The sequence below is a fragment of the Callithrix jacchus genome, chromosome 11 (assembly GCF_049354715.1).
Source record: "Callithrix jacchus isolate 240 chromosome 11, calJac240_pri, whole genome shotgun sequence".
NCBI lineage: Eukaryota > Metazoa > Chordata > Mammalia > Primates > Cebidae > Callithrix > Callithrix jacchus.
Genome location: NC_133512.1, coordinates 32,013,169 through 32,085,257, shown reverse-complemented (window position 1 = coordinate 32,085,257; position 72,089 = coordinate 32,013,169). Strand labels below are relative to the sequence as shown.

At 42.4% G+C, this 72,089-nt stretch overlaps 1 pseudogene across 1 annotated transcript; it reads left to right on the top strand.

The window, feature by feature from the left end:
• The first annotated feature begins 59,476 nt into the window (after positions 1 to 59,476).
• On the top strand, positions 59,477 to 60,615 carry LOC100413574 (DDB1- and CUL4-associated factor 4 pseudogene; annotated as a pseudogene). Its single transcript, XR_013523705.1, has one exon. The product of XR_013523705.1 is annotated as a DDB1- and CUL4-associated factor 4 pseudogene (transcript).
• The last annotated feature ends 11,474 nt before the right edge of the window (positions 60,616 to 72,089 follow it).

Genomic DNA, 72,089 nt, shown 5'->3' with positions numbered 1-72,089 from the left:
GTACAGGGGTGGGCCAGGTATGGTGGCTCAAGCCTATAATCCCAGCCCTTTGGGAGGCCGAGGCAGGCAGATCACCTGAGGTCAGGAGTTTCAGACAAGCTGGGGCAACATGGTGAAACCCCATCTCTACTAAAAATACAAAAATTAGCTGGGCATGGTTGTAAGTGCCTGTAGTCCCAGCTACTCAGGAGGCTGAGGCAGGAGAATCACTTGAACCCAGGAGACTGAGGTTGCAGTGAGCCAAGACTGTGCCAGTGCACTCCAGCCTGGGCAACAAGAGTAAAACTCCATCTCAAAAAAAAAAAAAATGTACAGGTCTGACATTAACTTTCTTAGTCAGAATATCCTGTAACAGGCAAGGGTAAGCTAGCGCAGTAACCCAAAAGAGAGAAGGTGGCGGCTAAAGCCAGGGTGGTCCTATTTCCTCCCACTGTAGTGCCACCCAATGCCGTTCCAGAGCTGAGGAGTAACTGAGGGAGTCAGAGTCAACCTAAGCAAATCCTCAGGATGAGACAGCACGGGGAGACCAGTGCTGGGGAAAACAGGACACGCCATCGTGTACTGTACAAATAGCGACAAAGTGAAGAATCAGACACACAGATCGACTGGTTACGAAAACGAGTGCCACACCACCATGACCATATTGCAGGCAAACAAAGCATTAACACCTGCAGTATTGAAACCGCAGCCTCTTCAACCTGCTGCCACCCAGGTAAGCCATCAGCTTTGTCTTTATACTGCCCTGGAATCTTTCCTTAGGAACTGGGGTTTATGGTCAGTCCTTCCCCAAGTGATTCCTGTCCTCCTGTGAAATGTCTTGGTTCCCCGTGAGATGTCTTTATCTAGCCATTTATGAGTACTAAAGAAATCCACTCTGTTCTAACAGGTTGCTTTAACTAGATTTCTAATGTATATTAATAGTTTCGCGAAACCACATGGGAAGTATTTTGCATTTGTATTGTATTTTTTGCCATGGAAACCACTACAAATGCTTATTTGCATTTTCTTGTTTCCTGAAGCAATCTCCTCTGCTATTGTCTCAGTTACAAAATGTTTTATTAATTTTCAAACTGGATTCTTTAGTGAAATTTCGGTGGTCTCGTGTTATACTAATAGGAAGGGCTTTGCTTGCTAAAGGAAACAAGTATTTCTGAAGGTTTTAAAAGAAAGGTCGACTTCGTGCTTGTTTACACAGATCACCTGTAACGGCAAAGCTGAGACTGAAGAATGTGCATGAAAACCCACTTAGTATTTCCCACTGTTTTGTGTTCAATAGAATATCATTCTTAGATTATTCAGAATTCATTTAATTTGGCTACACCTCTAAAGTTAAAAACTCTTAACGCCTCCTCCTCTGGGCTGAGAAAAAAGGAGGAGTAATCCCAGATTTTCGGGCCCTTTAGCACCTCTCTCCAGTTTTTCACCCAGCTGCCTGCTCAGGTGAAGTTGGCTATTGGAGGAAAGAGTAGTTTGATAGTTCAGCTCGGGAGCTCATCTCTTCCTCTGCCAACATGACTCTGGCACTGTCATCTTCATGTACTTCAACGTATCAGTGGAAGTTCCAGAGAGCATCCTGTGACTTCCCCAGAAGACCAGCAATGACTCCCTTTCCAGAATGGAGGCTGGGGACTGGGGATGTCTCATGTGTTGGAAAAGCAGTTCTGTCATTTGACAAGTATTTCTTAAGCCTCTGCTACCTGCCTATACCTGCCATCAAAGATCCATCATGCAGTGGCTCTAAAACGCTGCAGTAGGTTAGTCTTCCCCCTGGAGAGGACATCCAAAGGCTCTCACAGGAAGTCTAGCTGTGGGACCACCTGGACACATGGAGCCAACCCCCTCAGTGCTGCCTGCATATCAGAAACGCCTAGCATGGGTTAAATGGGGGAAATCACTGGGAATGAGGTGATGAGCAGGAAACTCATCCTCACACCCATGGTTCAGAACACAAGGCCTGGAGTCAGCCAGATGTAAGTCAAATCACAGCCCTGCCAGACGTTGGCTATGTGACCTTGGACAGGTCACCTCACCTCCCTGAGCCTTGGCCTCCTCATCTGTAAGGCTGGGTCAGTCAAAGTGCCAACCTTGCAAGCTTATCAGGAAGGCTCGATGAATCCTCACACAGAGTATAAGGCCGGGCATGCAATGCATGCCCAGGCCATGCTCACTATTGTGTTGGTTATTGATTCTATTTCATCACAGGGTAATGAGCAGCATCTGTGGCTGGTTGATCCAGTGATCAGGTGTGATCATAACATGGAGCTAATGACATTTTAAGACAAAAATATGTGGCAATTCTCCAGTCACCAAATTTACCCTGCCCACCTTCAACAGCACCAGCCGCAGTGACAGGGAAGACACAGATGTCTGAATTCAGAGCAAAGGCCACATACAGAATAGCTGGAACAATGTTTTGTTGTCACTGCTGCTGCTGCCACCACTGTTAATTGAACTGAATGTGTGTGCAGGAGAACCTAGCTGTGTTCTCCAAGCCCCATCCGCCGATTGCTTCACCCAGCAGGTGCCCCTGCCTTGCTCTGAAGCCTTTGAATGTCTGGCAACCCCTTGCCTTACTAAACACCAGATGTGCCCATTCAGTGGAGGGAAACCGCTCAGTGTCAGATTATAATGCAGTTGGGATTCTTTAAAATTCCACTGCTGCTGGGTGTGTTGGCTAATGCCTGTAATCCCAGCACTTTGGAAGGCCAAGGTGGGCGGATCACCTGAGGTCAGAAGTTCAAGACCAGCTTGGCCAACATGGTGAAACCCTATCTCTACTAAAAATACAAAATTAGCCAGGCGTGGTGGTGCATGCCTGTAATCCCAGCTACTCGGGAGGCTGAGGCAAAAGAATCGCTTGAACCCAGGAGGTGAATGTTGCAGTGAGCCGAGATCATGCCATTGCACTCCAGCCTGGGCAAATAAGGGCAAAACTCCATCTAAAAAAAAAAAAAATTCCACTCCTTTGGTCAAAAATTAGGACTTGCTTGTTGGCCTTCTTCTTGGCTCTTAGCCAAGGCTTTGAGTTGTTTCTAAAGCATGGGTGACATTTGGGCTGTGAAGGTAACACTCCAAAAAGGGCAGGGAGGGCTCTCTTACGCTTTCTGATGGGGCATTCTCTTGGTGGTGTGCAGTGGACCTCAAATCCTGTGAGCGATTTTTCTCCAGATGTGGATAAGAGGCCATTCTTTTTGTTCATTCTCCTGTAGACTTTGGTTGATGTCTTGCCAATGTAGCAGGATGCTTCCCCACTCCAAATGGGCAGGAATCCAAGAAACGCAGTTTTCTGTTTGTCCAGGCATAGATAGTTGAGGAAAAGCCCTGAAGCAAATGTACAGTTTGTATTTCACCAGTGCCTGTTGCAGACAGTCTCTTATTTCTTAGCAACAGGACAAAGCCTGAGGCAAAATTCAGTTCAATGCAAGAACCATGCTTTTCCAAACCTATAGGGTCCTGCTGTGCATCTGGCTCTCCATCCCCACTATGCAGTGGTGCTTTCTCTTGTCCCATAAATTCCTCTGTACTGCTTGTGACGTAGGTAACCCTGGGAAAGCAGAATGATTTTTAACATCATCTTATAGCAAACTTAATCTGGAGGGCAAATCTGCTGCTAACAACCACACAACAGAAAGGTCACTTGATTACTTCCAAAGTCAAACTGAATAATCCTTTGCATTATCAGAGCGCTGTCTTCTGGGAGAGCCCACAAGCAAAGGAACGCATCTTGCTGTTCATAAAATAAGGCTTTGGTGAGTCAATGGGAGTTGAGGGCTTCACTTGTGAGTTCAGATTGTAGTTAGTGGTTGTTTTTTCTTTAAGCCACTAAGCTTGAATTAGATGAAGAGTGTGACTCATGAAATAGGTTTTATTTTGATTTTAAATATATGTTTATGGGTATGGGAATGCTGTGGGGGAAAAAAACATATAATCACAAGTAAATATTCAGATTAGAAATCCAGAATGCATTCCAGCTGTAGGATCCATGTTATTGTTGGCTGGCTTTGTTCTGGAGTGGGGGAAGGGATGCAGTCTATCCAAACTTGCCTCGTGTAACTACACTTCACACAGGATTTGTTTTTTTAACATAACAACAAATGCTTATACACTTAAAAGTGAGAGTTAAACACTGTGTCTTTATTTTGATTAGCCAACCAGTAGTTTAACCCTGACGTTTTTCCACTCTGGTTTTCTAACCTCACCACTGGCAAGAGTTGAAGAGAAACCCTTAATTTTCACTGGGAACCTCATAACTTTTTTAAACTTTTATCTTAGGTTCAGGGGTACATGCGAACGTTTGTTATATAGGTAAACTCGTGGCATGGGGGTTTGTTGTGCAGATTATTTCATCACTCAGGTATCAAGCCCAGTACCCAATAGTCATTTTTTCTGCTCCTCTCCCTCCTACCATCCTCCCTTCTCAAACAGGCCCAAGTGTCTGTTGTCCTTTTCTTTGTGTTCATAAGTTCTAATCATTTAACTCCCACTTATAAGTGAAAACATGCGGTATTTGGTTTTCTGTTCCTGCATTCGTTTGCTAAGGATAATAACCTCCAGCTCCCATACATGTTCCCTCAAAAGACAAGATCTTATTCTTTTTTATGGCTGCATGGTATTCCATGGTGTACATGTGCCACATTTTCTTTATCCAATCTGTCATTGATGGGAATTTAGGTTGACTCTGTGTCTTTGCTATTGTGAATAGTGCTGCAGTGAACATTTGCATGCATGTCTTTATGGTAGAATGATTTCTATTCCTCTGGGTATATACCCAGTAATGGGATTGCTGGATCAAATGGTAGTTCTGCTTTCAGCTGTTGGAAAAATTGCCATACTTCTTTCCACAATGGTTAAACTAATTTACACTCCCATCAATAGTGTATAAGCGTTCTCTTTTCTCCACAATTTCTCCAGCATCTGTTATTTTTTGACTTTTTAATGGTAGCCATTCTGACTGGTGTGAGATGGCATCTCATTGTGGTTTTGATTTGCATTTCTTTAATAATCAGTGATATTGAGCTTTTTATCCCCAATGCTTCTTGGCCACATGTATGTCTTCTTTTCAAAAGTATCTGTTCATGTTCTTTGCCCACTTTTTATGGGGTTGTGTTTCTCTTATAAATTTCTTTAAGTTCCTTATACATGTTGGATCTTAGAGCTGTCAGATGCATAGTTTGCAAATATTTTCTTCTATTTTGTAAGTTGTCTAGTTTACTCTATTGATAGTTTCTTTTGCTGTGTGCAGAAGCTCTTTATTTCACTTAGATCCCATTTGTCAATTTTTACTTTTGTTGTGATTGCTTTTGGCATGTTCACCATAAAATCATTGGCCATGTCCGGGATAGTATTATCTAGGTTTTCTTCCAGGGTTATTTTAATTTTGGGTTTTACACTCAAGTCTTTGATCCATCTTGAGTTGATTTTTGTATATGGTGTAAGGATGGTGTCCAGCTTCAATCTTTTGCATATGGCTAGCCAGTTATCCCAATACCATTCGTTGAATAGGTAGTCTTTTCCCCATTGCATTTGTCAGCTTTGTCCAAGATCAGATGGTTGTAGGTGTGTGGCCTTATTTCTGAGCTATGTGTCTATTTTTGTACCAGTGCCATGCTGTTTGAGTTACTGTAGCCCTGGAGTATAGTCTGAAGTCAGATAGTATGAAACCTCCAGGTTTGTTCTTTTTGCTCAGAATTGCCTTAGCTATTTGGGCTCCTTTTTGGTTCCATATGAATTTTAAAATAGTTTTTTTATAATTCTGTGAAGAATATCATTGGCAGTTTGATAGGAATAGCATTGAATTTGTAAATTGCTTTGGGCAGTATGGCCATTTTAATGATATTAATTCTTCCTATCCATGAGCATGTAGTTTGTGTCTTCACTGATTTCTTTAAGCTGTGTTTTGTAGTTCTCATTGTAGAGATCTTTCACCTCCTCAGTCAGCTGTATTACTAGGTATTTTATTCTTTTTGTGGCAGTTGTGAATGGGATTGTCTTCCTCATTTGGCTCTTGGCTTGGCTGTTGTTGGTGTATAGGAATGCTAGTGAGTTTTGTACATTGATTTCGTATCCTGAAACTTTGCTAAAGTTGTTTATCAGCTTAAGAAGCTTTTGGGCTGAGACTGTGGAGTTTTCTAGATATAAAATTATGTCATCTGCAAACAGGAATACATTGATTTCCTCCCTTCCTTTTGGATGCCCTTTGTTTCTCTCTCTTGCCTGATTGTTCTGTCTAGCATGTCCAATACTATGTTGAATAGGAGTGGTGAGAGAGGACATTGTTACTTTGTGCTGGTTTTCTTTTTTTTTTTTTTGAGACAGAGTTTCACTCTTGTTACCCAGGCTGGAGTGCAATGACGCGATCTCAGCTCACCGCAACCTCCGCCTCCTGGGTTCAGGCAATTCTCCTGCCTCAGCCTCCTGAATAGCTGGGATTACAGGCACGTGCCACCATGCCCAGCTATTTTTTTGGTATTTTTAGTAGAGACGGGGTTTCACCATGTTGACCAGAAAGGTCTCGATCTCTTAACCTCGTGATCCACCCACCTCGGCCTCCCAAGTGCTGGGATTACAGGCTTTGTGCTGGTTTTCAAAGAGAATGCTTGAGCTTTACCCATTCAGTATGCTGCTGGGTATGAGTTTGTTATACCTTATTATTTTGAGGTATGTTCCTTCAATGCCTAGCTTATTGAGAGTCTTTAACATGAAGTGGTGTTGAATTGTATCAAAAGCTTTTTCTGCATCTATTGAGACAATAAGGTGGTTTTTGTCTTTCGTTCTGTTTATGTGATGAATCACATTTATTGATTTCTGTATGTTAAACCAACCTTGCATACTTGGGATGATGTCTATCTGATCATGGTATATTAGCTTTTTGATGTGATGCTGGATTAGTTTACAAGTATTTTGTTGAAGATTTTTGCATCGATATTCATCAAAGATATTGACCTGAAATTTTCTGTTTTTATTGTGTCTCTGCCAGGTTTTGGTATCAGGATGGTGCTGGTCTCATAGAATGAGCTGGGGAAGAGTCTCTCCTCATCAATGTTTTGGAATAGTTTCAGTAGGAATGATACCATCTCTTCTTTGTACATTTGGTAGAATTTGGCTGTGAATCTATCTGGTCCTGGGCTTTTTTTGGTTGGTAGGCTGTTTATTACTAATTCAACTAGAGAGACGGTTATTGGTCTGTTCAGGGAATCAATTTCTTCCTGGTTCAGGCTTGAAAGTGTACTTGTCCAGGAATTTATCCATTTCTTCTAGGTTTTCTAGTTTGTGTGCATAGAGAACCTCATAACTTTCTTTTGGTTCAGGTATATTTGAAGGCTTCTTCTGACAAATGCTTCAATACTTTCCATTCCCCTTCCCTCCCACCAGTACACATAGGTTTGGTTGTTTTTAACTGCTTAGGCTGATATCGAAATGGAAAGATCAGTTAGGCATCAATTCAGAGTGTCAGTTAGGCATCAATTCGAAGGCAAGAGGCAAGGACCATCAGTCCTTAGTGTCTAAATGGACACTTCAAAATGGCCAGCCTCTGCAGACTTCTTGGATCAGACTCCCCTCACCATGAACGTTACCTCTCTGACTAACCACCCATTAACTCAGGAGAAGCCAAAGCTGGAGAGGCCCAGGGTGATGGAAGTAGGTATTCTGGAAATGTCACCTCCCATTTCCTAATTTGGGATCTGGGCTCTGAGTCCTCATTTGTCTGCAGGTGAATTAGACCATCTCTCATGTTCTTTCAACTCTAAAATTTCATCCAAGTTTGATTCCCTTTATGGGCTCATGAGTTCTCAGAGGTCATGTCGGAAAATTTATAATAACTGTGCCCCAGGAATTAAAGATCAGGACCCTGGAAATGAAGTCTGGAGACTGAAGGGTACAATTGCCAAAGGGAGCCACCAAATGCAATTTTTCTTCCTCTCTAAAATTATGTATAGGGAAGATGATTACTCCATAGAGGTGTTGTGCTAATTAAGGGAGATAATGTATAAAATGTACAGCACAGTACTAGGCACAGAGTAGGTTCTCAATGAAAAGCATTGAATGAATGGCTAAGTGCATAAAACCATCAAGCAAGCAACTTACCCCAAGCCTCTCAATTAGCAAGGTACAGAGCTGGACTGCGGACTGAGATCCTCTGATTTTAAGTCTAGGGCTCATTCCCCTGTTATCATACCTACTGATTTGACCCCCAAGTTGGTTGTCTGGTAGTTGATTGTGGTCATTCTGAAGCAGAAGTTCTGCCTAGACATTAATTCCAAATTATCTGGTTCAAGGTAAGGAATTTCATCTCAGTGTTGGAATCTCTCAGGTGGTTGGCAAGAGCTTGTGTGCAAATTGTACACAAGTCACTTAGGTCTTCCTCCTGTATTAGGTCCACAGTTATACCTTCACTTATTCCCATTAAGCATTTACTGAGCTCTTCCTTGGAGCATATGCGGCAAGGATAACAAATCTTGCATCAGGGTTCATTGCAGAAATATAAAGCAGTGTCCTTAGGCATCTGGGAAGATGAGACAGGCGCACACAAGAGTTGAGCAGCACAAACATTATGCAAAGGGTTAAAGAGAATTCCTCAAATGAGAATGCACCTTGAAACACTGAGAAGGAGGGGCTTGATGGGGACTGGGAGATGAGCTGTAACTGTATCTCGAAGGGCTTTCCTGGAGGGAAAGATTTAGACTGTTCTCTGAACTATAATGTTCTTCTCTCAGGTACCCTGAGTGCAGGGAACAGTCAACATCAAAAATAGAATTCTTCACTTACCAAAATGGTACTAATACTAGGAATTAAAGCATCATCAATATCCTCTTACACAGCTGTTCTCAATGCATGGCCACGTACATCAGGACCACCTAGGGATTGTGGTATAACAAAACGTATATTTCGTCTTTGTCTCTGGTTCCCAGCACAAAGCTCCTAAAACTCTTGAAATACCATGAGTGATAGGAGTATCTTTTTTATACATAAGGAGCTCCTTTCAAGCCATATGTGAGTTTATGCTAATAAGGTGACTCTTATGGTTTGGATGTATGTGTCTTTCCAAAATTCATATGTTGGAGTCTAAGGCTTGATGTGATAGTATTAAGAGGTGGGGCATCTAGCAGGATTAAATCGTGAGGACTCCACCCCTGTGAATGGGATGGGCACCTGTGTGAAAGGGCTGAAGGGAACCAGCTAGGCCTTTTGCCCTTTCACCTTCTGTTATGTGAGGACACATGTTGGTCCCCTCTGGAGGATGGAGCTACAAGGCATGATCTGGCATATCCCAGCCCTCATCACACATGGAATCTGCCAGCACCTTGGTCTTAGACTTTCCAGCATCCAGAATTATTAAAAAAGTAAATTTATATTATTTATAAATTATACAGTCTAAGGTATTTGGTTATAGCAGCACAAACGGACTGAAACAGTGGGCCCATAGTTTTATGGGAAAGGCTGGCCACAACAGAAAGACCATGCATGGGATCAGCAGGTTGGAACTTTCAGCCCCAACTCCCAACTTCCAGGAAAGGGAGAGGGGCTGGAGATCAAGCCTATGAAAACTCTTAAATGATGAGGTTCAGGGAGCTTCCAGTTTGGTGAACACATTGATATGCCTGGAGAGAAATGCACCAGAGAGGGTATGGAAGCCCTGTACCCCAACCCCTTCCTTGCCCTGTTCCTAAATTATACCCTTTATAATAAAGCAGCAATTATAAGTATAGGGATCCCCTGAGTTCTTTGAATCATTCTAGTAAATTGTCACACCTGAGTGGGCTGGGGGGCCTCAGGAACCTTTGAATTTGTAGCCAAGTTAAGGAGAAGTCCTAGTAGCCTGGGGTGCTGAGACTTGTGGCTGGTACCTGAAGTGAGGACAGTGGTATGGGCTTGAGCCCTTAAGCCTGTGGGGTCTGATGCTAACTCCAGGTAGTTAGTGTCAGAATAAATAGCACTGGTGTCAGAGAATTGGTGTTGGAAAACAACATAGGGGTATTCATTACAGTTCGGATTCCTAAGTCCGCGGGACAAACTGCTGAGTCAGACTGTAGGTAGGACCATGGAAGCTGCCCAGGTGATTCCAAGACACATCAGCTTTTAAGAACCACTACCGTAGCTTTTGCTGTGGCAATTTCCATATCAAAACCAGAGCCTGTCCTGCCAAAGGCACCAGGCTCAGAACCCTGACAACAAACCAGCGTGCCAATGGTACTGACCCTGTGGAATTTGAGAGACTGAACAATAGATACTTCCAGCATTTGCTTCTTGCTATTTCAATAAGCATCTTCATCCTGCTTCTTTCTACATGACACCTTGTAAGGGATTCTGTGGAGCCAAAAGGGAAGAGTATACACCTCAGGTTAGCTCCTTTCTATTAATAAATCCTCTCCAGGTTAGGAAGTGCCTCATCGGCCTGCAGGGCTTCCATATCTCTAAAGGCTTTAAGGCTGTGTCTGCTCATGTTGGGGAGTGGGGAATAATCAAGGAAGAGTGTGGAAAGCCCATGAACTCCCCCATCTCCACACAGTCAGGAGAGGGCATTCTCCAAGCCTGAAGAGCATGAACACAGAGTATAAACATTCCTGTCCCTGGTCAACAACATGCACCCAGATGGATGTTTTTAATACAGTAGAGAACAAAAATAAAAGCAAAATACACAATAAAAATCATCTGCAATCCTGACACACAGTGATAACCACGGTTGGTCCTATATTTGTATTTCCTCCCAGACTTTCTCTACACATTTATTTTATTTTATTTTATTTTGAGATGGAGGCTCACTCTGTCACTTAGGCTGCAGTGCAGTGATGCAATCTCAGCTCACTGCAAATTCCACCTCCCGGATTCAAACAATTCTTGTGCTTCAGCCTCCTGGGTGGCTGGGATTACAGGCATCATGTGCCACCACACCCAGCTATTTTTTTTTTTTTTTTTTTTTTTTTTTTTTTTTTTTAGTGGAGACAGGGTTTCATCATGTTGGCCAGGCTGGTCTTGAACTCCTGGCCTCAAGTGATCCACCCACCTCAGCCTCCCAAAGTGTTGAGATTACAGGCATGAGCCACCATCCCTAGCTTTTCTACACATTTTAAAAACAAGCCTGAGATCTGTTTTTATGTTAACAACTAGTTTCCAGAACAGTAAACAGAAAAACACAGTTTCTTCAGGTACCTCTCAGCAGAGCACGTGGCTTTCAGCATCCAACAGCTTTTGTTCCTTGTGCTGTGGAAACCTACTCTCTCAAGGAAGGCTTTTTTAGTTTTTATTTGCCTATTCATTAACAAAAAATCCAAACAGCATCAAAATACATCATAGTCTTTCTCCATCCCATGTTTGATATGCATGGTTCCAGACTCACTTTTTCATATAAAAACATATAGGATATACACCTAGACTGCTTTTTAATCTATAAAAATTGAATAATAATGTAGATTCTCTTTGGTGATTTGTTTTTTATATCTACCAACATATTGTGAATACCATAGATTTTTTTTAGGGAGAAAAACAGAAAGCAGAAATAAAAACTGGGCTAGAAAGTGAAAACAGCTTCTTTAATCTGGATGCCAGGAAGAAAGTATGTATGGGGTTCGCTTTGCTAATTGAAACCACATCCCAAGATTATTATATACTTTGTCCTAAGTATGGGATTGAGAAATGTAACTATGTGGGCTGCCATTTCTTAAAGCGCCCAGAACAAATAATAAATGTATGGAAATATGGCCTAAGAGAAGGTTTAGAATACGTCTTAATCACATGCCATATGTGATTAAGCATATGGCATGAGCCTGAAATTGTACTTTCTTATTTTAAACAGACAATATTGTTAGCAAATTGTGAATGCCAAAAGGACAGATTTACCTTTTCCTTTGAATAAAACAATCAATTAGTTCTTTTTTTTTTAGCATTTTATATTATATTTTACTTTTTGACCTTGGGAAAGTTACTTTGGGTACAGGTGGTATTTGGTTATATGAGTAAGTTCTTTAGCGGGGATTTGTGAGATTTTGCTGCACCCACCATCCAAGCAGTATACACTGCCCTCTATTTATAGCCTTTTATCCCTCACCCCCTTCCCACTCATCCCCCTAAGTCCTAAAGTCCATTGTATCATTCTTATGCCTTTGCCTCCTCATAGCTAAGCTCCCACATATCAGTGAAAACATATGATATTTGGTTTTCCATTCCTGAGTTACTTCACTTAGAATAATAGTCTCCAATCTCAACTAGGTCACTGTGAATGCTGTTTTTTTTTTTTTACCTTCTTTATTTATTTATTTATTTTTTAAAATTTTTTATTGGATTATAGGTTTTGGGGTACATGAGCAGAGCATGCAAGACAGTTGCGTAGGTACACACATGGCAGTGTGCTTTGCTTTTCTTCTCCCCTTCACCCACATTTGGCATTTATCCCCAGGCTATCCCTCCCCACCTCCCCCTCCCACTGGCCCTCCCCTTTTCCCCCCAGTAGACCCCAGTGTTTAGTACTCCCCTTTCTGTGTCCATGTGTTCTCATTTTTCATCACCCACCTATGAGTGAGAATATGCGGTGTTTCATTTTCTGTTCTTGTGTCAGTTTGCTGAGGATGATGTTCTCCAGATTCATCCATGTCCCTACAAACGACACGAACTCATCATTTCTGATTGCTGCATAATATTCCATGGTGTATATGTGCCACATTTTTCCAATCCAGTCTATTATCAATGGGCATTTGGGTTGATTCCAGGTCTTTGCTATTGTAAACAGTGCTGCAATGAACATTCGTGTACATGTGTCCTTATAGTAGAACGATTTATAGTCTTTTGGATATATACCCAGTAATGGGATTGCTGGGTCAAATGGAATTTTTATTTCTAAGGCCTTGAGGAATCGCCACACTGTCTTCCACAATGGTTGAACTAATTTACACTCCCAACAGTGTAAAAGTGTTCCTTTTTCTCCACATCCTCTCCAGCATCTGTTGTCTCCAGATTTTTTAATGATCGCCATTCTAACTGGCGTGAGATGGTATCTCAATGTGGTTTTGATTTGCATCTCTCTGATGACCAGTGACGATGAGCATTTTTTCATATGATTGTTGGCCTCATATATGTCTTCTTTCGTAAAGTATCTGTGCATATCCTTTGCCCACTTTTGAATGGGCTTGTTTGTTTTTTTCCTGTAAATCTGCTTGAGTTGTTTGTAAATTCTGGATATCAGCCCTTTGTCAGATGGGTAGACTGCGAAAATTTTTTCCCATTCTGTTGGTTGCCGATCCACTCTAGTGACTGTTTCTTTTGCCGTGCAGAAGCTGTGGAGTTTCATTAGGTCCCATTTGTCTATTTTGGCTTTTGTTGCCAATGCTCTTGCTGTTTTGTTCATGAAGTCCTTGCCTACTCCTATGTCCTGGATAGTTTTGCCTAGATTTCCTTCTAGGGTTTTTATGGTGCCAGGTCTTATGTTTAAGTCTTTAATCCATCTGGAGTTAATTTTAGTGTAAGGTGTCAGGAAGGGGTCCAGTTTCTGCTTTCTGCACATGGCTAGCCAGTTTTCCCAACACCATTTGTTAAACATGGAATCCTTGCCCCATTGCTTGTTTTTGTCAGGTTTATCAAAGATTGTATAGTTGTATGTATGTTGTGTTGCCTCCGGTGCCTCTGTTTTGTTCCATTGGTCTATATCTCTGTTTTGGTACCAGTACCATGCTGTTTTGATTACTGTAGCCTTGTAGTATAGTTTGAAATCCGGTAGTGTGATGCCCCCCACTGTGTTCTTTTTGCTTAGAATTGACTTGGCTATGCGGGCTCTCTTTTGGTTCCATATGAAGTTCATGGTGGTTTTTTCCAGTTCTGTGAAGAAAGTCAATGGTAGCTTGATGGGGATAGCGTTGATTCTGTAAATTACTTTGGGCAGTATAGCCATTTTCATGATATTAATTCTTCCTAACCATGAACATGGAATGTTTCTCCATCTGTTTGTGTCCTCTCTGATTTCGTTGAGCAGTGGTTTGTAGTTCTCCTTGAAGAGGTCCCTTACGTTCCTTGTGAGTTGTATTCCAAGGTATTTTATTCTTTTTGTAGCAATTGCGAATGGCAGTTCGCTCTTGATTTGGCTTTCTTTAAGTCTGTTATTGGTGTAGACGAATGCTTGTGATTTTTGCACATTGATTTTATATCCTGAGACTTTGCTGAACTTGTTTATCAGTTTCAGGAGTTTTTGGGCTGAGGCGATGGGGTCTTCTAGGTATACTATCATGTTGTCTGCAAATAGAGACAATTTGGCTTCCACCTTTCCTATTTGAATACCCTTTATTTCTTTTTCTTGCCTGATTGCTCTGGCTAGAACTTCCAGTACTATATTGAATAGGAGTGGTGAGAGAGGGCATCCTTGTCTAGTACCAGATTTCAAAGGGAATGCTTCCAGTTTTTGCCCATTCAGTATGATATTGGCTGTTGGTTTGTCATAAATAGCTTTTATTACTTTGAGATACGTTCCATCGATACCGAGTTTATTGAGGGTTTTTAGCATAAAGGGCTGTTGAATTTTGTCAAATGCCTTCTCTGCGTCAATTGAGATAATCATGTGGTTTTTGTTTTTGGTTCTGTTTATGTGGTGAATTACGTTGATAGACTTGCTTATGTTGAACCAGCCTTGCATCCCTGGGATGAATCCTACTTGATCATGATGAATAAGTTTTTTGATTTGCTGTTGCAATCGGCTTGCCAATATTTTATTGAAGATTTTTGCATCTATGTTCATCATGGATATTGGCCTGAAGTTTTCTTTTCTCGTTGGGTCTCTGCCGGGTTTTGGTATCAGGATGATGTTGGTCTCATAAAATGATTTGGGAAGGATTCCCTCTTTTTGGATTGTTTGAAATAGTTTTAGAAGGAATGGTACCAGCTCCTCCTTGTGTGTCTGGTAGAATTCGGCTGTGAACCCGTCTGGACCTGGGCTTTTTTTGTGAGGTAGGCTCTTAATTGCTGCCTCAACTTCAGACCTTGTTATTGGTCTATTCATAGTTTCAGCTTCCTCCTGGTTTAGGCTTGGGAGGACACAGGAGTCCAGGAATTTATCCATTTCTTCCAGGTTTACTAGTTTATGTGCATAGAGTTGTTTGTAATATTCTCTGATGATGGTTTGAATTTCTGTGGAATCTGTGGTGATTTCCCCTTTATCATTTTTTATTGCATCTATTTGGTTGTTCTCTCTTTTATTTTTAATCAATCTGGCTAGTGGTCTGTCTATTTTGTTGATCTTTTCAAAAAACCAGCTCTTGGATTTATTGATTTTTTGAAGGGTTTTTCGTGTCTCAATCTCCTTCAGCTCAGCTCTGATCTTAGTAATTTCTTGTCTTCTGCTGGGTTTTGAGTTTTTTTGATCTTGCTCCTCTAGCTCTTTCAATTTTGATGATAGGGTGTCAATTTTGGATCTCTCCATTCTCCTCATATGAGCACTTATTGCTATATACTTTCCTCTAGAGACTGCTTTAAATGTGTCCCAGAGGTTCTGGCACGTTGTGTCTTCGTTCTCATTGGTTTCGAAGAACTTCTTTATTTCTGCCTTCATTTCGTTGTTTACCCAGTCAACATTCAAGAGCCAGTTGTTCAGTTTCCATGAAGCTGTGCGGTTCTGGGTCGGTTTCTGAATTCTGAGTTCTAACTTGATTGCACTATGGTCTGAGAGGCTGTTTGTTATGATTTCAGTTGTTTTGCATTTGTTGAGCAGTGCTTTACTTCCAATTATGTGGTCAATTTTAGAGTAGGTGTGATGTGGTGCTGAGAAGAATGTGTATTCTGTGGATTTGGGGTGGAGAGTTCTGTAAATGTCCACCAGGTTTGCTTGCTCCAGGTCTGAGTTCAAGCCCTGGGTATCCTTGTTGATTTTCTGTCTGGTTGATCTGTCTAGTATTGACAGTGGAGTGTTAAAGTCTCCCACTCTTATTGTGTGGGAGTCTAAGTCCTTCTGTAAGTCATTAAGAACTTGCCTTATGTATCTGGGTGCTCCTGTGTTGGGTCCATATATGTTTAGGATCGTTAGCTCTTCTTGTTGTATTGATCCTTTTACCATTATGTAATGGCCTTCTTTGTCTCTTTTGATCTTTGTTGCTTTAAAGTCTATTTTATCAGAGATGAGAATTGCAACTCCTGCTTTTTTTTGCTTTCCATTAGCTTGGTAAATCTTCCTCCATCCCTTTATTTTGAGCCTTTGTGTATCCTTGCATGTGAGATGGGTTTCCTGGATACAGCACATCGATGGGTTTTGGATTTTTATCCAATTTGCCAGTCTGTGTCTTTTGATTGGTGCATTTAGTCCATTTACATTTAGGGTTAATATTGTTATGTGTGAATTTGATACTGCCATTTTGATGCTAAGTGGCTGTTTTGCCTGTTAGTTGTTGTAGATTCTTCATTATGTTGAAGCTCTTTAGCATTCAGTGTGATTTTGGAATGGCTGGTACTGATTGATCCTTTCTATGTGTAGTGCCTCTTTTAGGAGCTCTTGTAAAGCAGGCCTGGTGGTGACAAAATCTCTGAGTACTTGCTTGTTTGCAAAGGATTTTATTCTTCCTTCACTTCTGAAGCTCAGTTTGGCTGGATATGAAATTCTGGGTTGAAAGTTCTTTTCTTTAAGAATGTTGAATATTGGCCCCCACTCTCTTCTGGCTTGTAGTGTTTCTGCCGAGAGATCTGCTGTGAGTCTGATGGGCTTCCCTTTGTGGGTGACCCGACCTTTCTCTCTGGCTGCCCTTAGTATTCTCTCCTTTATTTCAACCCTGTTGAATCTGACGATTATGTGCCTTGGGGTTGCTCTTCTTGCGGAATATCTTTGTGGTGTTCTCTGTATTTCCTGCAATTGAGTGTTGGCTTGTCTTGCTAGGTGGGGGAAATTTTCCTGGATGATGTCCTGAAGAGTATTTTCCAGCTGGGATTCATTCTCTTCGTCCCCTTCTGGTACACCTATCAAACGTAGGTTAGGTCTTTTCACATAGTCCCACATTTCTTGGAGACTTTGTTCATTCCTTTTTGCGCTTTTTTCTCTGATCTTGGTTTCTCGTTTTATTTCATTGAGTTGGTCTTCGACTTCAGATATTCTTTCTTCTGTTTGGTCAATTCGGCTATTGAAACTTGCGTTTGCTTCGCGAAGTTCTCGTATTGTGTTTTTCAGCTCCTTTAATTCATTCATATTCCTCTCTAAGGTATCCATTCTTGTTATCATTTCCTCGAATCTTTTTTCAAATCTTTTTTCAAGGTTCTTAGTTTCTTTGCATTGATTTAATACATGATCTTTTAGCTCACAAAAGTTTCTCATTATCCATCTTCTGAAGTCTAATTCCGTCATTTCGTCACAGTCATTCTCCGTCCAGCTTTGTTCCCTTGCTGGTGAGGAGTTTTGGTCCTTTCTAGGAGGCGATGTGTTCTGGTTTCGGGTGTTTTCCTCCTTTTTGCGCTGGTTTCTTCCCATCTTTGTGGATTTGTACGCTGGTCGTCTGCGTAGTTGCTGACTTTTCGTTTGGGTCTCTGAGTGGACACCCAGAATGTTGATGATGAAGTATTTCTGTTGCTTGGTTTTCCTTCTACCAGTCTAGCCCCTTCGCTGTACGACTGCTGAGGTCCGCTCCAGACCCTGCTTGTCTGGGGTACACCTCTAGTAGCCGTGGCACAGCGAGGGATGCTACCAGTTTCTTTTTCTGCTCTCTTTGTCCCAGGATGATGCCTGCCTAATGACAGTCTTTTGGATATAGAGGGGTCAGGGAGCTGCTTGAGGAGACAGTTTGTACTTTATAGGGGTTTAATTGCTGAGCTGTGCACTCTGTTGTTCATTCAGGGCTGTTAGGCTGCTATGTTTGATTCTGCTGCAACACAGCTCATTAAACAACCCTTTTTGTTTTTCTCAAATGCTCTGTGTTGAGGGGTTTGGGCTTTATTTTTGGATGTCCGATCAGGTGTCCTGCCCAGCTCAAAGGCAGACTAGCCACTGTTTGGCTGCCGAGGCTCCGCCCTGCTGTTGTGTGATTCGCGCTGTTCCTGCCGGCTCTGCTGTGGTCTCCGCCACGCCCTGCGGCGGAGTCTCTTCGTTGTAGCGTGTTGCCTCAGCAACGGCAGGCTGCGTCAGCAGTGGGCGTGTATCTCAGTAGGGACGGGTTGCCTCAGCAACGGCTGTCTGCGTCAGCAGTGGGCGTGTATCTCAGTTGGGGCGGGTTGCCTCGGCAACTGCTGGCTGCGTCAGCAGTGGGCGTGTATATCGGTTGGGGCAGGTTGCCTCCGTAGTGGTGGACGCCCCTCCCCCACAGAGCGTCTCGGACCGTCTGCCCGGGATAGTTTGAAATCGCGGTTTTGTTCGCCCCACTGGGTATCCCAAACGATCTGTCCCTGCAATCCCCTGGGCTGGGCTACTGTGCAAGTCTCGTTCAGTCTCAAGTCCAGCCCTCTCAAGTCTCAGGTTGCCGGTTCAACAAGGCACCCGGACAAGCGTGCCCTGTGGGGATTGCTGGGTAGGGCCGGCCGCCGGACGCCGCCCCGGCTGCCGGCTTCGCCAGGCAGACCTACTGCCTGGCGTCCCGTGTCTTTTTATACTTGGGAGTTTCCCCGTTCTGTGGGCAACAAAGATCAGTCTGGAAATGCAGCACTGACTCACCGTTTGCGGATTCAACGCGGGCTCCAATCCTGGGTTGTTCTCACAGCGCCATCTTGAGTCTCTTCGTGAATGCTGTTAATTCATTCCTTTTTGTGGCTGCATAGTATTCCATCAACATATATATATCACGATTTCTTTATCCATTCATTGATTGATGGGCATTTGGGTTGGTTCCATGATTTTGCAGTTGTGAATTGTGCTGCTATAAACATGCATGAGTGTCTTTTTCAAATAATGACTTCTTTTCCTCTGGGTAGATACCCAGTAGTGGGATTGCTGGATCAAATGGTAGTTCTACTCTTAGTTCTTTACGGAATCTCCACGCTGTTTTCCACAGTGGTTGTACTAGTTTACATTCCCACCAGCAGTGTAGAAGTGTTCCCTGTTCGCCATATCCATGCCAACATCTACCGTTTTTTGATGTTTTGATTATAGCTATTCTTGCAGAAATAAGGTGGTGATTTGCATTTCCCTGATCATTAGTGATGCTGAGCATTTTTTCTTATGATTACTGGTCATTTGCATATCTTCTTTTGAGAATTGTCTATTCATGTCCTTAGCCCACTTTCTGATGGGATTGTTTGTTTGAAAAAAACCAGTCAACTAGTTCTCTCAAGTACTGAGTGTCTCTGTGCCAGGTACTCTGGTAGGAGATAGGATATATCTGGATAACATCCGAAAGTCTACTCTATTCCTGGAGGTCAGGTGTTGGGACAGACAGTTGACTATAAGCATGTCAATGAAAAGAGTCAAACTCTGTAAACTATTTGAAGAGTTGTATTCTGAGCCAAATATGAGTGACCATGGCCCGTGAGGTCTCAGGTCCTGCGAATATGTGCCCAGAGTTGTCAGGATGCAGCTTGGTTTCATACATTTTAGGGAGACATGAGGCTTTAATCAAATACATTTAAGAAATACCTTGGTTCAGTTCAGAAAGGTGGGACAACTTGAAGGTAATGGGGGTGGCTTCCATGTTACAAGTAGGTTTAAAATTTTTCTGGTTGACAATTGGTCGAGTTCATCTAAAGGCCTGGGATCAATAGAAAGGAAATGTCTGGGTTAAGATAAAGGATTGTGGAGACCAAAGTTCTTATTTGCAGAGGAAGGCTTCAGGTAGCAGGCTTCAGAGAGGATAGATTGTAAATGCTTCTTATCAGATTTAAGGTCTGTGTTGACATTAATGCTGGAGGGTATAATGAGGTATGTCTGACCCCCACTTCCCATCATGGCCTGAACTAGTCTTTCAGGTTACATTTTAAGAGTTCCCTGGCCTAGGAGGAAGTCCACTGAGATTACTGGGGATTTTAGAATTTATTTTTGGCTTACAAGTCCACTGAGATTATTTGGGGGGCTTAGAATTTATTTTTGGCTTACAGGCAAAATAAATAGGTTTTGCCTGTGTTCGAAGATAATATGTGCCTTTTTTCTTTTTTTTTTTTTTGAGACGGAGTTTCGCTCTTGTTACCCAGGCTGGAGTGCAAGGCGCGATCTCGGCTCACCGCAATCTCCGCCTCCTGGGTTCAGGCAATTCTCCTGCCTCAGCCTCCTGAGTAGCTGGGATTACAGGCATGCGCCACCATGCCCAGCTAATTTTTTGTATTTTAGTAGAGATGGGGTTTCACCATGTTGACCAGGTTGGTCTTGATCTCTCGACCTCGTGATCCACCCGCCTCGGCCTCCCAAAGTGCTGGGATTACAGGCTTGAGCCACCGCGCCCGGCCCAATATGTGCTTTTTAAAAAGAGAAAAAGGAGCCACTTACAGGGGCTTAGAGGTTGGTGCGAAGAAGTGGGGCCGATTGGAGCATTAAGATGCGGGAAATTGCAGTAGGCTTCACTGAGAACACAACCTTAGAAGAAGGCACATTTAAGCAAAGTCTTGAAGAAGGTAAGGGGCAGGCCAAGCAGATACCTGGGGGCAGAGGATACCGCCTCAGTGTTGGCTGTGAGCTGAGGGGTGCCATCCCCCCAAAAAGGTATGTTAAAGTCCTAACCTCCAGCACATGTGAATGCAGCCTTATTTGGAAACAAGGACTCTGCAGATGTAGTCAAGATGAGGTCACGAGCACAGGTGCTAATCCAGTGGCTGGTGTCCTTCTGAGAAGAGGGAAATCTGGACACAGATACCCAGCAAGAAGGCCATGTGGAGATGCAAAGAAATACTCAGGGAAGAGGCCATGGGAGGATGGATACAGAGACTGGAGTGACACTGCCTCAGCTACAGAACACCGGGGCTTCCAGAAGCTGGGGGAGGCAGGGCAGGGCTCTCCCATGGAGGCGTCAGAGGCCTCGTGGCCTGCCAACAGCTTGGCTTCCAACTTCTGGCCTCCACAACTGTGAGACAATCTATTTCTATTGTGTTTAGGCACCTCGTTTGGGGACTTTGTTTTGGTGGCCTTCAGAGACTAATCCAGTATTCAGGACACAGAAGGAGTCCATGTGGCCTGAAGGAGAGTGGCAGTGGGTGAAGTGAGGAGTGGGGCAGGAAGGCTTTGGGAGAAAGTTGAGGGCGCATGAGGGACCCAGTCAGCCAAGTAAGGGCTTGAATTTTATTCTAGTGAAATGGGTTTGTGAGGCAGGGAGTGGTAAGATCTGACTGGTGTTTCAAAAGGTCTCTCACTGCTGCTGCACTGAGGAAAAACTGGGTAGCTGCAAGGAGGCCAGGTAGGAGGCCTTTGCAGTAATCCTGCTGAGAGGTGACCATGGCCACAGTAAAAGGGACAAGAGATAGTTGGATTCCCCATGGATTTCAAAGGTAGGATTTGCTGATGGGTTGAATGTGGAGTGTGACAGGAGAAGATGGGTCAAGGATGACTGACATGCATGGAGGGTAACGTAACCAGAGAGCAGCTCAGCTTAGGGGACTGGGTACTTGATCATTCTAGCAGCATGAAACAAACCAACAACACATCACAGACACTGAAGAAGTAAATCACCATTGTTTACACCGGCCAAGTGAAGCACTGAGCAACCCTAAGCCCTCTGACTGGGCATTAGGATGCTATCTTTAAAACAATGTTGATTCATTGAGAAATAATTTAAAACCCTATCTTTTTTGTACTTATCCTTTTCTCTGGAAAACAAAAGTGTAACCATATGGTTGTTCCCAGCTTGTTATGCTTTAATAAGGAAAAACCATCTCAGCTATACAGGATGACATTTCTGAATTTAATAGAATAGTAAAATCTTTTCTGTCAGTTTCATGATGATGCCGTGAGAGTGTACATCCAGACACTGATGATTCAATGAGCGACAGTGCCCCTAAATGCAGGAAACACTTATGAGCACCTGCTCCTGGTTCTGGGAAAGGCTTGGAGGGACAAAGATGAACAGTACATGCTTCCATTGAAGGGGAGGAAGGCAAAGATGGAAACACGATCTCACAAAAATGGAGGATGTGAAGTAGAAATACAAATTGTGGCAGCTACACAGAAACAATCATTAAATCTTGAATTGAGATGTCAGGGGATGTTATAAATTAGAGATGATATTTAAACTAGGCATGAAAATATAAAAAAAACCCTGATGGGCGAAGAATGTAGGAAGAATATGCTGGGCTGTGGGAAGACCTTGGGCACAAGCAAAGAGGTGAGAAGGAACTGACTGTTTCATTGAGTGGGATGACCAGGGTCTGAACATAAAATAGGTGAGAGCAGGTGGTGGAGAAGAGGCATGAGAAGTACCAGACATGTTGTACATGCCCTGTCTACCTGCCCATGCCCCTTCTCTGAAGCTCTCTGGGGTCCCATTGCCTCTGCCAAGGACAGAATAGGCAACATGAAAGGTGGGTACCTTCCTCAGAGCCAACTATCTCATTGGCTGACCATCGGCCAATCAGGTGCTTCACCTCACATCTCATGTAAGAGATATGGAGACTATATACACCTTAGAGATGCTGGTGGTGACCTCTGAACTGAAATGCAATGTGGAGTCAGAGTTGGAGTAGTCATGTGCAAGCCAAAGTAGGGAGATAGATCCCGAAAAAAAGAAAAGCAGAAGCAATTATGAGAAAGGCTAGGGTGACCCACATGGAGAAAGAGTGAGAGACAGAGGCAGCCATTCTCTATATTTTAGCACTTGGGAGGCCCAGGTGTACTTTCTACAACCAGATTTTATGCAGTTGTCCTATATTTTATAATGAAAGCTCTTTTCACCTCAGGCGGTTTAAATGGGCTTCTACTGCTTGCCACTCTAGACAGGGATCATAAAGGTGGTAGAGTGAAGACAGGGACATTGAAAGATTTTAGTTCTGTATTGTTCTCTTCATATCTCTTCATGTTAGAAATCAGGGAATCCACTTTGCCCACCCTCTTCCCCAAGTCCTCTCCTTGTCTGTTCCTTACTGTGTCTCTCAATAAATGATCCAGTTTCAGAAACTGTATCTGTAAGTTAAGTAACTTATCTATTGGTCCTTGGAACCAATCAAACAAGTTTTAGTTCAACATGAAACTAACGTGATAGGCCCTGTTTTTGGCTGTTCTAGTCGGTGACAATTTCCATGTATCCATGTTGGCCATAATCCTGCACATTGCTTCCCCTCTTTAATAATGTGTGCTCTCACCTTAAATGCCCCCACATCATATCCCTCCCCAGCTGTTTCTCCTTCTCTGTAAATTAAAGCCTCTAATTTCGCATGGTTTGTCCTATCATTGCAAGTCTCCATCTTAGATTTGTACTTGTGAACTTCATATCCACAAGCTAATGGAATAAAAATTATTTGTAAGCAAGAATGTATAAGCAATGGAAGATGAATGCTGCATTTTAATCTCAACCCATATGTTCATACTTACATTCTAATTTTAACTTAAACTTTTCTGTGATTATTTTTTGCTACATCTCCCTTGAAACAAATCAATCAGTATAAAAGTGGTTTGTAGAAAAATAAATAGACTTTTCTTCCCAGCTCCACTTCTATCACAACCACAAAAGGAAACCAAGTTAACGTCCTGCAACGTATTCTTTAACTTTCTCTAGGTTCATACAAACATATGTAACATAAACATTTATGTTATAAAATCCCACATATGCATATGTGGGACTTGTCTTTTAAAATGATTAGATTATGACACATAAGCTACTCTACAAAAAAATTTTCTTTCTTGTAACAATATGTCTTAAACATCTTCCCAGTTAACACGTATAGGCTGAACTCACTTAACAGTTGCATAATACTCCATGTGTGACTGAATCGTAATTTATTCAACTGTCCTGCATCAATAAGCATTAATATTTTGTTTTCAATTTTTTGTGCTATCCTTATTGGCTGGGGCATTTTATTTCTGCAGAATAGATTACATAATACTATGCTTTTTAAACAAAAATATATTGACATTAAAGATTTATGACTATAAAATAAATTATATTTATTTATAATTTTGTTTCTCATCTAGAAATAACTCCATTACATCTCTAAGGCCCATTCTATATTGTAGAAATGGGTAGCTAGAAAAAAACCACTTTTGAAAAGAGAAAAATGACTCATGTTTTTTCCTTTCCCGCTGAGTGTTCACCACCGCTCTGTCCTGTGGGGGCAGAAGTAGCATCACAGTTACAGGCATTGTAATAGAAGTAGGTGGCCTTCCTTCTGAAAATCCACTCTGTTGGGGAATGCAGCTGGTTGTCTTTAAAGCACCACCGAATTTATAGGAGAAGAGCAAAGGAGGAGCCAAGCAGCAATTTCCCTGTGATTTCCCTCACATCACTCAACGTAATAAACGTCTTCTCCCAAACATGGGCCAAGGGCAAAAGAGTGTTCTTTAGAAATGTTGCCATTTCTGCCAAGGCTAACCAGGAGATAGTTTTTTGTAAAGGTAGCATAACTCTTGGCATGTTACTAAGGTCAAGTCTCAACCTTTAGCCAAGAGAATGGGTCAATTTAGAAGAAAACAAAGTTCAACTCCACTGGATGGAGCCCAGCCTGGTGTCAGACTCTTTGAGGCCTCGTCTGGGATGAGGCTCCCAACTGGTTGGACTTATCTTCACATACCCAGGGGGTCTGGCTAAAACTAAATGGGACTGCAGAATTTTTGTTGCACTTTTTAAAAAATTTAAACTGTCCCTTAACCCCAAACCTAGCTAGGTAATAGCTGAAGTTGATTTTAGAATGTTACCTGCAGTTCTCTGTGCACACAGATGCACCCTCTGCAGCTATATGGTCATGTCTTCTAGATGGATCTATAAGAAGATCAGAAAATTTTATTACTGCTAAATTTTTAGTGATATACATCTTAAGATGATGAAAACGAAAATGATGAAGTGGTGGTGATGAAAACTTCCTCCCTTCTCATCTCCCAGTGATTCTCTGTCTCGGAACAAATATATTTGACATTTGGTTCATTGAATGTGCTTCAGAGTGAAATTGTCAGAATTCCACGTGGCCTGTTACTGATATTACATATGTAGGCACAACTCTGCAGGGTGTGTCTCCCAGAGACCTTTCCCTAATGGTAAGAATTAGACTGCGAACTTTTTCCCCAAAAATACTTTGGATGATCATCTGTTTCCCTGCAAGTGCAGCAGGAAGTCCATAAAACATCATGGAAAGAAACCTAAGAAAAGTCCACGGCTGAAAAGAGGTAACATGATACCAAAGACACAATCAAGAAGGCACTGAAGATATAACCCCTTCCCTGACTAACTTACACTCCAAAATCCGCTGAGATGCTCTCTAGGCAGCATACCCTCTTACCCCTAGACTAGATGAGGGCCCTCTGGATGTACCCACAGCACTTGCTACACTGTATGGAAACTGTCTTCTCACTGGCTGTGCACTCCAGGACAAGAATGGTGCCCTTTCTTGCTCACTGCTATATCCATGGCACCAGGAAACGGTGCCTGACGTGGAGGAGGCACACAGTGAGGCTGGGTACAAGAGAGACAAAGAAAGGGCTGAAGGGGGTGATGTCAATGGGTACAAGAAGGTGCCAGAAAGTCCTTAAATGTAGGAGTGCAGAGCTGATGACCCACTTGTTCATAAATCTTAGGGATTTTTTAATTGTTTGGGGTGTGGGGTTTTTTCCTTTTTCTTTTCTTTTCTTTTTTTTTTTTTGAGACAGGGCCTCATTCTGCACTCCCAGTGACATGATCACAGCTCCCTGCAGGTTTGAACTCCGGGATCAAGCAGTCCTCCCACCTCAGCCTCCCAAAGTGGCTGGGGCAACAGGTGTGCACATGTATTTCAGGCTAATTTATTTACTTATTTGTTTGTTTTTGTAGAGATGGGGTCTCATTATGTTGCCCAGGCAGGTCTCAAACTCCTGAGCTCAAGGGATCCACCTGCCCTGGCCTCCCAAAGTATTTGAATTACAGGCATGAACCACCATGCTGTCTATATATCTTAGTTTTATATATGTATCAGTAGATAAAGAGAAGCAATAATGTAAGATACGCTTCTTAGAATAGGGTTTCAGGAAGCACATAAAAGAGAGCTTTCTGGGCCGGGTGCAGTGACTCGCACCCATAATCCCAACAGTTTGGGAGGCCAAGGTGGGTGAATCACCTGAGGTCAGGAGTTCGAGACCAGACTGGGCAACATGGTGAAACCTCGTCTCTACTAAAAATACAAAAATTAGCTGGACATGGTGGTGCCACACCTGTCATCCCAGCTGCTTGGGAGGCTGAGGCAGGAGAATCACTGGAACCCAGGAAGCTGAGGTTGTACTGAGCTGAGATCATGCCACTGCACTCCAGCCTGGCTGACAGTAAGACTCTGTCTCAAAATAAATAAATAATAAAGCATAGCTATACAATATATGAAGAACTAAAATTCAAATTACATTTTGTTTTGTTCAAAGATGCTGAAATAGTTACGAAGAAAAAGATATAATATCTGGAATTCAAAATTACTGGGGGATTAGGTAGGTGGGGGTAGAGCTGAAACAAAATATGTATTTATTAAAAATTGCTGAAACTGGCTGACAAATGTGTCAGGTGCTTTCTACTGATCTTTTTACTTTTATTTATGTTTGAAACTTTCCATAATCTTTTTAAATTATACAACATTAGATAGGTTGCAAGTATAGAGTGTCTTGTTGCAAATCACACTGATGCCAGTTAAATGTTATATATATATATACTTTAAGTTCTGAAATACATGTGCAGAATGTGCCGGTTTGTTACATGGGTATACACGTGCCATGGTGGTTTGCTGCACCCAACACCCCATCATCTACATTAGGTATTTCTCTTAATGCTATCCCTGTCCTGGTCCCCCACCGCCCGGTCCTCCACCACCCCCCATGTGTGATGTTCCCCTCCCCGTGTCCATGTGTTATTGTTCAACTCCCACTTAAAAGTGAGAACATGCAGTGTTTGGTTTTCTGTTCTTGTGTTAGTTTGCTGAGAATGATGGTTTCCAGCTTCATCCACGTCTCTGCGAAGGACATGAACTCATCCTTTTTTATGGCTGCATAGTATTCCATGGTATATATGTGCCACATTTTCTTTATCCAGTCTATCATGGATGGGCATTTGGGTTGGTTCCAAGTCTCTGCTATTACAAATAGTGCTGCAATAAAATACATGTGCATGTGTCTTTATGGTAGAATGATTTATATTGCTTTGGGTATATGCCCAGTAATGGGACTGCTGGGTCAAATGGTATTTCTGGTTCTAGATCCTTGAGGAATCACCATACTGTCTTCCATAATGGTTGAACTAATTTACACTCCCACCAACAGGGTGCCACCTAAATATTTAACTTAAACAAGCTGTTGCTTTAGCTCCACTCACCCTTGTCTCAGCCCTCAGCAGCTCACCCCTTCTGTGCTGACTTGCTTTTATACACCTCTGCTTTGTCCTCTGCAGCCATTTCCATTGATAGGGCTTGAGACATTTTTCAGCCGAGAGGATGTAACTCACTGAGGAGCCCTGACTCCTCCTATCCTGCTTCCCACTTGCAAGCAAAAAGCCCTTTTCGTTAATTTCTGCCAGTTCCTGCTTAGATTCACTCACAGCTAATTATGTTGGTACAACCTATGCAAACAACAGCAACTCTAAAATTTCGGCACCAGCCCTAGATTTCAAGAGTAGGCAACTTCCCGTTTAGGAAAAGAAAGACGTAGCCCCAGACCCAGTGAATTCTGTCTTCTTCAATTTAGACAAAAACCTGATTCATCTCTGTGTCCCCTGACATCCAGCCGGCACAAAGCCTTCCACAGACTGGGAGCTCAAGAAGTTCTTGTAGAGGGCACATGTCTGGTTCCCTCAGCACTCCACTTTTTCCAAGATCCTCCGGAACAGAAGCGAGCTAACGGGGCTTGTTTCCCCCTGTAACCACACTCATCAGCTCACACTCTTCTAGATTTTTCAGCTGCTGCCAGGCAGAGTCCTACTGAAGTCCACACCCCCATGCACATGAAGCCACCCACTTTCCTGTATCCCACACAGCCAAAATGTCACTCAGAGACACTCCCAGGTTGGTGCCACATTGTCTCCAGCTTTTAACTCCACAAAAGGGCTTCTCCCCTTTCACAGATCATTATTTTAACATCTCAGTATTTTAGAAGCCTTCCATTTTAAAAATAGCAACTATCGCCAGCTCCTTCTGCTGAAGCACTATTGTCTAAAATATGCTCACCCTCCAGTAAGGTGCCGGAAAGGGAGGAGGCTCAGAAGTTCCCTACACCTCTGACGAGGTCCTCTTCTCTGCATTTTGGGTGTATTTTCATGCCTAGAAATATGTCTGTAATCAGTCCAGTGGATTAAAGATTTAGTCCTTATTTGTAACTTTGCTTTTGCTTCCTAACATCCTATAAAAACTTGAGCCAACTTGCTTCAATTGACTGAACTGTATAAATGAACATATTTTGCTTCTTAGTTTTACCAGGAATGAGAAAAGATTCCATTTACTTTTAATATATCTTTAAGAAAAACACTATTTAACTCAGCCAAAAATGTGATTTTGGGGGAATTCAGAAGGCTTGCATTTTTCTTTTTAGCTTATCTAGATTTCTGATTTTTTCCATAAGGAACATGTATTATTTTGTCATTTCAAACCGTAGTTGTCATGTTTTTCTTTTAAACTCGGGTTTCTAACCTCAGCACTATTGACATTCTGGACTTGCTAATGCTTTGTCGGGGCTGGGTGGCAGGGGAGGGGAGGCTGTCGTGGGGGAGCCTGTCTGGTGCATTGGAGGATGTTTTGCAGCATCACTGGCCCCGATCATTGGCTGGAGCCCAGAGATGTTTTTGCAGAAGTCTGAAAACACGTCCGAAATGGTGCAAGTGGACTCCCGTGCTCACCAACTGGATACCATTGCTCCTCAGAAGGAGAAGCAGAGCAGAGAGAAGGGGAGGTAGTTTAATGTGAGAGGAGCGATTTAAGCAGCAATATCATAAAAACCATCATCATCAGAATGCACAGGAAAGCGGGTCCTCTGCTGCTGACCCAAAGGAAACTGGCAACCCCTGCTCCTTTCCACATCAGCCTTGAATTCATCAGTCTGTTCTCCACTCTCCGAGGGCACGCTGCTTTGAATCTTCTGATGGAAAAAGCCATCCCACAGTTGCACTGTGCAGGTATCCTGAATGTATGTAGTAGGGATGCATGAGGAGGAGAAACTCAGAGGAGAAAGACCAAGAGTTTCCACAGGCCCCTTGGGAGATTGGAAAGGAGTGGTGAGGAATTCTTGGAGCTTTCGAGGGGCGGAGCAGGCAGTAGATGCCCCTGAGGCTGAGAAGGGAGCAGAATTTGGCCACTTGAAGAAGAGCAGACACTTGCTTTACCCACACAGCACCCTGGGCTGGGGCCGTACCTCAGAAACGTGCCTGGTTACCTGGCAAGCTTGAGGCAGCACCTGAATTTAACACCAGGCCTCTGAGCCTCCGCCAGGTCTCCATGCCCAGCTAGCGCAGAGCAAAGCTTCTTGCCTTAAGCAAACATATCAGTGGGGACCAGTGCAGACTAAAGATCACCAAATTTGGGGACAACCCTAGGAAAAATGTCTGGAAAAATGTTAAAAGGCTGAAACAGGCAAAAAAAGATGTCTACCACATCTTTCCTGACCTTTGAGCTATTTTGCTACTAATGCTTAGTAGCTGTAGAAAATAGGTAGTGAAGGCCAGACACAGTGGCTCACGCCTGTATTCCCAGCACTTTGGGAGGCTGAGGTGGGCAGATCACCTGAGGTTGGGAGTTCAAGACCACCCTGACCAACATGGAGAAACCGTGTTTGAAGCAAAAATACAAAAAAAAAAAATAGCTCGGCATGGTGGCACATGCCTGTAAACCCAGCTACTTGAGAGGCAGAGGCAGGAGAATCGCTTGAAACCGGGAACAGAGGTTGTGGTGAGCAGAGATCACGCCATTGCACTCCAGCCTGGCCAACAAAGAGTGAGACAAGAAAGGAAGGGAGGAAGGGAGGAAGGAAAAAAAGAAGGAAGGAGGGAGGGAGGGAAGAAGGGAGGAAGGAAGGGAGGAAAGGAGGGAGGGAGGAAGGAAGAAAAAAGAAGGAAGGCAGGGAGGAAAAGAGGAAGGAAAAAAGGGAAGGAAGGAAAGGAAGGAAAAAAGGAAGGGTGGGAGGGAAGGAAGGAAGCAAGGAAGGAGGGAGGGAGGGAGGGAGGGAAGGGAGAGAGAAAATAGTGTTATGAGTTGAATTGTGTCAAAGTCCTAAGACCCAGTACTTCAGAAAGTGACCTTATTTGAAAATAGGGTCATTGCAGGTATAATTAGTTAAGAGACCCAGTGTTGCTGTCACCCAGGCTGGAGATGAGTATAGTGGACACTTAATTCAACATGACTGGTGTCCTTAGAAGAAGAGAAGGCCAGGTGTTGTGGCTCATGCCTGTAATCGCAGCACTTTGGGAGGCTGAAGCAGGCAGTTCACTTGAGGACAGGAGTTAGAGTTTAGGCTGGTCAACATGGTGAAACCCCGTCTCTACCAAAAATACAAAAATTAGCCGGGTGTGGTGGTGAGTGCCTGTAATCCCAGTTACTTAAGAGGCTGAGATCGGAGAATTGCTTGAACCCAGGAGGTGGAGGTTGCAGTGAGCCGGGATCATGCCACTGCATTCCAGCCTGGGCGACAGAGTGAGACTCCATCTAAAAAAAAGAAAGAAAGAAAGAAAGAAAAGAAAAGAAGAGACACAGAGATACAGAGGCATGAGAGAAGAGCACCCTGTGACAATGGAGGCAGAGGTGAAAGTGCCACAGCTGCACACCGAGGAATGCCAGGATTTACCGGCAACCACCAGAAGCCAGAAGAGACAAGGAAGGCTCCTTCCCTGTAGATCACAGAGCGAACACGGCCCTACTGACACCTTGATTTCAAATTTCCAGCATCCAGAACCAGGAGACAATTCTTTTCTGTTGCTTAAGCCCCCCAGTTTGTAGTACTTGGTTACAGCAGCCCTAGGAAACTGATACAGGTAGTAACATGGATGATTCTTACCCACTGAAATGCAAACGAATTTTGTCTGGTGGAACACAGTTGACTGTTGACCTGTGGATATTGACCAGGTTTGCGTCTATCTGTAAGTTGATTTCAGCACTCCTGATGGCCGATGTAATATATGGTTTTGAATTTTCCTTTGAGCCAGGAAACATCTCCCTGTTTCCTCCTTCATTAATGAGTTAAGTAAAATCTTTCACATTGTTTATTTTTCTGTTTGAGAGTCATGATTTTACATTTATTTTAAAATTGTCCTTAATCAAATGAAAGGGCTCCTCAAAACATCATCAAGATTTAACATTCTTCTCTTCCTTATCACAGAAACACAGTTAGACTTCATTCTACTTAGAAGATCAAAGCAATGTAACAATGATTACACCCAACGTATAAGAGGAAAACTCACTCCCATCACAGGGAAAAATCGGCCTGATGAGTAGAGTTACCCAAAAGCCTAACGTGGACGCCTCTGGTTTATTTTATTTTTTGTTTGTTTGTTTGTGAGATAGTCTTGCTCTGTCACCCAGGCTGGAGTGCGGTGGTGCAATCATAGCTCACTGCAGCCAGCCTCAATCTACTGGGCTCAAGCCATCCTCCTGTCTCAACCTCCAGCGTGGCTGGGACTCCAGGCATGCCCCACCACACCTGGCTCATTTTTTTATTTTCATTTTTAGTAGAGACATGGTCTCACTATGTTGCCCAGGCTGGTCTTGAACTCGTGAGCTCAAGTGATCCTCTCTCCTCGGCTTCCCAGTGTGCTGGGATTACAGGCTGTTTTATTTAGTTTTGATTCAAAAGAACAAAACTGCAAAGTACAGTTTCACTCACTGTTATTGGTCTTAATTTAAATCTTTTTTTTTCATCCAAAACTTTATTGAGTCTCCACAAGGCCAGCCCGGAGAGACTTTCAGATCCAGGCCAGTTGCTATCCCCAAGGAACTCAGAACGGAGTGCTGAATGCAACATCTGTCACAGAGTGAGTATTCAGTGCTTATCAGAGATTATTTTCTCAAAAATGGGATATACCGCCAGCTCACAGAAGACTAGTTTATCAGGTTTTAACTGTAGTGTTATACAAAAATGTTCCCAAGTAGCAAAGCATTTTATGAATCTGTCTATAGGTAGAAATTCTATACATTATAAACATCATAATAAAACTTATGCAATAGAATACCTTACTAGAATTAAAAAATGAACTGGATATGTTCTGCAGAATTAGTCATTAGTTGTTTTTAGTCTTTGGTTTTTAAAAACAAGGCAGGCAGTCATTATACATTTGAAAAAGACTACACTTCTACTGGAAATGAAGGGACGACAGTAGTCCTAGGCAAAGTCACATTTGCCACAGTTTTTTCTTGATTCGCCTTTACCATCCTTCCTCTTCTTCCTGGGACACTCGTAAGGCTCGGCTTGTCTCTCAAAGGAGCCCATTGCTGCTAAAGCCTTTCTGTTATCCCTTTTTAAACATCAGCTTTCAACTGGTTGTCATAAAATAAACATGTAAATTCATACTAATTGAGATGACTAAAGATATGCATTGAGTTATCACTTTGCGAGCATATTTACATTTTAATGAGAACACCTCAATCCATTAAGCACCTAGGAAGTATCTTCATGTCCAGGCCCTGTGTTCCTTCCGCAGACTTTATGTCAGAGGGAAGAGCTAAAGCTGAAGGCTGCTATTCAGATGCTTTTGTCCCACAGGGTATTCCTTCGGTGTAGTACTCTTCCCCTTTTCCTAAGGATGTGGCTTCCTGGGAGCTGTAAGGATTGTTGTCTCTCTTCTGGATCTAGCCACCCTGCTGATCTACCAGGTTCCAGGGGCTGGTACTGGGAATGTGCAGAGTCCTCTGACGTGAGCCCTCTGCAGGTCTCTCAGCTGTGGATATCAGCACAGCATTTGCGGTGTCTCCCAGGTCCTGCAGGAGCAATCTGCTTCCTTCAGAAGGTTTGTGGGTCCTCTCGGCCTTCCTCGTTTATTCCGGAAGTAGTTCTGGAGCAAATTTTCACAACGTGAGTCTCCACGCACTGCTCTGTCCCTCCACGTGGGAGCTGCAATCTAATCCTGCTTCCCATCCGCCATGATCCCTCTCCTCTCTTGCTGCAGACTCTAAATAGAGCCCTGCTCTCAGTATAGGGGAACATAAAATGAGGCATTGACAGAGTTTCTTTTCTGAGCTGCAGGCTCTTCCAGCCTAATACCTGCTTGACACTTCCGACCTAAACAAAGCTCTCTCCTCATACAACATACAACGAGTTCCTCCTCCCGTGTTCCCTATCTCAGTAGATAAAATTCATTGTCCATTCAGGCCTCAAACTGAAAACCAAGGTGATGGTTATGATTCTTTCCTTGACTTACCCTCCATGTCTAATCCATCAGACTGTCTGCTCTGCCTCTAAAATATCTCCCAAACCCAGACACCACTCTCCATCTCCCAGACTAAGCCACCATCATCTCACATTAGGACTGGAAACATCCTCCCAACTGGTCTCTGATTTCCAGCTTGTCCTTTTATAATCTATTCTCTACACAGCAGCCAGAGAAGCCTCTCAAAAATATAAATTAAATCATGGCACTCTCCTCCCATGACTTTGTATTGCACGGTGGATGTAAAATCTGAACTTCTTGTCTTAACCTCAGGGCGGCTACACAATTTGCCCGCCCCCCCACCTCCCTGCTTTCATTTCTCATCTTTCCTGCCCTTGCTGAATCTGCTCCAGCCACCTGTTTTCGTTTCAGCTTGTCCTGCCTCAGGCACATTTGCATTTGCTATTTCTTTTGCCTGGGCTTGCCAAAGGTTCTGGCTTCTTTGTATCATTTAAATGTCAGCCAAAGATCACCTCCTCCAAGAGGCTTCTCCTGATGCAAAGTCCCCTCCCCATCATGCCCTACCACAGTTCCCTTTTTATTGATTTCATCACACTGGGTACCCTCTAGACCCCCATGCTGGCTTATCCATCTCCCCGCCATGCCCCACCCTCCAATAAACATCCTCGGGAATGCAGTCTCCATGCAAGTGAGGAGCTGGCCTGTTTTGTTCATTGCCACTCTCAATTTATATTAAGCACATAGAACATGCTTAATTAATATTTCTCAAATTAATGAAGACCCAAGATAGAAGGTTTGGGGGAGAAGTCCTTCTCAGCACCTTCCAGATTATACCTATCACTGCAACCAGTTCCCTCAGTGGGCAAGGTCAGTTGGTCCCATGTAAAAGAGAGATATAAATGATAGCTTCCAAGTACAGGTAGTTTTAGAAACTACAAGGAAAGAAAATACACTAGACATAGTTCCAAGTAACAGACAGGAAAGCCTGCAGGAAGTTCAGTATGAAAGGAACGGTAGAGTCATCATTCTGGATAGGAAAGGAAAGGGAAAAAAATTACCAGGCCCTCCCTGCATTTGAGAGAAATATCAAGAATATCCAAGTACTTCTTTTTTTTTTTTTTTTTTCTTTCTTTGACAAGGAGTTTCACTCTTGTCCAGGCTGGAATGCAGTGGCACGATCTCAGCTCACTGCAGCCTCCACCTCCTGAGTTCAATCAATTCTCCTGCCTCAGCCTCCCAAGTAGCTGGGATTACAGGCATGCACCACCACACTTGGCTAATTTTTTTGTATTTTTGGTAGAGACAGAATTTCTCCATGTTGGTCAGGCAGGTCTCAAACTCCCGACCTCAGGTAATCCACCCAACTTGGCCTCCCAAAGTGCTGGGATTACAGGCATGAGCCACTACACGCAGCCCCAGGTACTTCTTTAGATACTTCAAAAGTAGGAGTTTGAAACAGAATCACCAGAAAATTTTGAGCTTATATTAAAATTACTTATTAAAAGATCTGAAAACAGACCAATCTTTCCCAATGCAAAGACCAGTCATGACTACTCATTTGACTAAAGAGGTTTTTTTCGTTTTTGTTTTTTTATTTTTATTTTTGTTTTACTTTAGGTTCTGTGGTACATGTGCAGGTCACGAAGGGTTGTTGCATAGGTGCATACTATATCCGGCATTTCTCCCCATGTTATCCCTCCCCACCTTCCCCACTCCCTGCTGTCTCTCCCCTAGCCCCCCCACTGCCCCCAATGTGTGATGCTCCTCTCCCTGAGTCCACATGTTCTCATTGTTCAACACCCACTTATGAGTGAGAACATGCAGTGTTTGGTTTCCTGTTCTTGTGTCAGTTTGCTGAGAATGATAGCTTCTAGATTCATCCAGGTCCCTACAAAGGACACGAACTCATCATTTTTTATGACTGCATAGTATTCCATAGTGTATATATGCCACATTTTCTTTGTCCAGTCTATCATTGATGGGCATTTGGGTTGGTTCCGGGTCTTTGCTATTGTACACAGGGCTGCAATGAACATACATGTGCATATGTCTTTAAAGTAGAACAATTTATAGTTCTTTGGGTGGATACCCAGTAATGGAATTGCTGGGTCAAATGGAATTTCTATTTCTAGATCCTTGAGAAATCGCCACACTGTCTTCCACAATGGCTGAACTAATTTACCCTCCCACCAACTGTGTAAGAGTGTTCCTATTTCTCCACATCCTCTCCAGCATCTGTTGTCTCCAGATTTTTTAATGTTTGCCATTCTAACTGGCATGAGATTGTATCTCAGAGTGATTTTGATTTGCATTTCTCTAATGAACAGTGATGATGAGCATATTTTCATATTTTTGTTGGCCTCATATATGTCTTCTTTTGAAAAGTGTCTGTTCATATCCTTCTCCCACTTTTGAATAGGGTTGTTTGTTTTTTTCTTGTATATCTGTTTTAGTTCTTTGTAGATTCTGGATATTAGCCCTTTGTCAGATGGGTAGATTGCACACATTTTTTCCCATTCCATTGGTTGCCGGTTCACTCTAATGATGGTTTCTTTGCTGTATGGAAGCTCTGAATTTTAATTAGATCCCATTTGTCTCTCTTGGCTTTTGTTGCCATTGCTTTTGGTGTTTTAGTCGTTAAGTCCTTGCCTATGCCTATGTCCTGGATGGTTTTGCCTATGTTGTCTTCTAGTGTTTTTATGGTATTAGGTTTTATGTTTAAGTCATTAATCCATCTGGAGTTAATTTTAGTGTAAGGTGACAGGAAGGGGTCCAGTTTCTGCTTTCTGCACATTGCTACCCAGTTTTCCCAACACCATTTATTAAACATGGAGTCCTTTCCCCGTTACTTGTTTTTGTCAGGTTTGTCAAAGATCAGATGGTTGTGGATGTGTGGTTCTGTTCCATTGGTCTATGTCTCTGTTTTGGTACCAGTGTCATGCTGTTTTGATTACTGTAGCCTTGTAGTATAGTTTGAAGTCCAGCAGTGTGATGCCTCCAGCTTTATTCTTTTTGCTTAGGATTGTCTTGGCTATGCAGGCTCTCTTGTGATTCCATATGAAGTTTAAAGTGTTTTTTTCCAGTCTGTTAAGAAGGTCATTGGTAGCTTGATGGGGATCATGTTGAATCTATAAATTACTTTGGGCAGTGTGGCCATTTTCACAATATCAATTCTTCCTAACCATGAGCATGGAGTATTTTTCCATCTGTTTGTGTCCTCTCTTATTTTGTTGAGCAGTGGTTTGTAGTTCTCCTTGAAGAGGTCCTTTACATTCCTTGTTAGTTGTATTCCTAGGTATTTTATTCTCTTTGTAGCAATTGTGAATGGCAGTTCATTCTTGATTTGGCTCTCTGTCTGTTATTGGTAAATAGGAATGCTTGTGATTTCTGCATATTGATTTTGTGTCCTGAGACTTTGCTCAAGTTACTTATCAGTTTGAGAAGATTTTGGGCTGAGACAATGGGGTCTTCTAAATATACAATCATGTCATCTGCAAATAGAGACAGTTTGACTTCCTCCTTTCCTAATTGAATACCCTTTATTTCTTTTTCTTGCCTGATTGCTCTGGCTAGAACTTTCAATAGTATATTGAATAGGAGTGGTGAGAGAGGGCATCCTTGTCTATGCCTGATTTCAAAGGGAATTCTTCCAGCTTTTCCCCGTTCAGTATGATATTGGCTGTAGGTTTGTCATAAATAGCTGTTATAATTTTATGATACGTTCCATAAATACCTAGTTTATTGAGAGTTTTTAGCATGAAGGGCTGTTGAATTTTGTCAAAGGCCTTCTCTGCATCTATTGAGATAATCATGTGGTTTTTGTCTTTGGTTCCATTTATGTGATGGATTACGTTTATGGACTTGCATATGTTGACTAAAGAGTTATATTAGGCTGCTAAGACTGGGGGCAGGCAGCTTAACAATTGAAATTCATCCTGGGGAAGCAAGGGAAAATGTGCTCCTTCAAGAGCAAAGGAGAATTGAAGACAAAGATACAAAATAATCCTTTAAATGCATCAAAGACACCTAATAGCTGAGATGTGCATCGATGCCCTTTGATCATCACAATGTAAAAATTTGCTCAGGGTAATATAAAGGAGAGTGGATTCCAATCTTAAGAGAAAGTGGAACAGTCCTATATCCAAATAGCTAGGTGGAAGTAAACAACTCCAACAATGATCACCATGACAAAGGACAGGACAAAGGTCATTTGTCCAGAGAAGACGCAACCACATTATCCTTCCCTTCTACATGAAAACAGTTGTACATGAAAACAGTTGAGACCCTTGAATGCTTATGAAAGGACCCACTGGGGCCAAGTATGGTGGCTCACTTCCTGTAATCTCAGCACTTTGGGAGGCTGAGGCGGGTGGATCATCTAAGGTCGGGAGTTCAGGACTAGCCTGGCCAATGTGGGGAAACTCCGTATCTACTAAAAATACAAAAAAAAAAAAAATTAGCCAGGCATGATGGGACACACCTATAGTCCTAGCTACTTGGGAAGCTGAGATCACTTGAACCTGGGAGGTGGAGTTTGCAATGAGCTGAGATGGCACCACTACTCTCCAGCCTGGGCAACAGAGCAAGACTCCCTCTCAAAAAAAAAAAAAAAAAAAAAAGAAAGGGTCCTTTGGGCCAGTCACACTAAGGCTTCTGTGATCCGCTGGAATAAATAGACTTGTTAACAACCCCAAGCCCGCTATGAATGTCATTTCAACTTTAAAGGATATGAAACAAGATTCTCCACCAAAGGCTATTAGAAGTTACAGACACAGAAGTGGTTCTGAGTCAGGATACACAGTCTGGCTATGGCTAAGGGCATCTCTGGGCTCAGAGTTGGTAGGCACCATGGAACAAGTAGGGACTTTGAGGCCAGTTCTGGGCCAAATTCCAGTTCTGCTACTTATTGACTGTGTGGCTTTGGAGAGTTCCTTAAGATCACTATACCTCCGATTGCTCTTCTCCGGTGATAGTCATGCTGACATAGTGGGGTAGACTGAGGATTCACGGAAGTCATGTGTATGTATTTTTGTAAGTGTGGTAAGATCTAGCACATGGCAGGGGTTTAGTAAACAGTAGTTTGCTTCTCCCTTCATGGGGATCAGAGCTGGACTCATCTTTAAAGGGTCTGAAAGAGGCCAATGACAGAAGGGTTTCTGGCTCCCCACATGCCAAACTCAGAGATAAACCATAAAATGATTTCAGGGGGCCATGGAAGCAGAAGAAACGAATCAGATCATGGCTAAAGAAAACAGGTGACTCGGGGGCTGAAGCATGAGAATCATTTGGACCTGAGAGGTGGAGGTTGCAGTGAGCTGAGATCACGCCACTGCACTTCAGCTTCGGCAACAGAGCAAGACTGTCTCAGAAAAATAAAATAAAACAAAATAAATAAGAGGAAAGAAGATAGGATAAGGGACTTGTGCCTACACCTACTCTGTTCTCAGTCTCTGTGGCAAGTCTCATTCTCTGACCTCCACTTACTGCTCGTTTTCTAGAATCCAGCTGAAGAATTCATGTTTCTGGAAAGCCCCATGGCTTTAAAACACTTGTCCAAGTTAGCAACGTCCTTCAAAATTTAAACACATTTGAAGTTTGATACCACTTTGACCCAGCAATTTCTTTCCTAGGAATATATGGAAATAATCACTGAAGTATATAAAAATATTGTAGCACAACCCTGTTTGCTGTAGCATTGTTTCCAGTGGTAAAAAATTGGAGACAAGCTCAAATAGCTACCACCATGAAATTGGTTAAATAATTTATGTGGCACCCATGCAATTAGGGGCCTATGGAGGCATGGAAATAATGGGGTAGCTCTCTATGCACTGACCTGGAAAGACGTCACGATGTATGAAATGAAAGAAGAACAAAATGGAATGATCTCTTTTTTGTAAAACATAAATAATAACCATATTACATGTTATTAGAGAGAAAAAAAATCTGCGTGTAACCAAGCTCCTAGTCATTTTGTTTGTTTGTTTGTTTGTTTGTTTGTTTGAGACAGAGTGTTGCTTTGTCACCAGGCTGGAGTGCAGTGGTGTGATCTCAGCTCACTGAAACTTCCACCTCCCGGGTTTAAGCAATTGTCATTCCTCAGCCATAGGAGAAGCTGGGACTACAGGCGCAAGCTACCACACCCAGCTAATTTTTGTATTTTTAGTAGAAATGGGGTTTTACCATGTTGCCCAGGCTGGTCTGGAACTCCTGGGCTCAAGATATCCAACTGCCTTGGCCTTCTAAAGTGCTGGGATCATAGTTATGAGCCACTATACCTGGCCCGCTAGTCATTATTTTTAGAGATTTTCCTTTTCATTTCATATTCCTTTTATACTTTATTTTTTTTATGAGTACATATTAATTTTTTAAAAATCGAGACAGGGTCATTCTGTTGTACAAGCTAGAGTGCAGTGGCTCACTGCAGCCTCAACCCCCTGGGCTCAAATGATCCCCCACCTCAGCCTCCCAGGTACCTAGGACTACAGGCATGTGCCACCATGCCTTGGCTAATTTTTAAAATGTTTTTGTAAAGGGATGTTCCTATGTTGCCTAGGCTGGTCTCAAACTCCTGGCCTCAAGTGATCCTTCTGCTTTGGCCTCCCAAGTGCTGGTATTATAGGTGGTTCACCAGTACGCCTGGCACACACATTCATTTTAAATCACAAAAAATAAAGATATGTATCTTTATGCTGGTTTATACTTTGTCTCATTTGGCCCTGTGATGACCCTGGGAGGTATATAAAACAGGAGAAGAAACTGAGGCTCAAAGGCGGTCAAATGACTTGCCTAAGGTCACCCTGCTGTCAAAGCACCTCAGTAATACATCTGACCCACAGTTAGTGCTGCGGAACACTAAGTCCCTGAATTAAGCTTTCAGCAGTGCCATTAGCCCACCCTTATTCAAAGTCATGATGCATCTTTACCTGAAAAACTGTGTGAGTTCTGTGGTTAGACCTCAGGAAAGATGTAAAAGGCTTGGAAAAGGTTCAGGGAGAAGAAACCAAAACAGTCTAAATGGGTGGTGCGATTCCTATACATAGGACAGAGAGAGAGGGCTTGGATTTTAAAGCTGAGAGTATTTAAAACTAAAGTTTACTCTTTAATCTCAAAACCGTAGAAGAAACAGGTGCATGGAACAGAAATTTGTTCTTTAAGTTCCAGGACTCTAAAATGAGAAGACATGATTTGAAGTTTGAAACTACTAGCTTTGGGTTCAGTATAAGGTATTATCGGTAGAAAGCATTAGACCAAAGCTGACACAGGTGAAAATATAAATAATTGACATTTATATGATTTCATAAATAATAGGTCAATAACTGTGTAATCTGGGAGCCCAGGGCCAGGCTTGACCTGACACAAAACACCCCTCAGAGTCACTGCAGGGACAGAATTTCAGGCCGTGGGCCACCAGCATGACTCAATGCTACATTTATAATTATCTTTTTCTTCCTTTTCCATTCCTTGAGAGCAGTAAAACTTCTAATATTTTAAATCATGTCCTTCGGATTAGATTTCTTTTTTCAAAATAGATCATTTTCAGCTATTTGGCTTTTGTATTGTTGCTGAAGACAACCCTTATTTAGCCCCCCATTATTGGATGCTATTGAACCCAGACCCTCTCCTATTTGGCTTTTGTATTATTGCTGAAGACAACCCTTATTGAGCCCCCATTATTGGATGCTATTGAACCCAGACCCTCTCCTATTTGGCTTTCAGCAAATCCTGTGACCTTCAGTTATTCTTCTCTTGGATATTTTTGTTTATTATATGTATTGTATTTTCAAAAATTACTCTCAATATTGAATGTATTAGAGTTAAAAATATTATTATCCTAAAGATTCAGGCCACTCTCCAGTTTATACCCAGCTTTTGTTTATTTAAACATAATCTAGTGTTTGTCAAATCTACATCTATCCAATTCTGTGTCTGAAATTTTCATCTACTAAATCATTATATAATTTAATAAAAAGTTATAATAGAATATAATTATATTCATACAATAAGTGATATTAGTAAACTACCTTGAGATACAGAGATAAAATTGGTGAGGTCATGAGGAGGGCACAAGCAGGTCGCTAATCTCTCCCGACCCTTCAGAATGTTCTTTCTGTCTTCTTCAATATATAGAAATGAAGCAAAATACTGTGCACTTAAAGACTTGTTTTCTTTTTCACTCTGATTCTATTCAAATTCTCCATAGGCAATTTTGACAAATGCATAAACTGCTTGTATGGAGCAGTTTTATTGCCCTACACATGCCCGGTGCTCCACCTGTTCATCCCTCTCCCCCCAACCCCTGGCAACAACTGATCTTTTCACTGTCCTATAGTTGTGCCTTTTCCTGAATGCCATAGGGTTGGACTCATATAGCATGTAGCCTCTTCAGATGGGCTCCTTTCACTTAGTAATAGCCAAGGCTTCTCGGCGTCTTTTTATGGCTTGATAGCTCATTCCTTTTTTCCCTGTTCTTTTTTTAAATTAACTTTCCTCCTTTTATTTTTAGTTGACACATGTATTTGTACATATTTATGGGATACAAAGTGATACTCCAATACATGTATACAATGTGTAATGATCCAGGAAATTCACATATCCATCACCTCAATTATGTATTATTTCTTTGTGTTGGGAACATACAAAACCTTCTCTGCCAGCTTTTTAAAAATATACAATAAATTACTGTTAGCTGTATTCATCCTGTAGTGCAATAGAATGCTAGAACTTACTTCTCCTAGCTAGCTGTAATTTTGTATTCATTAACCAACTGTCCCTATCCTCCCCTCCCCATTACCTCTTCCAGCCTCTAGTAACCACAATTCTACTGTCTCCTTCCATGAGCTCAACTTATTTAGCTCCCACATGTAAGTGAGAACATGCATTATTTATATTTCTGTGCCTGACTTATTTCACTTAACATAATGTCCTTTAGGTTTATCCATATTGCCTCGAATGACAGGATTTTATTCGTGTTTATGGCTAAATAGTATTCCATGGTGTGTGTGTGTGTGTGTGTGTATATATATATATATATATATATACACACTCTCCCTACTTATTCATCTGCTGATGGACACTTAAGTCTATTCTGTATCCTGGCTATTGTGAATAGTTCTACAATAAACATGGGGTATAGATATCTCTTTGGTATACAGATTTCCTTTCCTTTGGATAAATTCCCAGCAGTGGGTTACTGAATCATATGGTAGTTCTATTTCTGATTTTTAGAGAAATCTCTATACTGTTTTCCATAGTGGCTGTATAATTTACATTCCCATCAGCAGTGCATAAAAGTTCCCTTTTCTATCATCCTCACCAGCATTTGTCATTTTTTTTTCTCTTTTTGATAGTAGCCATTCTAACTGGGGTGATATAATATCTCATTGTGATTTTGGTTCGTATTTCCTAATGATTAGCGATGTTGAGCATGTTTTTCACACACTAGTTGGCCATTTGTCTTTTGCAAAATGTCTGTTAAGATCCTTTGCCCACTTAACTTGAATTATTTGGTTTTTTTTTTTTTTTGCTGTTGCGTTGTTTGACTTCCCTGTATTTTCTGGATATTTGTCCCTTGTGAGATTAATAGTTTGCAAGTATTTTCTCCCACTCTACAGGTTTGTTTCTTCTCTCTATCAGTTGTTTCCTGTGCTGTACAGAAGCCTTTTAGCTTGATGTAATCCCATTTGTCTATTTTTGTTTTTGTTGCCTGTGCTTGTGAAGCATCACCCATAAAATCTTTGCCTAGACCAATGTCCTGAAGCATTTCCCCCATGTTTTCCTTTAGTCATCTTATAGTTTTTGTGTCTTACATTTATGTCTTTAATCCATTTTGAGTTGATTTTTTATATGATGACAGATAGGGGTCTCATTTCATTCTTCTGCATATATATAGTTTTCCCAGCACCTTTTATTGAAGAGGATATTCTTTCCCCAAGTGTATGTTCCTGGCTCCTTTGCCAAAAGTCTGTGAGCTGTAAATATATGCATTTATTTCTAGAATCTCTATTCTGTTCTACTGGTCTATCTGCCTGTTTTTATGCCAATACCTGCTGTTTTGGTTACTATGGCTTTGTAGTATATTTTTGAAGAAAAGTGGTGTGATGCCTCCAGCTTTCCTTTTCTCAGATTGCTTTGGCTACTTGGGACCTTTTGTAGTTCCATATAAATTTTATAATTTTTTTCTATTTCTGTGAAAAATGTCATTGGTATTAATATTTTGATGGGGATTACATTAAATCTGTAGATTGCTTTGGGTAGCAGGGTCATTTTAACAATATTATTGTTAAATCCACAAGCATGAAATATCTTTTAATTTTTTTGTTCCCTCTTTGATTTTGTTCATCAGCGTTTTGTAGTTTTCATCATCGATAAGATCTTTTACCTCCTTAGTAGCTATTTCTTTTTAGCACTGAATAATATTCCATTGTCTGGCTGTACTACAGTTTTTTTATTCATTCACCCACTGAAACACATCTTGATTGCTTCCAAGTTTTGGCAAGTATGAATAAAGTTGCTGTAAATAACTATGCACAAGTCTTTATGTGGACATAAGTTTTCAGCTCCTTTGGGTAACACCAAGCAGCACAACTGGTGGACTGCATGATCAAAAACATTTAGTTTTCTAAGAAATTGTCAAGCTGTCTGCCAAAATAACTGAACCATATTGCATTCTCACTAGCAATCAGTGAGAGTTCCTTTTATTCCACATCCTCACCAGTATTTGATGTTGTCAGTGTTCTAGATTGTGACCATTCTAGTAAGTATGTAATGATATCTAATTGTTATTTTAATTTTCAATACCCTAATTACAGGATGTTGAGCATTTTTTCATGTGTTTATTTATCATCTGTTTATATTCTTTGGTGAGGTGTCTGTTCAGATCTTTTGCCCATTTTTAAGTTGGGTTGTTTGTTTCCTTATTATTGAGTTTTAAGGGTCCTTTGTATATATTGGATACCAATCCCTTATCAAAATATACAAATATTTTCTCCCAGTATATGACATGTCTTTTAATTATTTTGACAATGTCTTTCATAGAGCAGAAGTTAATTCCAATTAACTTCAGATTATCAATTATTTCTTTCTTGGATCATGCCCTTTGGTTTTTGTATCTAAAAAATCAATATCATTCCCAAGGTTATCTAGAGTTATTCCTATGTTATCTTCTAGGAGTTTATACTTTTGTGTTTATATTTAGGTCTATGATTCCTTTTGAGTTAATTTTTAGTGCCAGAAATTCAAGAGGGACAGGGAGAAGGATGAATAGGTAAAGCACAGAGGATTTTTAGGGTATGAAACTATTCTATAGAATACAGGAATTACACTTTTGTCAAAACCCATAGAATTGTACAACACAAAGAGCAAAACTTTATGTAAACTATGAACTTTAATTAATAATAATCTGTTAATATTGGTTCATTAATTTTAACAAATGTACCACACTAATGTGAGATGTTAATAACAAGGGAAACTAGGGCATGGCGGGGCTTCATGGGATCTGTCTGTACTATCTACTCAATATTTTCTTGAATCTAAAACTGTCCTAAAATATAAAGTTTATTAATTTAAAAAAAACACACATTTTAAGTGTCTTTCCAGCAGGAGGCTGCTGCTGCCAATGCTCTGAGCCACTCCTCCAAGAGTGATGGTGAAGAATTAATGTTTTTTCTTCTAACTTTCGATGGCTTGTCCTGTGAGCAGGGAAACAGGAGCATCTCTTTTCAGGGGTAATAGGCAACTGCCTTACCTTTGGAGAACTAGTTCTTCCTTCATCCCATGTGGTCTTGGTAGGATGGCCAGTCACAGTGCCTCTTCTCACCCAAAGGATGAGCCAGAGAGGCCAACCATTCACCCTCCCAGAAACAAGAAAACACACAGGTGACAATGATAAGAATGAGTCGCTTTAATGAAAGAGCCACAAAGAGAATGTTCTTTCATTCCTGCTGCCTACTTCTTCCCAAGACCTGATGATTCAACTCTATTTGCACAGGTTTTCAACATCTTTGCAAAAATTCCTTTTTTCTTGAATTAGCCAGAGACAGTTGGGTATCTAACAACCAGAACTCCACTGAGACATGTGGGGAAAAAACAATACCAAAACCCCAGTCTTATTGCTATGGTTTGAATATCCCTTCAAAAACTCATGTTGAAATTTAATTGTTAAATTTAATTTAAATTGTGATTGTATTGGTATTGGGAGGTAGAACCATCAAGAGGTGATTAGGCCCCGCGGGATCTGCTCTCAGCAGTGGATTAATGTCGTGATGAGAGTGGGTTAGTGGCCATGAAAGTGGCTTTGCTATAAAAGCAAGTTTGGCCCCTCGTGTTCACTCTTGAGCTCTCTGCCCTCTGCCTCCTACCCTACCAATGTGGAGAAAGGGTAGGAGAAAAGCTTTGAAAGGAAAGAAACAGCTCCTCCACACACACACACCTCATGAAAATGGGACCTTGAGACTAAGATGAGAGCAGTTAGAGAAAATAAAAGCAAACTACCTTTTTCTTTTTTGCATATTTGAGAGATTCTATGTACATCTCTACTCACTTCAGTAGTTATTATTATGATCCTTGTTGTATATGGAAAAAAGATTACAGTACAATCTAAATACAGTAACTGAGCTACATGCAATATACATAGATAGAAAAGGCAGAAATTAGTTGCATATATTAGTTTTAATATTGTTGCATACAATATCACCACAAACTTAGCAGCTTAAACCAATACAGTTTTACTTATCCACAGTTTTACTTTTCATGATTTCAGTCAACTGTGGTTCAAAAATATTAAATGAAAAATTTCAAAAATCAACAGTTAATAAGTTTTAAATTATGCACCATTCTGAATAGCATAATGAAATCTTGCACCATGCCATTCCATCCTGCCCAGGACATGAATCATTCCTTTATCCAGTGTATCCATGCTGTATACACTTCCCAACTGCTAGGCACTTAGTAGCTATCTTGGTTATCAGATCAAAAAAGCATAGTATATATGGGGTTCAGTGTTATCCATAGCTGCAGGTATCCACAGGGGATCATGGAATGTACTACCCATGGATAAGGGAGGATTATGGTGCACATGTATCATCTCCAGTTTCTATGGGTCAGGAGCCCAGGCATAACTTAGCTGGGTCCTCTGAGAGGCTTCAATCAAGGTATTGACCCAGGCTGGGTCCGTATCTAGGCTTAACTGTGGGAGAATTTGCTTCTAAGCTTACATGGTTGTTGGATGCATTTACTTCTTTGTTGGTGGTGGACTGACAGCCTCAGTTTCTTCTTGCTGGTGTTAGCTAATGGCCACCCCCAGTTCCCTGCCACATGGGCCTCCCCATCAGACTGCTTGCTCATCAAAGCCAGCAAGGGAGTGAGTTTCTCAGCAAGACAGATGTTAGAGTCTTATGTAATGTAACCATGGAAATGACATCTCGTTTGCCATATTTTATGAGTGTGAAGCAAGTCACACATGCTGCTTACACTTAAGGGGAGGAGATGAAGGGCAAATGCCAGGAGACAGGATGATGGGTGTGCCTCAGAGGCTGTCCGCTATCCTAGGCAAGGTGGGTGGGTAAGGAGGACAGGCCAGATGGAACTTCTCAGAGGGGATACAATCTGAGCTGGCTTTTGAAGAAGGTTAAGGGCCCCGGAATTGCTTGGCAGCCCCAGAACCTAGTCAGTATTCAGCATTATAGAAGGCAACAACAAATGTTTGTGAATGACAATATTGACATGGGGAGAAAAGTCTGGTCACCCTGATGAGAAAGAAGACCGTATTTTACGTGAGGCAAAAACAAGAAAAATAATTGTCAAATCTCATCTCAATAGCAATAAGTAACATTAAAGACCTTCTAGCAATATTAAAACAGGAGAGGCCACTGCATTAATGTCTCAGCAAGCCTCACCAGGAAAGTGTAATGAACATCAAGGGCACTGAAAGGACAGGAGATGATCTAATGCAGGAAGCTCCCCAAATACTCTATTTATACAAATGATAAATAGGTTTCAAGCAAGGAGAAACCAACTAATGTTGATGAGTAGGGAAATGAATAATATTAGAACTTTACACTGCAGTAGAATCTTTCATCTGGGATCCTAAAAAGCTTTAAGAGTAATTAAATTTGGGTGCTGCATCAAAGTAGACCCATTTTTAAAACAAAAATATGGATTTTATGCCCTTCAGCAGATGTAGCACAGAGAACGCTAACAGATAATGAAACAAAACCTGGAGATTATTTTCTCTTGAAGAATGTTTTATCATTGTTTCCAAGGTTCTAAATTCGTAACTAGCTGAGTCTTTCAGAAATGCAGAGTGGAGCCATGTTTCTTTCTACATATTAGAAAAGAGGCAGCAGTTTCAGCCCAGTTGGAGTGTGGGGGGATTGGGGGTTAGAAGCAGTCCCCATGGAAAACCCAAGTAGGGGACAGGAAGTAAACAGTGAGTCAGGAAGAAAATCAATCAAAGTAGAGATGAGATTTCAGCAAAGGTATGAAAAAGTAGTGGTTACAGATTTGCCAAGGGACAAACCCAAGTAGATCTGTGACTACATCTTGAAACAGATTTTGGAAGAACTCAGGTGGAATAATGACTTACTGCAGCACAGCCAATGGGCAGTGAACGTGGATGGACACTCTCATAAATGCAGACACAATCAGAAAAATGTGCAGGAGTTAGGATGTTTGTTGATAGCTAAAGTCTACCGGCAGTCAGCAAAATTGACTGTTCTGTTTTCCAGCAAATGGTTTAACAGTATTCTGCAGAGATTCCAAACACATAAAATGGGTACAAAACCATATGGTCTGGGGAACAAGTGAGTTAGTATTATGTTTGTTATGTTTTTCTTTTTGTTTTGAGATGGAGTCTCGTTCTGTTGCCGGGCTGGAGTGCAGTGGCGCAATCTCGGCTCACTGCAACCTCCGCCTCCTAAGTTCAAGCTATTTTCCTTCCTTGGCCTCCTGAGTAGCTGAGGCTACAGGTGCATGCCACCACGCCTAGCTAATTTTTTTGTATTTTTAGTAGAAACAGGGTTTCAAGATTTTGGCCAGGATGGTCTCGATCTCTTGACCTTGTGATCCACCCGCCTCGCCCTCCCAAAGTGCTGGGATTGCAGGCATGAGCCACCCACACCTGGCAGCATTATGTGGAAGTATGGGAACAGCTTGATTTGTTTGAAGATACTGATCATCGAAGAGCATCAGTAGTAGGTGGACAGTAGCTGGAAACTCTGTAAAGTCGCCCTTCACATATGAAAAGGACATTATGACATTTAGAGAGCATCCATCTGTGTCAAACTCTTTTCTGGTTTTGAAGTATCATTGTTGGAGTGCCTCTGGGCCTCAAAAGCTCTCTGTGTATTATATAGTTTCAACGTCAGAGACAAGTCCATGTTTAGTTATGTGGGAGCATGCCTCCATTCCTGGTTGGTGGTCTCAGTATGCTCCCAGATCTTGCCATCTTACCATTTTATGTAAAATGAAGCTCCTGTGACCATGTTGAACCCACTCACAACCTGGGTGTGTCTGTGGGAAGCCTGCAACTCACAGGGGCATTAACACCCCTGCTGGGAGACATAGTGGTTCAGTTAGGAAGTTTCATCCCCAAAATCAAGTCTCATATGCTCCCTTCCATGTTCCACTTTGCCTTCAAGATGTGTGAATCTGTTTGCTGCTTTGGCAGCAAAACGTGGAGACAGCTTTCCACCCCCAGTTTTCCATTGGGCAGCGCAAGGACCATCATGTGAGCCAGTGGTGCAGAAACATAAAGGTCTTTGGCCATCATTCCATTGACAACAGGGCCGGGCTGCATCTGGGGAAAGGCCCATGACGATGTGAGCATGAGTGGTCACGGTCTATAAAGAGGATACAAAAGAATCTGGGAAATAGACACCGTTTATTCACTAGCTCTTACTGAAGAAATGGGTTTTAGGCTGGGCGCGGTGGCTCATGCCTCTAAGCCCAGCACTTTGGGAGGGTGAGGCGGGTGGATCACAAGGTCAAGAGATTGAGACCATCCTGGCCAACATGTTGAAACCCTGTGTCTACTAAGGGTGGCGGGTGCCTGTAATTTCAGCTACTTAGGAGGCAGGAGAATCACTTGAACCCAGGAGGCAGAGGTTGCAGCGAGCCAAAACCATGACATCACACTCCAGCCTGGGTGACAGAGCAAGACTCAGTCTCAAAAAAAAAAAAAAAAAAAAAGAAAGAAAGAAAAAGAAAGAAAGAAATGAGTTTTGAGCCCTTGAACTAAATTAAGGTGAAGAAATATTCCTGAAGTCAGGTAGGCAGAGGATAAGGAATGCAGGAAGATTCTTGACTGAAGGTTCAACCAATGTCCTATGTTCAATTTATTAATATTGAGTTCTACCTGGGCATCTGATACTCGAAGACAGGGGACAAAGCTTCACAGCCTGCTATAGCTTTGGACTCAGCCGAGGTTCATGCCCATCTCCAAAGTGTTCAAGTCCTATTTGTCCTATAAGATGCACCTGCCATTGACACCCTCCCAGGCTTCTCATCTATGAGTCCTCCGCCCTCCCCTGAACTCCTCATCATTTCATACATACCTCCCTTGAGACCTTCATCCCTGTGTCCATTGGATTTTAGCAGTTTAGGTACACGTCATATCCTCTTTTCAGTTAGAATTAACTTCAGGGCTCTCCCATTGTGGCTCACATATATTAAGTGCTCAGTAAACACCTTGGAAAATGAGTGAATGGCCATTTAATACTTATTAAAATACACAGAGCTAACCTACCCTTTGGCCCCTCCAGATCTCACTTGGGGAGCAGTGCCTTTGTGCTCAGGAGGGCTGCCATGTTCCTAAATACTTCGGAATATACAGAATTCTGGTATGCTTTCTAGAGACCAGATATACCCAAACTTCAGCCTAATTTCAGTTTCTAAAAACAGGATCAAGGGGGCCAGGTGTGGTGGCGCACACCTGTGATCCCAGCATTTTGAGAGGCCTTGGAGGGCAGATCACCTGAGGTCAGGAGTTCGAGACCAGCCTGGCCAATATGGTGAAACCCCATCTCTACTAAAAATACAAAAATTAGTTGGGTTTAGTGGCACATGCCTGTAATCAGGTACTCAGGAGGCTGAGGCACAAGAATGGCTTGAACCCGGGAGGCAGAGGTTGCGTTATTCCAAGATTGCGCCACTGCACTCCAGTGTGGGTGACAGAGTGAGACTCTGTCTCAAAAGAAAAGAAAAGAACAGGCTTGAGACCCAAACCTTCCTGAAGTAGTTGAGTCTGGGGTCACAGTCATTAGTATCATGCTTTATGATGACCTCAAGCCTCTTTCAAGTGTGCAATATTCTATTAGGTTGATGCAAAAGTAATTGCAATTTTTGCCATTCTTTTTTATTTAAAAAGGCAAAAGTTGCAATTACTTTTGCACCAACCTAATATATACACAGTTTCATAAGCTCTATGAGGGCAGGACTTGTGCCTACTTTGGTAATGTTATTGTTACCTACACACACTACCTTGTAAGGAACTTTGCCCACAGTGGGCAAACATTAGCTATTGACTAAGTGTACCATTTTATTTTAACACAATTAGATAGGAAGCCCTGAATTCCAAGGAATCTCTGTAGCCAAAAGCTGCTGAGTTAGGTCACCAGACTCAGTACATACCTTTTCTTATCTGCTTCTTCAGTCCCTATAAGCCATACAATGCATTCTCTCCTGCCTAGAGTTGGCAATTTCAATGATTTCTTTTCCAGAAAGAAATATAAGTATCTGGACTGAAACAGATTTCCCTGTTGGGAAACTAATGCAATGAAGGGTCTGTTTGTTACAAACACCGATAGGCAGGCTTCTCTGCAGAGGTGAGCTGTCCTTTCCCATGGGTTCCTCTCTGCTCCTTCCTCTACAGGAATCCATCTTCTCTGGTTCATGTACAGAAGGTTACTGTGGTTTTTCCAGAAAACTGCTGCCTGTTGAGGGAGGCAAATTTTCTGTGTACAAAATTAGGGACCATTTGCACAGAAACAGACATAAGTAACAGAATATAAGCCATATTAACGTCCTTATGCCTATGCTTGGGCCTTCTCAACAATGGTTAAGTGTTGCCAAACTAGCTTTACTTAGTGCTGGCAGAGCAGGAGCTGTAATATATAGTTCTTTTTGTCTTGGCAATAAGGCTGGCACTCCTGCCAGAATCTACTCTAAAGGAAATGAACCAGAGACAATAAGTCCATTCAAATGCACTAGCAATTTCTTCCAGCGGGGATTTTTCAATTTCTAAGTTGATGCAAACTTTAAAACCACCTATTTTAAGTAAGGAGTGGGAGATTTATTTTCCAAAAAAAGATGTTATATTTACCAATGTATTTCTGACATCTGTTCCCAACAAGAAATATTATACTGCCATGTAATTGAGAAGGTGCTCAGAACAAAACAAACAAACAAACAAACAAAAACAGAGAGAGATGTATTCCTATCAAAAGGATGTAAACACAAAATATAATCAATGGGCTTCATCCAGTCAGCTGTTTAATTAGCGGTGTTTAAGTGCTTGGATAAAATGACATTACTGCTGTGCTATTGTCCCACTGGTTTCATGCATGCTATTTATGACAATGTGTCTTTGTGAATGAATAAAAAAAAATGTGGAGTTGCTAGCAGCAAACTTGACACATTTCAAAAAGCAAAACCAAGAAATCCTTGAAGGACCACCTATAAAAAAAACTTTGTTAACACAGAGTTCAATATTTGCCTGGGTTGGCACAATCCTACTTGGAGGGGGAAAAGGAGGAGGTGGATTTTTCTGGCTCTAGGATGCAGGATTCCAGGTAAACCACTGTGAAGGTGCCCATCTACGCCTCTGAATTCTAGAGCCTAGAGCCCCCTGCTGGTTGAAGGAGGAAGAGACCTGAATGGACCCAATGGTCATGATTTCAAACTCATTTTCCCCCAATTCATTCATTCATGCAGCAAATATTTGTTGAGGCTTGCTATGTGACAGGCACTGTTCTAGGCTCTGGGGATAATCTGTTCAACAAGACAGACAGGTCTTTGCCTTTAAGCTGAAGTTTATACTGCAAAAAAAAGAAAACCAAATGGCCGGACGCGGTGGCTCCCACGTGTAATCCCAGCACTTTGGGAGGCTGACGTAGGTGGATCGCCTGAAGTCAGGAGTTCAAGACCAGCCTGGCCAACATTGCAAAACCCTGTCTCTACTAAAAATACTAGAAATTAGCCGGGCAGGATGGTGCACACCTGTAGTCCCAGCTACCCGAGAGGCTGAGGCAGGATAATAGCTTGAACCTGGGAGTCAAAGGTTGCAGTGAGCCAAGATCACACTATCACACTCCACCCTAAGCAAGAGAGCAACACTTCATCTAAAAAAAAAAGAAAGAAAGAATAAAAAGGGAAATCAAATAACTATAAACTATAACGAAACCAAATAACTATAAACTGTAATGTCACATAGAGATTGATAATATCAGAAAAGCTATGAATCACAGCAGATCAGGGAGAGGAAGTAGAGGGTGATGGGAGGAGGATGCTATTTTTAGATAGAAGACTGAACATTGAACTGAATGAAGAAAAGGAAGAGGAGGAGGAAATTGGTAGGAGGAGCTTCCAGGCAAGGGGTGGAGCGAGTATGAGAGCTGGGTGGGGTGAGGGGTACACAGGGCAGTTAGCAGTACAGAAGGCCAGGGTGGCTGAGCGATGAGTGGAGACTTAAAAATGAGCCCAACGATGCGGAACCTTAAATGGTAAGAATTTTGGATTTTACAAGAATCCACTGGAAAGGCTTGAACAGAGAATTAATTAAATTTGCTTTCCATTTTAAATAGACCAATTTGTGTGCAACACTGATTAACAGCGAGTGTGAAATCTGAACAATTCAATCAATGAATTTCACCAAATTGAAATTCCTGCTGTTCACAAGAAGGTTCAGAGAAGAATAAAATATCTTGGTCTCTGCCTTCAAAGAGTTTTCAATCATCCTGGGAAAATAAGATAGGCACGCTTCAAATCAAACTTACAAGAGACAGTGAATGATTGTTCTGCCTTGTACACAGAACAATAATAATGAAGATGGCAAAGGTGATGTCACCAGCAGCCAAGCACCAGCTTGAGGCGGATTAGCTTAATGGTTAAGAGCACAAGCGCTGGAGCCAGGCTGCTGGGATTCACAATTCTGGTGCCACCACTTACTAGCTGTGTGACCTCTGGTATGTGCCTAGGTTTTCCCTGTGCCTCAGTTTTCTGACCTGTAGAATGGATCTAATAATAGTACCTATCTCATAGGTTTGTTATGAGAAATAAATGTGTCAATATCATATAGAAAGTGCTTACATCAGTGTTAGGTACTTTATCAATACTACTCAAAAGGAAGAAGTGCCTCCAAAGTCGTTATTACTGCAGCAGGTCAGATGTGGTGTGATAATGACTTAGATATCAGTTGTGGAAATAGAATAAAAGGAGCAGTATTTCTGGCAGATGACCTTAGAAGGTTTGGTGACAAGATGGTAAATGAGGCATATGAAGGGGTTCAAGACGAACATGAGATCTCAAGCATAGTGATGAACAAAACAGTAGAAAGGAGAGAAAAAGAGAAGTCAGGATGGGAAATTGGTTTGAGAACCAGGGCAGGTTGGATTTCAGACATACTGAGTTTGAAGTGGACAAGTGATTAGAAGTGTCAGAATAGGGCCGAGAGAGAGGTCAAGGGCATCCCTACGGATTGGAACCCCTTCCTTTGGGGACTATCTTTGAAGCTGTAGAAATGACAGATAACTAAGACAGAAGTGGTTGAAAAATGAGCTCTAAGAATGCAAGTCGGAGACATGACCATAGTTATGGATTAGAAAAGAGGCTGAGGAGGCTGGGCACGGTGGCTCACGCCTGTAATCCCAGAACTTTGGGAGGCCGAGGCAGGTGGATCATCTGAGGTCAGGACTAGCCTGGCCAACATGGTGAAACCCCACCTCTACTAAAAAAATACAAAAATTAGCTGGGCATGCTGGCAGGCACATGTAACCCCAGCTACTCAAGAGGTGGAGGAAGGAGAATCGCTTGAATCTGGGAAGCGGAGGTTGCAGTGAGCCCAGATCATGCCACTGCACTCCGGCCTGGGCAACAGAGTGAGACTCTGTCTCAAAAAAAAAAAAAAGAAAAGAAAAGAGGCCAAAGAGAGGAAAGCATCAGAACGTTAATAGACATATTATTTTAGCAAAAATATTGAGAAAGATGGAAAAGTTACTGTCAAACACTGTTAAGAGATGAAGGATAACTAAGGCTGCCTTTGGAGGAGATCATTAAGAAGTCGTCGGTAGGCTGGGCGTGGTGGCTCAAGCCTGTAATCCCAGCACTTTGGGAGGCCAAAGTGGGCAGATCAGCTGAGGTCAAGAGTTTGAGACCAGGCTGACCAATACGGTGAAACCCTGTCTCTACTAAAACTACAACTAGTCAATTGTGATGGTGCCCGCCTATAATCCCAGCTACTTAGGAGGCTGAGGCAAGAGAATCACTTGAACCTGGGAGGCGGAGGTTGCAATGAGCTGAGATCACACTGCTGCACTCCAGCCTGGGTGATGGAGCCAGGCTCTGTCTCAAGAAAAAAAAAGAGTCATTCGTGGCATCAAGAAAGAGTCTCTCAAGAGCAGCTTATCCTGAGGGTCTCTGCTAAACGTTTGTCATAAATGCTGTGCTGTGCTATCCAGGTTTTTCCATCAGGACCCAAGGTACTGTCCCCTAGGGAGAGTTGTAAGCTGACAGCTCCCCTCTGCCTGGCTGAGGAAAGCCATCTTGCCCAAGGTCGTGCACCCGTCCTGGGGCAGCTCACATTAATGGCTGGTTGACTTGGAGGTATAAAAGCCCAGTTCCTTCCTCCAAAAGGGACAACTCAAAAGGGCCATTCCAGCGTCAGAGCTCGCCATGGAGTCAGCTAGGGTTGAGTCACAACATTCTGTGGCTGCACTGCCACCAGATTCCCCTTCCCCACACAGCATTGATGCCAATGAGAAGAAAGGACCCCCAGGACACTTCAAGCTGTGATACGGATCTCCGAGTCAGGGTCTGCTTCCTCAGAAACCCAGCCACAATGTATTAGAAAATTCAATACAAATAAAAATGATAACATCAGGGAAGAGTTTTGACACAAAGAGATCAATATAGAAATAGTATTTAACAGGCTGGGTGCGGAGGCTCACGCTTGGAATCCCAGCACTTTGGGAGACCGAGGCACGTGGATCACTTGAGTTCAGGAGTTTGAGGGCAGCCTGGCCAACAAGGTGAAAACTCTGTCTCTACTAAATCACAAAATGTAGCCAGGAGTGGTGGCACATGCCTGTAATCCTAGCTACCTGGGAGACTGAGGCAAAAGGATCACTTGAACTCAGGAGGCAAAGGTTGCAGTGAGCGGAGATTGTCCACTGCATCCAGCCTGGGCAACAGAGGGACACTCTGTCAAAAAAAAAAGGAAGGGAGGGAGGGAGGGAAGGAAGGGAAGCAAGGAAGGAAGGAAGGGAGGGAGGGAGGGAGGGAGGGAGGGAGGGAGGGAGGGAGGGAGAGTTATTTAGCAGGTAAATAAAAATAGTTCCGTAGAAATAGAAATTCTGAAATTGAAAGGAGTCAAACTGAGAAAAGTGCATAAGGATGGGCTTTTCTGCAAGACCTCAAACCCATCAGACTTGCAAAAAGTGAGATAGTGCCATTTACCTTTGGTGCAAATGGAGCTCTGGGTTTCCTAACCCGATTGATGGTGCTGTCACTGTATAACCTCACAATCTCTTTTAATCTCTGCACTCTTGTCACTTTGCTGCCATCTGGAGAGAGGATTAATTTCATTTGTCCCCCAAGGAGATTAATGTATCTGATTGGATTCCAGCACACGGAGGGATACCATTCTCTAACCCATCAGCACTGTCCATGGCCAGGGTGCAAAAGCCCCTCCCACCTCTCCCAAGAAAAGCAGCTCTGAGGATCCTGAGACACTGGAGATAATGCCTGCAAAATTCACTTTCACATTAGGCTTTCTAGCCTTCCCAGTGTTGAAAGATCTCTCTGTGCACCCAGTGGACCTTCCCATAGCCTCCGGGAATAGGGCAGGGGAAATTCTCTGCTTGAGTAAAAGAATGTTCTTTCATGCAACCAATCATACTGTCCAACCCCTCGGTTGCTTGGAAAGGCTGAGATCATGCCTGTTTGTTTACCTCTGCACCCCAAGAAACCAGTGAAGTGCCTGAACACGAAGAAAGTGCTTGATTGTTGAATGAATGATTTTAAAACTGGTGCAAGGTGGATCACGAATGAAGTAAACAAAACAATCAGTAAATATAGATGATAAAGATGGCTAGAGACAGTTTGCCTCTGTGTAAATTATGACTAAGTTAGACTCCTCTTCCTGTCACCTCAGTGAATGTCTCAGTGATCCAGTTGCCCATGGTAGATACTTAAGAAAGGATCTTTGGGCTGGGCACAGTGGCTCACGCCTGTAATGCCAGCATTTTGGGAGGCCGCGGTGGGCGGATCACAAAGTCAAAAGATCAAGACCATCCTGGCCAACATGGTGAAACCCCGTCTCTACTAAAAATGCAAAAATTAGCTGTGGTGTGGTCGCATGCATCTGTAGTCCCAGCTACTTGGGAGGCTGAGGCAGGAGAATCTCTTGAACCTGGGAGGCGGAGGTTGCAGTGAGCCGAGATCATGCCACTGCACTCCGGCCTGGCAACAGAGGAAGACTCCATCTCAAAAAATAATAATAATAAAATTAAATTAAAAAGAAAAGCTCTTTGGACTGAATTAAACTATAATAAAACCTCATTGGTGGAGGCCCAAATAAAAAGGCATATTCATTGGTGCAAATACTTCAGAAGAATGGATATTATTCAGCACACAGATATGAGAGTGACAAGGAAGAGAAAGACAGGGACAATTTTTAACAATGAGAAGAAAGGAATCCAAAGGTGGGGAGTCTAAGGAAAATGATCGATGATGCACATTAATGAAACTACTTGGTTTAAAGCTTCAAGAGTTCGCTTGAGGAACTGCCATGAAATGTGCTATCTCAATTAATCCTCACAAAGTGAAAATAATACACATTAGCCGTTCTCCTCACCATTCTAAGGACTTTACATGGATTCTCGTTTGATCCTCTCAAGAACTCTGTGTGTTAGGTTTACCAGTACTGCCATACGCATTTTACAGATGAGGAAACCGAGGTCTAGAGGACTTAGGAGACTTGCCCCCCGGGTGGCACAGCTGGTAAGCGGAGCATGGATCTTCGAACCTGGAGAGTCTGATCCAAGGCCATGCTCTTAACCTATACACTGTATCACCTCCTGTAAGGACAAACATTCCACCTTCCTTACCCCTCTTCAACTCACAGGTACGTTCCATATTTCCTGGTTTTTAAACTCTAGAAAGAATGCTCTTGGAGAACAACCATATGACACTTTTGTTTTTTTTTTTTGAGATGAAGTTTTGCTTTTCTTGCCCAGGCTGGAGTACAATGGTGTGACCTCAGCTCATTGCAACCTCTGCCTCCCGGGTTCAAGCGATTCTCCTGCCTCAGCCTCCCAACTACCTGGGATTACAGGCATACGTGGCTAATTTTATATTTTAGTAGAGACGGGGTTTCTCTATGTTGGTCAGGCTGGTCTTGAACTCCCAACCTCAGGTGATCTGCCCTCCTCGGCCTCCCAAAGTGCTGAGATTACAAGCATGAGCCACTACGCCTGAACTTTAAAGGTCCCCCAGAGCCTGGGAAATGTCAATGGCTATGGTACGGAGGAGCAGAGCAGGAAAAGGGCAGAGAATGGATCTGAGAGCAAATAGGCAAATCACCAGCTCACAACCTCACCAGCTGTCATAAGATTTAAATGGGTTACACGTGTGGTACTGAGCACTCCCTGCCGGCACACCATCGTGCTTCATTGAAAGTGAATTATTGTTATTATACATAACAGGCCCTGGGCTAGACATAGGTAACAGAAAAGATGTAGATTCTGCTACCAAGTAGCAACCAGTCTAATCAATGTAGAGACCCATTCCTTGGGCCTCTAGCGTGAACCTTCTAGCAGGCTTTATCCCCCAATATGGATTCAAGTGACCAGCTTTGGAGTATCCATATCAACCATCGGCATCAGTGGTGACCAAGAAAAACAGGCCAATGTTGGCCTATAAGTGTTTACTCCCCCAGAATAAAAGGGGTCCTTAAAAATGCCAAATATTTTATGTAAGATAAAAAGTGATCTGTCAACAAAACAGGCAATGATGCCATTCATTATCTTACCTGATAAGGGATTGATTTAGCATGTGTGTCATTTATACAGCTGATTGCATTCTAGTTTTAAGGTATTTGATGATTTCCTAAAAAGACAACAGCTTTACCAATAGAAGCCCATTTTAAGAAAGAATTTTCTCAAATCAGAAAGGCTTTTACACTGAGGACATGAAACCTTGAATGAAGTGTTCATGAGTCTGGTCATGAACAGAGTCCGTGGGTGCTGCCAATTAGAGGCCAGGAAATCTTGTCTCTCCATCTCTTCCTTTTTACCCCGGCCTTGGAGTCACCAAAAATTAGTTCTGGAACTCAAAAAACACATCGTGTGCCTGACATGTAGAAATTACTCCAAACCACCAATGCCAATTACTGCTAATATTCATAGCTAGTAGAAAGAGAAAATGGAAATTGAGAGTGACTTCACCCTGGCAGTGGGGCCCAGCTACACCAGGAAAGCATCGGCTATTCTCCGGCTTCTTGTCTGTCTCCACTCGGGGAGATGTATAAAATTGGCTGCGAGGAAAATTTATACTCTTTACTGTTAGAGTAATAATGCTATCTTAAATATCAGGCATCCCGGAGCATTTTAATTAGGTGGGAAGATACAAGAAGGCATCATCTATATCTTATGTAGGATAACTAAATGAGATAGCGGGGAGTTTTTAAGTTCATCTTTAAAGAACATGAATGAAAATAATATTTTATATGGAGAAATAAAGGGGAAAGATGGAGTGAGGTCCCAAAAATTACACATAAAATTGAGCTGGATTAGTGGTCTCTTTCCTATACTAAGTGAATCAGTTTGACAGCTCAATGAGTCAGAAGTCACCATAGGATTAAGACAATGGAATGACTTGGCCATTCTCAATATTCATCAAAAACCTTTAAAAAGCAGAGTTCCTGCTTTCCGGGTCCTTGCACACTTGGGCCCAACTCCTGCAGAGCTAAGGTCGAGGGGGATCCGGAAGAAACCCTCTGAACAGGAACCGAAATGAATAAAAGTAGCTGGCAGAGTAGGAGAAGACGTGGGAGAAGAAGCCACCAGCAGAACCCTTGGTTCAGACTCCGTGATTCTGACGACAGGTCCAACTCCCAGGCAGCACAGCCCGCTCAAGATTCTGGCAGCCGTGATGACGGGTCTCCGTCGACCTCGTCTGGCACAGCTGGGGCCTCCTCTGTGCCAGAGCTGCCTGGGTTTTACTTTGACCCTGAAAAGAAACGCTACTTCCGCTTGCTCCCTGGACATAACAACGGCAACCCCCTCACGAAGGAGAGCATCCGGCAGAAGGAAATGGAGAGCAAGAGACTGCGGCTGCTGGAGGAAGAGGACAAGCAGAAAAAGATTGCCAGCATGGGATTTAATGCATCTGCCATGCTACGAAAAAGCCAGCTGGGTTTTCTCAACGTCAGCAATTATTGCCGTTTAGCCCACGAGCTGCGTCTCAGCTGCATGGAGAGGAAAAAGGTTCAGATTCGGAGCTTGGATCCCTCTGCCTTGGCAAGCGACCGATTTAACCTAATACTGGCAGATACCAACAGTGACCGGCTCTTCACAGTCAATGATGTCAAAGTCGGAGGCTCCAAGTATGGCATCATCAACCTGCAGAGTCTGAAGACCCCCGCGCTCAAGGTGTTCATGCACGAAAACCTCTACTTCACCAACCGGAAGGTGAACTCGGTGTGCTGGGCCTCGCTGAATCACTTGGATTCCCATATTCTGCTGTGCCTCATGGGACTCGCAGAGACTCCAGGCTGTGCCACCCTGCTCCCAGCATCACTGTTTGTCAATAGTCACCCAGCAGGAATAGACCGGCCTGGCATGCTCTGCAGCTTCCGGATCCCTGGTGCCTGGTCCTGTGCCTGGTCCCTGAATATCAAAGCAAATAACTGCTTCAGTACAGGCTTGTCTCGGCGCGTCCTGTTGACCAACGTCGTGACGGGACACCGGCAGTCCTTTGGGACCAGCAGTGACGTCTTGGCCCAGCAGTTTGCTCTCATGGTTGGTTGGATTGGGACAGGCAGAATAAAGTTTGCCCCAGGTGGAAATGTGGCAGATTGAAAAAAAAAAAAAAAGCAGAGTTCCTGGACACAACAAATTTCATTCTAATTTTGTTTCCTGGTTCCGTCTTTCTGATCCTCAGTATAAATGATGTCACCATTCCCATTAGTTGGGCATGAGGCACTGCCAACCCATAATTACAAATGCCTCCCCCCGGCATTCTGTTACATTGAGCTGTCAGTGAGTTTCATCTCCAAATTGTAATGGCATTATTTGCTTTATTTGGTCTTAGGTGATGTAGGATGGATGCCCTTCTAAAATAGCATGTACATTTAAGATGGCAGAGCAAGAATGATTTATATGGGGAATAACTCCTTAGTCTGTCAAAGACCTGGCAGAATCTTTCTGGGAAACTAATTGCAGCCAGTTCCTTCCCCAGCTCAGACGTGAACTATCGGCATCTCTGCCAGCCATCATAAGATACAATCTGCCAGCCATAAGAAGAGAGGAAACCAGATCCTTCATTCTCAACATTGGTACATGCCTGATAATGCTAAGTTTCTCAAGAGCCAATTATTGAGATTTAAATGTCCCCTTTACAAACATTCACCATTTTCCTTTGATCACTACAAAAAATCACCCTACCTTTCTGAACTACTTATGGTGCATACAAAAATCATTTTTACTCTACAGTCATGCTGTGAGCTTCTGTGAATGTCAGGTCTGCCATGCCCGTGTATTCTCAGAAAGGACAAAGAGCGGGCTGTGAATTCAGTGGGAAAGGGTGAGGAAATGATCTGTCCTAAACATCAGAGACACTTTGCCCTGAGTTCAGAGTTGTCCTGTCCACCGAATGTTCTCCCTACTCTCCCTGTCATGGTTCCTTCTCCTCTGCTTCCTCTCCTTGACCACAGTTTAGAATAAGAAACACACTGAACTCCTTGCTTGTCCACCAAGGCTAAAGAAAGGGGCACAGTGTGGAACACATATCCCTGCAAGACCTAGAGACCTTCCAACATCCCTGGGAGACGCTCAAATCCAATCCTGTCTCATTATCCAGACCAGTAGTTATCAATGGGAGTGACTGTCCCCCAGGAAACATTTGCAGTGCCTGGAGACATTTTTAGCTGCTACAACTGGGGGTAGAGTGTGTTACTGGCATCTAGTAGATGGAAACCAGGGATTCTGCTAAACATCCTACTATGCATAGGACAGACCCCATAACAAAGAACGGTCCCCAAATGGGAATAGTGCTGGGGTGCCTATAGTTAGCCCAGGGAGCTCGGGGCTAGCCTGGATAACAAAGCGAGACTCCATCTCTCTAAAACAAAAAGTCAACAGTGCCAAGGTTGAGAAACCCTGATCTAGATTTTAATCAAGGTTTGCAAATAAGAGGGTTTGAGCAAGTGGCTCTGTCTTCCAATTGGCACCAATCCCACATGGAAGCGACACCTCAGGCAGAAGCTCTGTTTAAGCCCCACATTTGCCTGATTCAGCAGATCACACTTTAATCATGTAATTCAATTTTTCCTCATTTTTTTAATGTTATTTGGGTCCTTTAATATAATTTGGCAAGCTATTATAGTTGTTACAGCTGCTAGTTCTGCCCTCAATACTGATTTCACTTATGACCTCAGCTGGAATAAGATTTAAAGTTTGAGATGATGTAAGTGAATAAGGATTATTAGATTTATTCGTATGGCAATTTAAATAAGAAACTGCCTAGCTTAGAATAAGTGGTAAATGAAAAATGCTAGTGATTTATAGACCTGTCCATTTTAAAGATTTATATGATGTGTGGGATGATTAAGTAAGAGACAGGCCTGATTATATGAAATATGTAATTTTTGTAAATGCAATATTGGAAGCAAGCTGCTAAACAGGGCTGCATAGCAACTCGGCTGAGCCATTTTTATTACACGATTATTATAAACTGGTATGCAGAGTCATGTGTGAATTACACACAGAGTCCTTGCTCTAATTCTCTTTAGCTGGATGGGAGCGTGTTCATAGGAAATGCATCTAAAACTTCAGCCTTGAGACATCAGTCCCAGTGGTACCCCAAACGGCAGGGCAGGCTGGGGATTTCAGACCTGGATCAGTGACTGTCAGGCCTTGAGTGGTGCTCTTTCATAAATGGCACAGCCACCTGCCCAGGTCTTCAGCACGTCAACTTACGAAATGGAGATGCTCTATCTGTCATATTTTAGTGATACGCTTTAGGGGAAAAAAAGACAGCAGTCAGAAAAAGAAATGTAAGACATCGTGACATTGTTTCCTTTCCCCAGTTTAAATCCTCCCCTCGTCAAGGTAGTACATAGGACCTGAAAACTCAGAGAGCCTGAGGTGATTCACCCATCTCAGGTTGCTGCCCCCTTTCCAGAACCTCAGAATCCTATGGAGAGAGTTGAGACCAGGTGCCTCCCTGAGCTTTTGTTTCTAGTCCTAAAGTCAGCCCTAGGATTGCCAAAGAGGAATGAGCTATGGCTCAATTCTTCTCTCTCAGGAGTGGAGAATACGTAAGAAATGTTAATATTTGTGTTATTTTGACAACTGCTTGGTACAAACAAAAAACAAAACAAAGCACCTGTCTCAGAAGAGGAGAGAGACCTGGTAGTAGTCCTATTTATTCCAGAAACTGAGTGTCAGACCTTGGGAAGGTCAATTGCCTGCCCCTTTAAACTCAGGGTTGTTAGAACTCCTTCTGCCACATCTCAGGGCCGGTAGGCGGTGTTAAGGGGATCATTGAAAGGAAAGCCCTTTCGAAATCCTAGGGCAAAGCTTCAGAAGACAAAATGGAGGTCATAACAGAAGCAGGAAACACTGTCATTCAGCAGACATTTCTGGCAGCCCTGGAACCCTGCTGGGCCCTAGGGCTGCCAAGAGAGGCAAGTCACCAAGTCCTGACGCCCAAGGCCCAGTATGAGGATGATCTAAACGATAAATCTGCAATGTTTACACAACAGATTAAGTGCTGACGGTGAGCTTAGTTCGGCTGGGGGTTGGGGGCTGTGGTAACAAAGTAGAAAACTTCACAGGAGAAATAATATTTAAACCAGCTCTTACAGAATGTGGAAGAATTAGAGAAACAGAAAGAAGCTCCTAGTCCACGCGGATGTAGAATCAAACTACCCCTAAGCCCAACTCGAGAAGATGAGGAAAATTACCCGCATGCGTTCAGTTTGAGATCAGAAACTGGGAACACACATTGTCAAGCTTGTGGAGGAGAATGACACAATGTTCTACATGTCTAGAAACTTCCAAGGCTGGTGGGGATCAGAAACTCTTAAATTCCAAGCTCATCTTAAAATTTAGAATCTATCATAAAATATGTGGAATTGTTAATGAATTATAACAATTATACTTCTTTCTCTGATAGAATGTGTCATTTACTGATCAAATATAATACTTTTTAACTTTTAGCATGCCCATGAATTTTAATAAAAAATCCTCAATATAGTGATTTTATTTTTTATTTACTTATTTATTTTAATAAAAACAGGATCTCCTTCTGCCACCCAGGCTGGAGTGCAGTGCCTTAAACTGCTGGGCTCAAGTGACCCTCCCACCTCAGCCTCCGAAGTAGCTAGTACAGGTGTGTGCCACCACACTCAGCTAATGTTCAAAAATTGTTTGAAGAGACAGGAGCTCATTGTGTGCCCAGGATGATCTCAGATTCCTGGCCTCAAGCCATCCTCCCTCCTCAGCCTCCAAAAACACTGGATTTACAGGAGTGAGCCACCGTGCCCAGCCAACATAGTAATTTTAATAAGATCAGTATTTTCTTTGACTTAAACAGTAAATGTTTTGGTCCAGAGTCCTGATAAACTGATTGGTATTTCTGAAAGATTCATGCAGTCCATCTTGATTAATGTGATAGCATGAAGATGGAATTTTATTTAAGCCAAATGAATTTTTTTTTTTTTGAGATACAGTCTCACTCCATTGCCCAGGACTGCAACCTCCACCTCTTGGGTTCAAGTGATTCTCATGCCTCAGCCTCCTCAACTGCTGCGATTACAGACATGTGCCACCATGCCCAGATAATTTTGGTATTTTTAGTAGAGACGGTTTCACCATGTTTACCCTGCTCGTCTCGAACTCCTGGGCTCATGTGATCCACCACTTCCAAAGGGCTGAGATTACAGTCATGAACCACTGTGCCTGGCCACTTGAATTGATTTTTTTTTTTAATTCAAAAACTATGAGCTAATCTATGTTAGCTCAAAATTTCTTTTAATAACCTCAAAATCTATGTCCACTTTCTCCAAGATGAAGATAATAACAAAAGGAACCCAGGCTGTCAAATTATGGCTGTCTGCACTCGGAAAAAAGAAATATTTTTAGTCGCTAACTGAAGACATTGCCATGGAGCAAAAATTATAGGTCAAGAGGGAGAAGAGCAAATTGAATAATAAGATGCATTTGTTTGTTTGAACTTCATCCTCATTCCTTTTTAAAAACCTACTTATTGGACAAAGGGAGCGTTTAGATTTATTTCCTAACTGCTACATTAATAGATATCCTAACATTTTTCTGATCAGTTTTATGAATTGATTAATAAGGCAACCATGGTTTGGGAAAGCTTTTATATGCCACCTGATATTGATGCCATCTATATAAAGACAACCAACCGAGCACCTGATATCCGTAAGACACATTCAAAAATTGCAATCTTAGAAAGATAATGGAATGACCATGACCTCAAGTACTTTAAGCCAAATAGCGACTGTCAACTCCTGATAGCAGTATTTGACCTCAGAGGCAGGTGACAGCAATCAACCTGAAACAGCCATTTTCTGAAATTCTGTTAAGGATAATAAACCACTATCGGGAAATCACCTGCCCTAGTAAGGAAGCCTCTTGTAATCAGTGACCTAGAAACAGGCACCATGATTTGAGCAGAAAGCAGGTGGAGGAATTCTGGGAATGTGCTTCTTTATGAGGGTCCACTAGATTTTGGTTGTTTTTGTTGTGGTTATTTTGCTTTGTTTTGATCATTTTTAGTTCATCTCATGGAAAATCTCATCATAAATAAAAGTAGAGAGAACAGCATGATAAGCCACCATCTACCGACCAGGGACCTCCAACAGTTACCAAGGCAGGGCTACTCTCGTTCTCTCTAGACTCAGATATCATATCATTTCATCTGTAAATTTTAAAAAAGTATTTAAGCACATATTTCTAAAATATTTACATATACATTTCTAAAAATAAGGACTTTTTAAAAACAATCCAAAACCATCATTACTAAAAAAAATTGACCAGGTGTGGTGGCTCATGCCTGTAATCCCTGCACTTTGGGAAGCCAAGGTGAGTGGATTGCCTGAGCCCAGGGGTTCAAGACCAGCCTGAGCAACAAAGTGAGGTCCTCTCTCAAAAAAAAAAAAAAACCTACTAAGTCTTAATTGTATCAAATCAAATGTCCAGTCAACGTTCACTTTGCCCAATTGTCTCCTATGTGGACCTGCCCACATGTGTGGCAGTTGGCTGCCATTCCCTTGACATTTTTATAGTCTGAGGTTTCTGCCCTCCACACTTTTTCTGGCCATTCTCTTACTGAAGATATTGAGTCGTTTGTCCTAGGGGTTCCCATGTTTGGGGCTTTACTGCCTGTGCCCTATTATTTTCTGAGAAGCAGTTAGACAGAGGCTTGAATAGATATGGTTGGATGTTTTCACAGGACATCTTTATTGGAGGGTCATGTTCCTCCGCCAGAAGTGCCATGTCTCCTTTCATGATGATATCAGCCATTATGATCAATGGGCTCTGATAATAACCTGTTGGAAGGAAACCATTGAACCAAAACATTTGGAAGGTTTTGTTTAGAAAACAAACCAAAAAAACTAACAAAAATACTTTTTCTCTGTTCTAGGCACTGTGTTTTCCTGCACATAGTGCCTCATTTAATCATTATAACACCCTCATGAGGTGCTGATGGGAATGGATTTGGACTTGGCCAGTAAGCCTCCAAAGCTGATTCTCTCTCTCAGCTACCACAGAAACAGATTGCCTCGAGAGTCTTATGGGCTGGCTGCTAAGGAGAAGCCTCTTTTGCCTTAGGTAGCATTAATAATTGAAAGAGGTAGAAAAGAAGAGATAGCCAAAAAATGGTTGAATCTTAAAATACAAGGTATACATTCTTAAAAATGCTTGACTCTTAAAATACAAGGTATACATTCTTATAAGATTGATCACAACACCACGTGGGCCAGCATTTCGGGAGGCTGAGGTGGATAGATCACTTGTGATCTGGAGTTCGAGACCAGCCTGGCCAACACAGCTTAACACCATCTCCACTAAAAATACAAAAATTAGCCAGGCGTGGTGCTGCAAGCCTGTAGTCCCAGCTCTTTGGGAGGCTGAGGCAGGAGAATCGCTTGAACCCAGGAGGCAGAGGTTGCAGTGAGCTGAGATGTTGCCACTGCACTCCAGCCTGGGTGACAGAGCAAGATTCCATCTCAAAAAGTGACTGTTTACTAACTGGCAAGTGCAATCATCAGAAGAGCATGTCATGTGACAGAGGATGCAAGTTGGACTGCAGTCACAGTGTCATCTTGGTGCACGCATGGAAACCTGAGGAGGTGCCAGACAACCTACCTCAAATAGGGCTGAAATGGCACTCCAAATGTCACCAAAGTGACTAGAAGCCACAATGCTCTGTTTAAAGTCTGTACTGCCCTTTGCATAAATCAACTTAGAGTTATTTTATCCACTCCTGGTGTGAGGCGTTGCCAGAATTAGAGTCATTTCATTAATCTCCCAGGCCAGAGAGAGGTAGCTGTATATCATTCCAGGTTACATTGACAGCAAGACAATCGTTACATTTCCACACTGCATCAAATAGCATTTCTTTTAATTCATTTCCTATCAGTCTCTATAAAAATGCCTTAGAACTAAAATATGTCTCTCAGTCCTTTAGATTTTAACAAAACTTGCTTCAAGACAAATATTTTCTAAAAATTCCAAAGTATGAAAAGTATAGAAGCTTCACTTCAAAGGACATCTCTAAATTTTTTTTAATTAATATGTTTACAAAATGATTATCTCATTCCCCTCAGGGGAAGGCACCCTGTGATCAAAAGGAGGAAGAAGAGAGGGAAAGGGAGAAGGAAAGACTGAAGGAAGGAAGAAGAAAGAAAGGAAGTGAGGAAGGAAGGAAGGAGGGAAGGAGGGAGAGAAGAAAGAAATGGCTTAAAATTATAATATTTACCATGTTTTTATTACAGTATTTAGGAAATCTAAATGTGTCAAAAACAAAATAAAACTAAGGGAAACCAAAATTAAGTATGTAGGTACAAAGTGATGTTTTGTCACTAAATGTATTTTTGAAAATAAAATCGGGGCTGGGTGCAATGGCTCAGATATGTAATCCCAGCCCTTTGAGAAGCCGAGGCAGGGAGATCACTGAAGCCCAAGAGTGCGAGACCAACCTGGACAACATGGCAAAACCCTGTCTTTACAAAAAATATAAAGAAAATTAGCCCGGCATGGTGTCACATGCCTGTAATCCCAACTATTTGGGAGGGTTGTGGTACAACGATTGCTTGAATCTTGGAGGCAGAGGCTGCAGTGAGCTGAGATCATGCCACTGTACTCCAGCCTGGGTGACAGAGTGAAACTCCATCTGAAAAAAAAAAAAAGAAAGAAAAAGAAAAGAAAATGGTCAAGCAAATTTAGATTTTCTTCTTCCTAGATCTTCCTCTCTCTGTTCACTGCAAATCACTGTATTTGTTTAGAATTCTAATTAGGCCATGGGTAATTTGTAAGTTTTCATGAAATCTCCTGAACCTCTTTTTCTGTTTTAATATGGCAGTCACAGCAGGAATCTTCTGAACTCCTTCAATGGTGTTTACTAACAAGAAATTGTGTCATATAGTAGAGATTTCTGTAAGCTGTCCTCTGAAATAGTATTTCTTCCCAATTACTTTTTAAAACAATGTGAAATCAAAAAAAATTGTTTTCTAAAATATTAGATTGGGCATTTTTAAAAAAGATAGCAATAAGATCTATGTCCGGGAGCGGTGACTCACAACTGTAATTCTAACACCAGGAGACAGAGGTAGGAGGATCCATTGCAATCAGGAGCTCAAGACCAGCCAGGGCAACATAGGGAAACCCCAACTCAACTAAAAAAAAAAAAAAAAAATAGTAGCCAGGTGTGGTGGCACACACCTGTAGTCCCAGTTACTTGGGAGACTAAGGTGGGAGTTCCAGGCTGCAGTGAGCTGGTGATCTTGCCATTGCACTCCAACCAGGGCAACAGAGCAAGACCCTGTCCCAAAATAAAAATAAAAATTTTAAAACACAGCAACAAGATCTAGAAGTTGAATGTATTGTAAAATAAAAATCAGAGAAGGGGGCCAGGCACGGTGGCTCACGCTTGTAATCCCAACACTTTGAGAAGCCTAGGCGGGGGGAATTACGAGGTCAGGAGTACGAGACCAGCCTGGCCAACACAGTGAAACCCCGTCTCTACTAAAAACACAAAAAGTAGCTGGGCGTGGTGGCGGGCGTCTGTAATCCCAGCTACTCGGGAGGCTAAGGCAGGAGAATTGCTTGTACCCAGGAGGCGGAGGTTGCTGTGAACCGAGATTGCACCACTGCACTGCAGCCTGCGCGACAGAGCTAGATTCCGTCTCAAAAACAAAGAAAAAAAGAGAGAAAGGGAATAAAGTCAAGAGACTTGCCCTATCATTTTACAGCTGCTGCTGCCGCGAATAAAGTGTTTACATTACCATTTCCCTGTCTGGTTCTTCCAACTCACATAACTCATTATTTTACAAGGTGTTTCTGTAACAATTCGCTAAACAGTAGTCCTTGCAAACAGTTCTGCTGCTCTGTAATCCAAGATTTTGGATAACATCATTTTTAACATAAACATAAATTTCAATAAAACTAAAGAGCTGTTTACTGGGAGTAGAGGTCTCATCAGCAATGCAACAGACAAAGCAAAGGCGGGATGGCTCAGGCAGGGGGCGCGCGGATCTCTCGCAGCAGACAAAGGAGAAGAAGCCGCAACGCGCCCTCACCGCCCGCGCATGCCCTGTGCCCGCGGGATCAGGTGCCACGGCGAAACAAGAGTTGAAAGCGCACTGACAGCTGGAGTCAGCCAGGCTCAGAGAGCAGTGCTGCCCTGCTACTCGAGTTGTGTGGTTTGGAGCAAGTTGGGTAATCCTGCTTAGCCTCATTTTCCCTTCTGTCGCATGAAGAAAAGACCACCTTGCAGAGTTACTGTGACGACTAAAGAGATAACCCATAAAGGTTTTCTTAGTCTGCGGTCAATGCTCAGTAATAAATGATATCTGTTATTACCATATGCCATCCCAGCTCTAATCATCATCCCAAATAGGCAGAGGATATCGCCACAGTGACACCGCTGTGCTTAGACCAAGGATGTTGAGAATTATATGGAGACACATTAAATACCCATCCCTCTTTAGATGCTCTTCTAGAATTTGGGCTGTCTGGAAGTGGGTTATCCACTCATGTCCCTCACCCTGCCTGTGCATTCAAGGGTTCCTTCCTTTGCTGCGGCAAGAATAGAAATTGGAATCTGTGAGTGCAGTAAGTGAAGACAGGTCTTGAAAAAGCAGCACCGAGTGAATGGAGCCACCACACTGTTCAGCGGCGGAAAGTCTGAAGGAGAGCTCCAAGCTCACAACCACTACAATCTCATTATTAGACTTAACGTTCTGTGTTAATCAATCCATCCTAAAACCCCACCTCTGAGGCAGACACAGAGGCCAAATATAACACTTCCTACACAGCATCCCATGCAGGATGTTGTTCAAACATTGATGAGTTTCAAACCCTCTATTAATATAAAGATGTTTTAAGCCACATCTAAAAACCAAACTTGACCTTGGAGGGAGAAAAGGGTCAAAGACAGATTTTTATAATATAAATTTCCTTTCTGAAGCTACAGAGGAATGTCAAATAATATCACAGTTTAACTATTTATTTTACTTTTTTTCTCCCCAAAAAGGGGAAACGGATGTTCTGGAATTTAAAAAATCAAAGAAAATAAAAATACAACAGAACATTCTATTGTTTCTCCAGGTCCAAAAATACATGTACATACTTAGCTGGCAAAAAAAGAAAAGAAAAGAAAAACAGACTTTGACAAAGAAAGGCATTTCCCTGGGAATATTCTCCTTCTGGAAGGATGGTGGTCAGGCATTTATTCTGTGTTGCTACTCCTTGAGCAGAACCTACCAAATATCCTCCTTTACCAGTTGCAGTTACCATGAGAATGCCACAGGGAAAGCTCTGGACAGCCATGGAGTCTTAGCTGGCTCTACAGTAAAAGAAGTCAGGTATCCTTCCACCTTCCCAGAAAGACTATGTTGGGGTTCTGAAAACAACACCCCAGAATGAAGCCCTCAGCAGCAGCCTCAGAAGCAAATGATTTTCTCTGACCTTCTCTTGCCCTCCTGTCTCTCAGTCCCATTCTCCCCAGAGGCTAGCTGTAGAAACCAGAACCCCTTTCCCGAAAGTCAGTCATAAAACCTAAAAATTTTAATTTAACTTTCCCTCCACCCTATCTGTATAAAAACTGGCCATATGGGCTGAGCAGGCCTGTAATCCCAATACTTTGGGAGGCTGAGGCAGGAGGATCACTTGAGCTCATGAGTTCGAGACCAGCCTGGCCAACATGATGAAACCCCATCTCTACTAAAAATACAAAAATTAGCTGGGCCTGGTGGTGGGCACCTGTAGTCCCAGCTACTCAGGAGGCTGAGACAGGAGGCTCACTTGAACCTGGGAGGCAGAGGTTGCAGTGAGCTGAGATTGTACCCCTGCACTCCAGGCTGGGCAACAGAGCAAGACTCTGTCTCAAATAAATAATAAAAATTAAATCTGGCCACAAAGAAATTATCCAACCTACCTTGTTTGATAGTAGGTCATAAGATCCCCACTCCAAAGAGGGTCCTGCTCCACACTCAGAAGGAAGAAATGCTCGCTCAAAGAGGCCAGGAAGAATCTAGACAGATAGGTCTTGCTGGGCTTCCCAGCTCATTTTGCTAGCCTTAGATCTACTTTTCTCCAATCATATTCCTACATGGCTGTCCATACTTGTTGACCATAAGCATAAAAATGGACAATCTCCGCTGTATCTTTGAGTCGTCATTCTGAAGGCTCCTGTGAATACACGTTAAATAAATACATATGCCTTTTCTTTAATGAATCAACCTGCCTCATGTCAGTGATTTTCAGCAAACCTTTAGGGAACCAAGAGCCTTGGCCCCCACAACTATGACATGGGCTAAAAATAAACTTCTACATGCAGATGAATTTGATAGCTCAGAAATATATACATAATTAACACAAGATTAAGTATCTGTAATTTATATTTGGGGAGGGGCAAAGGGAAAACAACCACAAGACACAGGAAAGCTCAGGGACATAAAACAGCTCAGGGAGCTCGTGCCCCTCTGAGAAGGCAGCTTTGCTCCTCTGCTGTGTCCAGGAGTTCAGAGTCTCAACCACGTACAATTCTTAAGGATCACCTGATATAACTGAAAAGACCTTGGAGTTGATGCAACCTCTT